This window comes from Phaethon aethereus (genome assembly GCF_964289735.1).
Source record: "Phaethon aethereus genome assembly, chromosome: 1".
Classification (NCBI taxonomy): Eukaryota; Metazoa; Chordata; class Aves; order Phaethontiformes; family Phaethontidae; genus Phaethon; species Phaethon aethereus.
Genome location: NC_138575.1, coordinates 124,146,466 through 124,199,832, shown reverse-complemented (window position 1 = coordinate 124,199,832; position 53,367 = coordinate 124,146,466). Strand labels below are relative to the sequence as shown.

At 45.6% G+C, this 53,367-nt stretch overlaps 1 protein-coding gene across 1 annotated transcript; it reads right to left on the bottom strand.

Moving 5' to 3' along the window:
- Positions 1-13,360: 13,360 nt before the first annotated feature.
- Positions 13,361-20,874, bottom strand: NDP (norrin cystine knot growth factor NDP; the record flags this gene model as incomplete). The annotated part of the gene is made up of 2 exons (XM_082013122.1): positions 13,361-13,588; positions 20,656-20,874. 2 exons carry the CDS (start codon positions 20,872-20,874, stop codon positions 13,361-13,363), a joined length of 447 nt encoding a protein of 148 aa, XP_081869248.1.
- Positions 20,875-53,367: the final 32,493 nt, after the last annotated feature.

Below are 53,367 nucleotides of genomic sequence, written 5' to 3'. Positions count from 1 at the left end.
TGAAATAAATACTGTAGAGGAATATTATAAGATTAACAATTTGTATCACAGACCTCATTATTTGATAGATATTTCATCTTGTTAGCATTTTGATCTGTGTTCAAGGTAAGACAAAATGTCACTATTTGCTTTTGAACAGGCAAGCAAAAAGAGGTGATGTGTCACAGCTATGAATGAAGCACCCGTTTGTTCTCTTTCATGTGAACAGTGTGGTCTTTTATTACATTCTCTTGACATTGGTCCTGTTCTAGCAAGATTCCTCTTTTCCAATATCTAATCATGCTCCCATCAAAGTATCAGACCCTGAGGAAGAGGAAAGGAGGGGAGAAGCACATATGTTGCTTGCCAGGAGTCAGAGAAGCTGTTTTTATTTATAATAAAAGTGATAAAACAACCTGGTTTAAATGTATGAAGCAGGAAAAAGAAAATCTCCAGTTTTATCAACAATGAGGTTAATTTTTTCTTCTATGTGTATAGCTTTGGTAGATTTGTCTGATACTCAATGATGATTCATAATCCAGCAAAATCAGAATGACACCTCAGAATACAATTAAAAAATACATTCTGGTTTTTACGGTAGTCCTATGAAGCCTCAGAGCCTGAATACACCCTGCACTCAGATCTCAGTACAGAAAAAGTTTCAGTGCTGGCATTTGAAAAGGCCATGGCAATTTTAGCCTGGAGAAGAGGAGGCTGAGGGGAGACCTTATCACTGTCTACAACTACCTGAAAGGGGGTTGTAGTGAGATGGGTGTTGGTCTCTTCTCCCAAGTAACTAGCGATAGGACAAGGAAATGGCCTCAAGTTGCACCAGGGGGGGTTTAGATTGGATATTAGGAAAAATTTCTTTACTGAAAGAGTGGTCAAGCATTGGAACAGGCTGCCCAGGGAGATGGTGGAGTCACCATCACTGGAAGTGTTCAAAACACATGTAGAAGTGGCACTTCAGGACACAGTTTAGTGGGCATGGTCATGTTGGGTTGATGATTGGGCTTGATGATCTTAAGGGTCTTTTCCAACCTTAATGATTCTGTGATTCTGTGGTTCTATGAGTTAAATGAGATAGAGGCAAAGAATTCTACCGGCTGGTGTGTACTTCTCCAGAAGGTTCATAACCTTAGTGATTTCAAGACAGATTGCAGATGAAGTAATCTTCAAATAAACTACGATAATGTCACCCTATCTTCTTGCTAACATTGGTCATGTTCTGGATCATAGTTATTGTCCAAAATGGTCCATAGGTCATACATGTTCATGAGCTATAAGGGGCATTTCTGTTCCCCTCAGACTATGTAACTGCAGTCTCTTTGTGACTGAAGAATTTACACTTGGCACAAGAAAGAGAAGAGCTCCCCACAATCGTCCTGTTTCTTTGTTGCCTCTCACACTCCAGCCAGCCTGTAAAATACAGCTGGATGGAGCTTAACACCAGGCCACATGGAGCTGCTCATTGCCTCAGATGTTGAAAGGTAGCAAAGGAGTGTCCAGCAGACTCTTGCTGCTGTCTTGTCAGTGCAGACAGGGGAAAGAAACCTTACAAACCTAAAACCAGAAAAACCATGGCGTGGCACATCTTTATGTTGTATGATGAAGTACTCTGCTGAATCCGGAGGATGAGGAATTGGCCCTCGCTCCTTCCTGGTGCAACTGAAGGTTTGCTTTTGTGTTGTGTTTGTTTGGGTTTTTTTTCCCTGCTAGCTTGTCTTTGAATTCAGGAGGAAGAATTTTAATGTTGCTTGAGTTGAAAGACGGCTGTTCCAGGAGCACAGATAAGTATGCAGGAAAGCAGGGAACACACAACTAATTCCCTCTTCAGCTGGGGTTGGGGGGGTGGACAACAGAAGGAAAGCATAATCATCTCTCCTTCAAAGTGGAAGTACTTGCTTTGATCAGTTCTATTGAAAAACAGGGTTAGTAAAAGGTGATACTGCGTTACAAGAAGCCAGCGAAGCTGCCCAGGAGCCTCCTGAATTGGGATCTCAGAGCGATAGGGCTTTTGCTGAGGCTTACACACAGCAAAGCTCACTCAGGGAAAGGCTGCGGTCCCTCACACACCTTCACCAGAGACTCCCAGGAGACAACTGCCCTGGTAGTCAGTGTAGCTCCATATGCCTATTCTCTATGGAACCAGCATTTACATCTTTTTTTTGCATTGTAGTTACAAGTCATATCCCTATGCCTCGCCACTACCTTCTCCCCTCAAAATATTTTCTCTTGGGGTGTTTTCTGAGGTTTCAAAGCACCTTTTTCCCTGCCTTTTCGGCATCATCTTTCCTTTATACCTTCATGGCTATAAAGCATAAGCCTCTGCTCCTTTATTCAAAACCAAGGTATCTTATTTCTTATGGTCTTGACACTGTACTTTGGACCGGCAGCATATCTGTTTATTGCTGGAGCATTATAGTAAGGAAGCATTAGCGTTGATACTGGCTGTGTCAAGGACCTGACTTCAAGCCTCAGATTTCTAAGCCTCCTGGCTACGTGACAAATATTTTAATGTCTTTGGAATGTGCAGAGTATAAACTAGAACAGGAGTAAAAATGTAAACCAGGAGAAACAGAACCGAGTCACTCTTGGAGAGAAAAAAGTGGAGGAAAAAAGGGTAAAAGCAGATGCAGAGGTGTGTTCAAGACTGGGTTAAATCTACCTCAGCTCTACAGGCATCTGCAGCGGCAGCTGCAAGCTAAAGCTAGATTTCCTCTTGCCAAAAAACAGTCAGGACAAATAGGCTTCCTTAACCTATACTTTAACTAGCCAAACATTGCCAAGCCTCTCTGCAAGCTGCCCCGTTATGTGAAATAAATTCACGCTATATTTACTGTTTCAAAACATTGCAGCTCTACTGTCTTTTTAGCTCAGTTTCGATGGCCCCTTACAAGTGACTCTCCTTTTCTGCTTCCCGATCAGATCATCACTTTGACATAATTTTTCTGCAGCAGACCCTGCAATGAGGACACATGCCTTGACCTCCTCTGCTTAGTTTAGTGGCACACTTTTTTTAACCCTCTCCTCATGGGTCATGCATCATGAACTTACCCAAGAGAAAGATATTGTGACAAAATGGTCGTGACGCACTATTACACTCAGGGGCATGGAAAGAGACCTGAGGAGATCATCTAATTCACTGCACCATCCAGAGGTAGGATTGACTATACTTAAACTGTTATCTAAAATGTTCTTATAGGCACCTAAGAATATGTCTTAACAGCCACCTACTGCAATCTTTTCCAGTGCTTCATTATGTTCTGTGTAAGAATGTTTTTTCATTATGGATATTAGGAATCTAATCCCTGCAGCTGTTTTTTGCATATTTTAATGATTTCAGTAGATTTTCCCTCAGCCTTCTCTTCTCTAGGTTATATAACCCGCTTCCTTCAGTTCTTTCTTATAGGCTATGTTTTCGTGCCCTCTGACTTTAGAATTTCTCTCCTCTAATACTTTCTACATTCAGTGAACATCTTTCCTAAGCTCTAAACTGACCACAGCTGAAGCTTTACTAACACTGAAAAATATGGAAGGATTGCTTCAGGTACCTCATGATGCCGCCAAGTATCGCATTTAGCTTTCTCGTAACAACATGATGTTATTGACTTATGCTCTGCTGTGACCCACCATAACCCTTGTATCTCCTCCTGGTGAAGGTTTGTATTTGTACAGCTGATTAATCTTTCCTATCTGCTGCACCTTTCAGATCTTCCTTCTGTTTACTTTAGGCAGTACCTTCAATTTGTCAGAATTGCTTTGAATTTGTATTTGCAGTCCCTCCTGCTTAATGCCACGTGCATATACAGTAAGCACCCTCTCTATTCTATCATTTCGCTTGTCAGTGAAAATATGAAGGGCTTCAACTGATGTGATCTCCTGTTTTGACAGTGCTTACTAGTAGCCACTCTCTGACAGTAGTTGCTTACTCACCTCTTAGAAGTTCCATCTAGACCATGTTTCCTCATTTCGTTTATGAAGATATCATTAGAGAGACTACGTTAAAAGGATCAGTGTGACTCCTATTGATCTCCACAGCTGCTCTGTGGTTATACCTGGATCTGTGTTCTCTGAGTTAAAATTATCCTTCCTTTTTTGTGTGTACGGTATATTGATCTGTACCTGTGACTTCTGCAATAAGACTTATAGCAAAAGTAAGAAGTTATAGTAATGAAATTGCTCTTTTTTTCTGAAGAATGAAATAGCAGGTGGATGCAGCTTGCAGGTTAAGACAGGAGAAGATGTCTGTCCATGCAATAATATGCTAACCTCCTGTGATAATCCATGGGCACCTAGTCAGGACAGTCAGTTCACTCTAGAAGGCTACTCAGCTCACCCAGAGGTAGACACCGATGTCTAGCCAGGTGACTTGACTCTAGACTCAGTTGTCTGTATTCAGTATATTCTAGCCATGTTTTGGTACGCATTTTTAGAGTGCAGGAGAAAACCAGTGAGAAGGCTAATATTTACAGTGCAAATTGGAGTAATGCAACACTGGAATTTGTTATTGCTGCTCTCAGTACTTACAGTAATGGGTAGTCATCTGTCATGTGAAAGGGGTAGTGAGTCTTCTTAACCCTGACCTATGAGATCATCTTAAATTACTAATGTTGCTTACATTTCTAGTAATTGGGCTTTATCCCGTGAAAAAAATGGGGAGCTGGGCAGGGGAAAATAAAGTAATAAGAACAGAATGAGAAGCATGTGCCAGCAACACTGTTAAAATTTGTTTCCTTTCTAACTGCATTTTCTTTTAAAACTGCTTATTACATACATGAAGAGAGAGGTTTGGATACTGGTGAGAGATCACAAAATGGGGAAGTATTTGTGGTGCAGATGTAGTTTCAGATAATGAAGTTTTGTCTGGAAAACATCTCACTGAAATATTTGCTATTTTACAGATATTCACAAACATCAACGTTTTTTTTCTTGCACAGGTAGAGAAAAAGACCAGGAATTTGTAAGAATCCAGCTGAAATAAGCAAGCACTAAAGTAAGAAAGAAAAGCAGCTCTGCAGGCAGCAGAATTACAAAGCCTATCTAGTTTGGATTTAGGCTTTCTTTCACTGTGTTGTTCCCCCCGCCCCAAATGCCTTTTGCCCTTCTGGACTGTCCTTTGTCTATACCATGGCTGCAGACAGTTCTTCCTTGGAGGCATCACTTCATGTCTCCTCTTCTACCTGTCACTGGTTCTCAGCTGTAAAGACTTAAATATCCTTTAAGTGTGAAGCTGAAGCTGGATCACAAAATCTGCTCTTCGAAGGCCTTGGCTGCTAACTGAATATCTGAACTTTGCCTCCCCTTTAGTTGCCTCAGCTGCATAAACCCAGATGCTGCAAGTCAGACTCTCCTGGCTGAAGTTGTCATAGACTGACACTATCAACCAGCTTTGTCCCTGACCAAACCTCATGTCAACTTATGTTAAGTGCAAGAAGGAGCAAGAGCTCATAGTCATGATATCTCATGAAATGACAAGAGTGTTAGAGTAACTCTGTTGTCAAGACATGCCACCACTCAAGCTGCAGCGTCGGGACGGGCCGCCTGCACACTGACCCCACAGTCCAGGCTCACTCTAACCACCAAACTTTTTAGTTCAGCCCTGGGGCAGCAAGCTAGGGGCAGTTGTTACAAATCTAACCTCTCCGTTCACTGCCAGAGCTTCAACAGGGCATCTGGCACCTCCCGATCCCTCTTCGATTATCTATGCAAGACCTTTACCATCCCACAGCTGGCAGCTGGACAACTTCAGTGTAAAGTTGCTTTTTAAAATGTTTGCTGTCCCAAACATCTGTTCATCCAAGGAGGCCTGGGAGTGTAAAAAAATGGTGGGTAAGATCTGAGGTTATGTCAGGCTCTTCCGTGAGTATGGTGTGATATTACTGGCAGCTTAACGTGTAATAAGAAAAGTGGAGTGATGTGATCTTACCTTTTCATGTTTTGCAGGTTTAAGGACCATTCCTATCCCCTTCTGCTGCCTAGAGCTATCCTCTGGTGCTCCCCAGGACACACAGGTTCTTCATCCTCCTGAGCTGATGCATGCCCTTCCTTTGTCATGCCTGGTATCACCTTCACAGTGTGGAATGAACACAGCTTTTACAAGCCTGGCTTTGTTAGACAAAATTACAGTCCCTCACAGGTGACTTAATTGCAGTCCGCTGATTCAGGGTTTGCTGCTACCATAAAGCTTTCTTCCCCTTACTTCTGCCCATTCTCCAACCCACCAGGTCTCACAGAAGGGAAGGCAAGAAGTGGGAACCACACACTTTGCAGTCGATGCTAGCCTGCCAGATTTCCCTTCCTGAGCACAAAACTTGCACAGAAGCCTGATTCTTCATGCTTTCCACCGCAGTTTGCTTGTGCGACGGCCCTCCTCTCAGCCACACAGCCTCTGCGCTGCTCTCCCCATCCCGCAACCCAACGCAGCCTTCTGCGGCCATGCAGCAAAAAGTGCCAGATGCGTCGGCTCTCCTGTGCTTGTGGGCCATAGGATGTCTCATTCTGGAGCCAAAGGTCCGTGGGACCCTTTTAGACTGGGATGCAAGGCAGACCTGAAGGAAGCTTCCCTGGCTGTGTGGACCTACACAAAGAGTCTCAGATACCATACTCATCCTGCATCAGGAGCCAGGTGCACACACCACCTCCAGCCCCTGTAACGTAGCCTAGCCAAGGTGGATCCACCAGCAGCCTTTTGTCCCATATGCACTAGTCAACGCTGTGTACGCAGGACAACAGTCATCTTCAAACAGCTTTCGAAAGAACTCATTATTCAGCTTGTGAGGAACCCGGTTGTTAACTCCGAGCTGTGAAAGAGGCTAACTCCGCTGTCCTGGCTCTCCCCTTGCAAGGCTGGGCCAGGTCAGCTGCGTTCGGCAGGAGCTGCGGCTCTGCCCTTCCCAGAAGCTGCGGTACGTGAGCTCCACCTAAAGGCTCAGCCCCAGCCCCAGCTCCCTCCAGGAAGCGGGGAGGGATCCGCGGGGATTTCTGCATGCCTGAGCCTCACGCTGTGCTCCACCTGCAGGGAAAAGCGCAGGTTACTCAGAAAAATGTAGGAGCAGTCAGTAATGAATGCCCTTTGCCTCCCTTGCAGCCAGGTGTGCTGCTGACCTATCGTCGTTTCGTATTTATCACCTTTTATTTTATTGCGTTCAAGGTCATTCGTGCGGTTATCTTTGTCTGACAGCAATGGCACTATTGAGGTTTAAATGTATAAAACTATATTTATGAATATATAACAGATTTGTGTGTGTCTCTGTATGTTTCTCTTTCCTATCTTTTTGAAAGACTGTAATATAAATCATTTCCCACAAAGCTGTGATTGTCCAAGTCAAGGCTAGAAACTATAGCTTTTCCCATCCTAGAGTAAACAGAGTGTCACCCTCCCTGTCTCTGTGTGTGTGTGTGCACATACACATACACCTGTATCTGTCATTACAGTTTAAGGGAAAAAAATCACAGTCATCAATAGTGACTTTCCAACACCAGGTCACAAAATAGCCCCAGTGCTCTGGAGCTGACGGCACCTGCAGATGAAAAGCCAGAATTAGCATATCATTCAATCTTTGAAACAAGGTGCAAGAGAGGAGGGAAATTTTGAGCTGTAGAGGAGGAGGATGCATATATTTCCCCATGAGGCTGTTTCCAAATTGGAGAGTACAGAGGAAGAGAGGTGGGCTCCTCATTGCTCAAGAGCTTAAAGGCAGCAGCAAATATAAACAAAGAAACAACATGGGAGAAATTAGGAATCACGGGAATGGGTTCTCCCAGTGTAGGGACTCTCTGGCACTTCAAAGGGAATGAAATATGTGAGGCAGTAGTAACTCTAGTCCCTGGAGTGTTAATATTTGAACATATCTAGCTCATACAAAATTAGAATCAGTTTTAAGCCTGCACACTCTTGCTGCAACAGGTCACAGGTTTCTTCTTCCAGCATCCCATTCCCAGTTACTGGGAATGTTTGGACCAGCTCTGCATGTGACAATCCCAAACTGGATCCTTCCCCCTTCTCCTCCCTCCTTGCCTCCCCCATCACACTCAGGCAGGAGACTTTGCGGTGCTGGCCAGAATCTATTCTCACTGAAGTTACTGATCGCTCTCCTGTGGTGGGAATAAAAGTGGAATTAAGTCAATGCTGAGCACCTCTGAAAAATCCCACTCAGAATTCATTTAGTGTTTATTCAATTCAGTATTAGTTATGGGATCTCTTTAGCTAAAGGAAATCCCCTACTGTCATTTCATCAAAGCGTAGAATATGGTGTCTTAGTTCCCCCAAGCATCCTCTGCTGCATTTCATCTTCTGATGTATTTTTCCCACAGTTACAGTCTGTAGAAAAGAACTACATTTTAAGATATAATTCCAGAGATGAGGAATGGCACAATTTCTAAACACCATATAACATTTTGTTAAAGTGCCAATAATTGTCAATACCCTAAAGGAAACAAAAGTTGGGATGACCTGCAACTTAAAAAATGAGAGACCCATACAAAATTACAGATGCAAAGACCAAATGTAGACATGTAGCGTCATATGGGATCACCCTGATCCTTATATTATACAAGGAGCAGTAGAACTTTATGTCTCGGGTATTTATTTGGCTCTGGCAAGTAACCCCTGATGTGACCAGAGGGCTGTATTTGAGTGGTCAACTGAGGGACTTAGGTGGATTTGGGCGCCTTCAGTGATGTTTCACTTCAGGAGAACAATGAGTGATTCAGGCCACCTGCTAAATTTTGTCCATCTTGCAACTGGTGGTGAAACATAGCTGCTTCCCAAAGACAAACAAATCCGTAGAGTAACCTCTCGTTTTATTCTTCTCCTCTTTCACAAAAAGTATTCTGGCTGCTATCCACACATTCCTGTTTGAATTTCAGGGCTTCATGGTAGATCTGCAAGGACTTGGTGAATAGGTCTCGACTAAGGCTCATGTGAAGGCCCAGCACAGGCAGTGGTGTACCTTGGACACCACTGAAATTCACCTCTCTATTGTCACCATGAGTGCTGTGACGGTTGCTTACAAAAGCCCTGACAAAGGCCACCAGGAGACAGCCAGGCTTAGGATCTCTTGTCTGGTAGAAGTTCTCCAAGCTCAGAGGGCAAGGTGAGGTGCAAGGAAAGTCGCTGGGGACATCTCCAAGAAAACAGTTTGTTCTTCAGCTTGATGATTCACATAAGGCTTGAACCAGCAAATCATTTTTGTATCTATGCAGCTTTAAGCACTTGACAGACCCACTGCAGCTGGGAGCAGAGTAATTAAAATTTGCTAGGTCATGGGCTTTATTACTCTGGTAAATCACAAATTATTTCTGATAGGCACAAAATGCATTGGCATTATAAGCCTTTTTTTACAAGCAAAGGGTGCCAGGAAAAGTCTAGTCTGGTCTCCATAAGTGCAATGGAGACTCCAGCTGAAATGTAACACCACCACTCCTGGGACGGGTGGCTTTCAAAAGTAAGCCAAGCTGGACCCACAAACTTAATCAAAAGAAAAGAGGGCATAGGGTGGTGACAGTCAAAAGTCTGTATCACATCTCATCTTGAGCAAACCACAGGATGGTCACAGCTGAACCAGCCTTTCTGTGAGAGAAGACGGTGCCTGAAGGGTGAGGTGCAGTGGCGGGGAAAAAGGAGAAAGCCTTCTCATTTGAGTCCCAGTGAGAGGGTGCTTTCGCAAAGAAAAAGCCCCCCAACATTATCTGGACAACTAGGCATTGCCCTCCCTGTTGTTCAATTTAAAGAAGCACTTACACAGTAGTCTGACTTGAAAAACAGAGCTTAAGTATCTGAGTATTAAGTATTAAGAGTGGTGTCAGGCTAAGAAACCAGGAAGACATTTAATTTCCAAGAGGCATTTAGATTCTTTCTCACCATGAGCCATATCCTGTAGTATTTACCTGAAGTCTCATTTTCTTTTGCTTCAATACGCCTCCTGAATTTTAACATGGGTAGCACTTGTGTGCTTCATTCAGCACTAAGTTGCCTAAAATACTGGTAAAAAATTATCAAAATACGGATTTATAACCAACTTCGGGGCATCTGGTTTTGAAGAATAGCTTCTCCTTTTCTTAAATGTTTGTATGAAAATTGCCTGACAAAGCCAAAAGGAGAATTTGAAAGTTTGATTCATTGTTTAATATCCAGTTCTAGCTATTTACAAGTATGTTTTGTCTTGTCATTCATAATTTCAGCTATATTCCTTCCACGCATTTATTCGACTCAGCAGTTAAATTAGATAAAGTTGAATTCAACTCAACGTTTATGCCTGGCAAAAGCCTTTGTGGTCACAAGGCAATGATTTCATTAGAGGAACCGAGCAAAAGCAGAAGGAATGTGGGGTGTGAGAGGGAAAAAAAAAGCTTTTGTTGAAACACGAATATCTTCTGTGAGACCGATTTGAGCAATTATAGCTCTGGCACTGTGATAGCGAGGGGATGTGGGAATAAATACCAGCCAAGCTCTTCTCTCGCTATAAATACTATCATTTTTTCTAAATTGGCTCAGGCATGGTCTTGGCTCAGACCCCTCCTCTTTCCTCGCCAGAGGACCGCGATCAGGTCCATGCTGCTCTGCCGCATCCCGCAGCCACGCAGGAGCGCCGCAAATCGTCGCCCAAATTTCGTGTCACGCCGTGACGCCCCCGCCATCCCATTTAGCACCAGCAGAGAAGGCCAGCGGCATCACAGCCCCGGGGCGAGGGGGCTGGCGCCGGATATAGCAGTTACCCTCAAAACATTCCCCGTTCCTTAGATAACTGCATAGCATTGCTTGTGTGCAGAGTCTCTATAGCCACGCTTAGAGGTCACACATATTTTGCAGTGTAGTTATTTGGTTATCAAAGGTATTGCTGATGTTTCGGATAAGGACTGGAATTTTCTATATATAGCTAACGGTAGGGGTGGTGCTTTTTTGGATAATGGGATTTTTAGATGCTGGAGGTTGAAAGAGATTGGAAAAGGGAAGCACATATGATCTTTCATACAAAGTAGCCGGGTGATAATGCCCAGCTCACGCTCCCACCGTCCACCCTTTGATGTTCGGATCATGCATCAGATGTGAAAATAATGACTGACAGTGCTGAAACAATGAGTGGTGTCTAATGAGCTCACTGGGGCTCATCACTCCCAGTTTCGACATTTTAGCCTGAGCCCGTCAGCTTCTGTCTGTTTGATTCACCCTTTTGTTTGCCCACAGCCTTGTGTTGTTGAAAACCGGCCATCTCCCAGTCGTCTCTGGAAGACAGAGACAGTCCTTCCCATGTGCCACAAACCTTCTAACCGGTGTCTGCGGGTGTACTTGTCCCTTGCTGTTTTCCATGCCTGACGGACAGTCATCCAGCTCCAGGATTTGGCTTGCAAGGCCGGTGTCTGCCACCTGCCTGCCGTCACGTCCCGAACGTAGTCGCCATGAGGAGGCAATGGCGAAGGAACCCGGCCTCGCCCGAGCAGCCGTAGTAACTCGTGTGTAGACCACAGGACGACTGCCCTCCCTGGCAGACCTCAGGGACCCCCCGCAACGTCAGCGAGCGTCCCCGAGCTGCCGCGTGTGTGGCATTTGCCGCAGACAGGCTGGGTGGCACCGCACAGAGGGACCGAAGGCTGGGCTGGGGTAGGACTTCCCCCACGCGCCACGGGGCCCCACCAGACGCTGCTGTGCGGGGGAGCCTCTCCAGTCTGTCCCAGAGAATAACCGTGGGACTACGCACGCAGGTGCTTCCGAGGGATAGAAACAGCACTGACTCTAAATCCTTACGCAGCAAAGATGCTCCCTGGCACCTTCATGACTTCTATCAAAAAATGGCTTAGCTAGGTTTATGTGAGCACCGCAGACGTGCTGCTGGCTGACTGGATATACGGCCACTTAAGGAGGTAAGGACTGTAACACGTAACGTGGTTTCCTTGCCGTCACAAGAGACTATGACTGAACCTTCCTAAAACCTCGTGTTAATGGAGGAGGGACAGAGTTTCTCTACAAATACCATTCCAAAACTTGGGACCCTTTGTTATTTTGAGATCCTTTCACCCTGTCAATCACTGCAATTCATTCAGCTCCCGGGGGCATTTCTTTCTGCAGTGGTCCTACAGGGGAAAGCAGCTGATGGCCTCGCTTGCTTCTTGCAGAGTAGTGCTGGCTACCCCTGCTTCACGTACGGGTGAGGTCTGAGCTCGCGCTAAACCCACCACAGCCTCCTACATCCTTGTGTGCGCACAAAGGACGCGTGGGCGTACGGCCCAGCCAAGAGCTGTACCGTTCCCTGGGCAGCTGCCAAGCTGGATGGTGAGACAACCAGGACACCAGGTAGCAGGTCATTAGGTAAATCGAAACACAGCCTTTGTGCTCCGCTGGATAACGCTGGGATTCAAACTCTGCCTTGAACTTCCTATGGGCACATCAGTGTGATTCCCCTGTGGTTGGGATTACCTGTCTTTAAAAGGCAAAATGGTACTCACTCAATAGCTTAAGAGCTATAGATGAAAATAAGTCCTAGGTTTCCTCGTTACTTTGGTGACTCTGGCTCTGTACATCAACGTGCCTACCCAAGTTAAGAAAAGACTCCATTTAGTATGTGTCATTTTAATCTTTGATTAGTTTTTAAGTGTTTGAATAATGGCTTTTGTGACAGATGTGATGTGCCACGTTTCCAGACTTTTAGAGGGAAATAATGAGTCTCATGACCTTTCACTTTTCAGGAATCGCTCAGCCACTGAACTGTGATGCTGCACGCTGCAAATAATCACTTCAGCTGTCCAGGGCTGGGTAGTCCCAGCGCTACATTTCACATCCAGTTCACTTTTCAATGATTTATTTGTAATTTCTGCTAAACGACAGTTAAAGTTTTCCAGGCTTGGCTGCTAGATCAGTAACAGATAACCTTTGCCAACAGCACAGTTTAATTTGAAGACCAATATAACTAGGAGAATAAATTGATAGGTTAAGAGGTTGTGTGTGGGAGCTGGTGCTCATACTCTGTCCGAACACCAACTCCCGGAGCGCAGCGCTGTCATCCAGCTGACCTTCCTCTCTTTTCCCCCTCTGCCCTTGGCCTAAAGTAAAAGCACCTCTCTGTAGTCAGAGCTGAGCCTGAAGAAGACGAAACTCACAAAAATATCCTTTCAGAAAAAAAGAAAGGCTTCTTAAAAACAAGTCCTCGTGCTTTTCCTTTGTCACAACCCACACTTCGGTACCGGCACCATCCAGGGTCCCGGCACCATCCAGGGTCCCAGCATATTTTATGCTTTAGCTCTCAGATCCCATCCAGCCTGGTTAGTCCTGTCCTCGCTGCAATCATACGCTGGGAGCGTTGGCCTCACCTCGGGTTTCTTCCTGGGAGCCTTCCCCGGCCGACAGCAGCACCCCGGTCCCCCCGCTGCTGTGGCGGGTGGGTCCCTAGGAGTTGCACTCCTCGCAGTGGCAGGAGAGGATGTAGCGGTAGGTGGCAGTGAGCCGCATGCCCCCCGAGCATCGCAACCGCATGGCCTTCAGCTTGGAGGTCTGGGGCCGGCAGCAGTGGCAGGTGGAGCGGAAAGGCTGCTTCAGGACGGTGCTGAAGGAGACCATCGGCTCCGAGCGCGACGTCTGGCTGCAGCGCCCTTCGCAGCGAGCCAGCAGCACCATCTGCGAAGGGAGAGAGACGGGTTAGGAAACGCGCTCCCGTGGCTGCCGGCACCCAGCTACCACTGGCAGACGGGTGCCGCCTTCCAGTCTGGCTGGTCTTTCTTCGCTTGCTGCACCTGCCCAGCTGGGAGAGGGCACCCAGCCCCACAGAGCCCGTTGCCCCCGAGCTGTGCCTGAGAGAGCGGAGGGGGTAACGCGGGCAGGAGGAAAAGGGAGTCTCCTCCCGGAGCCCCGAGCACCAACACCAGTAAGGACTACGGGGACTGGTCTGCTGAAAGCTGACCTTGGAGCTCCAAATGGTGGCAGCCGGACCCGCTTTCCAGGCACGGTGACTGTGACTGTGACTTGCTGATCCAAGATTTGTGGCAGCCGAGCCCTTAAATCATCAGTCAGACTGATACTTCAGTTGGGTACTTTCCACTGTTTTGAGTATATATACTAGTAATCAGCAGAACTGGTCCTCAGGGCCAGTGAATGTCTCAAATGCTTATATATATAGACATATAAAGTAGAAGTATAAGGAAGATGCTCATTTTATTGCTTCTAAAGAAGTATGTTTCTAGCTCCTTCAACAAAGATCGCCTTGAATAGGTGTTTGCAATTATATCTGTGCATATATATATAATTGCATGAGCTGTGTCTGTATAAAATGCACTGCACAGTGTAAGGCAGTGAAAATGTAAAGAAGTATGAACTCTTTGCCAAACATGAGGGTTCAGCAGTGAGATTTTCCGACAGCAGTGCAGGCTCCAGGGCTCTTTTCCTCCTGAGTTCACCGACTGATCTGTGACTAGAGCAAGGTAACTTGCACAAAGAGAGGTGCTAAGGAAGGGAAGCCCATGGCGAGTCACCTGCTTCTCTTCCCAACAACCTGTTGTTGAGCAGAGAAGGTGGATGGAGTCTCCTAAGCACTGTAGAAAACATGGAACGGATCTTCTATAGCTCAGGAAATCAAGTGGTTAGAAATAGTTGTTATCACCTTGATAACAGATGTTGGACAAGTTTAAACAAACTCTTATACTTTCACGGGGAATGAAATATTATTTAAGTCCAGATCAGCTAATTCTCATTAACCAACACAAACTTCAAAATTAACTTATTTTATCATCCCAACAAGGTCAAAATGTGTCAGAGGTCAGAAGGTAGGTAGTAAAACAGTCATAAGTCTATTCTATAACCAAAGAAGAAAATTACATTTTAACCATGCTGCAAATATCTCATGGTTTTTCCAGACAATCTAAAAGGATAGGAAAATATTTTACAACATTAAACACTTCTGAGATTCTTTCACTACAGATGATCTATTGACTGCAAATCTCCAAGTCTTGGAAGCAAGTATGTCAAATGTTTAACCTTCTCTTTAGTCAGAGTCATGAGGAAAGATGAGAGAGAAAGAGAGAGAGCAAATATCCCTGGTATAAACTGTCCATGGGAAAGGCGCTGATCTTCCATAAGGAAAATATTTTGTACAATGCTTAAAAATTACTCTTCCAAGAGTACTCGCATGCTAAATGGTTTGCTTGGAAATGTATTAATATATTAACAAGCACAATTCCATCAACACAGGCAGATCACAAGGAAGATATCATCATAGGTGCCGATCTGGGATTGGTACCACCTTGTCCCTCAGTTAAATTAAGAGATGGGTTCTTGTGGCTCTTCAATAGATTTGCCATCCTTCGTGATTTGTAGTATAAATAAATGCATGATCCCCTTCCTGTGATGCTGTCTATTCATAAACAAATTCACTTCAGCTTTTAGTAGTAATATGGTGGGAAGGAATTTTCAGTGTACTGTTGAGCCACATCCTGGCTTTAGACATACCAGCTACGTCAAGCTCCTTAATACCAGTGTCTTTAGTGTAGATGAGAACAGGGAAAGGGACAGTCATTACAGCACTAGCACCCCGTTACTGACAAATGAAGATCCACTTTTGTCCCTCGGTAAACAAAGCTCACTTCCCATAGTGACAAGCAGGCAGCTGATGAATAGCGATAATGTATTGCAAAGGAAAGACAGCAGATCGCCACATTTTTAAAAGTTTCCTTCCCAGCACCTTGACAGCTCTTGTTAGGTCCCCCACTTTGACCAGTTCACCAGGCTGTGTGCACGCTCTGTCACAGGCTATTCCCAAATGTTTGGTGAAGAGGAGGGTGAGGCGCAATCCAACAGCAGCTGGCAGCTGCTCAAAGAGGAGTTGCATAGATAACGGAGCAAAACACTCCTCAGGAGTGGCAATAGGGGACGTGCAATGGCCACAAGTTGCTTTTTTGGAGGTTCAGAGGACCTCCAGAGTCCCATCCAGCTAGCATTTCTATGACTCTGTGATTTCAGCCCAAGTGTGACAGCACACATTGCTGTATGGTGGAGGTGATTTCTAATGGTTGATTGATGCTTCTGAAGCTGGAGTGGTTAGTCACTTCTGATACTGTTACCAGACTTTTTATGGTACATACCTGCTCCTGTATCTGCAGGTACTTTCAGAAACACCAAGTGAAAAAAACCCAAAACCTGAGGAATAGGGTTAAGGACTACAGAAGAGTTGCGGCAATGTAATTATAGGGCAGAATTACCTAATGTACCAATATCTGTGTCTCAATACATTTCTTAAGAACAGCAAGCTTTCTAAAGAAAAAACAGTCAATATTTCTCCAATATGCAACTGCATTTAAAATTGCTTAGCAAGCCTTGTCTTTAAAAACATGTTTTATTCTATGGAGACTCTAACTTTAATCTCAAATTTTGCTGGCTACTTAGTTTTTTGTTAAGAGTATGGTCGCATTCATATCATGTAAAATTACACAGAGTGTTGGTTTTATGCTCTGGTTTTGCATTACAGAGTAAATTTTTACAAATGGCACTGCACCATGGGTAGCAAGTGAAGCTTGCAGGATAAAGAAAATTCAGATTTTGCATTTTGATAGCTTTCTAAACTTCTGGACTAACCCGAGTCCTCAACAAAATTTAACCTCCTCCTCCTCATAAATCCAGAACAGCACCAGTGGATTTTGACAGGTGTGCAAATGAGCTGGAAATAGCATGTACTTTAAAAGCTTTGCTTTGCCATTTCATCAATCGCAGCAGCTGCTTATTGCATCGTATACTATAGCGCAATAGAGATTATCGCCTAAATAATTAGCAATGATATGGTGGCATAGCGCAGTAACACAGTGGGGGTATATATAGTAAAAACGTGTGGGTACTTTAGAACCTGACACGCGTGCGTCTTGGCTCCCCTTGTCCCCCGCACATGTGAGCCTGTGCCTGTCACCTTGCGATGCTGGATCCGGAAGCACGGCGCGCTACCGCGTGGGAACCGTGGGGCTCTCGCGTGTATGAGCAGCTGGGCAAAAACTGGCTTTCTTACTTGAAGCCAGCAGTCTCACAGGTGTCTGGACGGCCACGACAGAGAGCAACCTGAATCCGAGGCGATAATTGGCTCCGGTCATTCGAGCCATGTTCGGGAAATTTGGAAGTTGTGAAGCGGTTTGATATTAACGGTGTCTGTAGCCCCCCTCAGCAGCAAGCTGAGGCCCAAAAGCAGAGGTCCTGAGGTGCGTGAGAGCAGGCTTTCACACGGCATCCGTGGCCTGGCTGCAAGCAGGCACCACTGAAAATCTCCTGAGCTACCTCACGAGCAAATCTCTTCAAACATTTGCTAAATCTTTCTTCGTCTGGTCCGTGTGTCTCTGGGCTGGATTCCTTGGTGTGAGGCTGTCAGTGGTAGCGCTCTCCTGGCACATCTGGAGGAAGCACTTGTCACAGCCGGTACTGTAATTTAGGAGGCTCTGATTGCAGCGGCGAGGCCATCCAGCACACGAAAGACCCGTGGATCTCCGTGACAGAGGTCAGGCAGAATGCACTATGGTCAGGAGAGACAGTACCTCATGACCTGACACGAACATTGCCTTGATGTCAAAGGAAAACACTGGTTTTCAGGAACAAATGACCTTGTTCCATCCCTCCTTTGTGTCTCTTTTGTACATACTGTTAATATAATGGACTAAATTTCCGAAGGCTTTGGAAACCTGTTTTCAACATCTGTCTGAGGTCACAAGCAAGAGGGATTTTAATGATTAGATTATATTGGGTGGACGTTTCCAAATGTAACAAAACTACTTCCCATGTGGGTATAATTGGCAGCCTCCACAGAGAAGCACGGTGGACATAATCTTTTTTTAACCAAGACAGACAGCAAACGTAATATGTCTTGCAATTTCTGAAGCCATTTTTAACTTCTGTAATTCTATGCTGCACTAAAAGGGAAAACATACGGAGTGAAAAAGGACGGCTTGGTGGAACCAACACATCACGCCAAAAAAGGGCAAAGTCTCTGCTTGACATCAGTTGTCAGTCCCAGCTTCACAATGGAAACTCAGTGGAAGCTAGAGGTACCACAATTCCCACAGTTACTCCCTCAGAACCTTCCTTTTTTTGACTTGTTTATATTTTATCACTATATATATAGGAACAGACATTGCGTCTAATTTTCATTAGCAAGTCTAATATTGGTCTGTGTTTATATGCTAGATCCAGAACAGAAGCCATATGTCTAGCAGGATGATTCAGATCCCTGAGACCTTAAAAAAAAAGAGCTTGATTTAACAAACAGAGAGAAGTTTTCTAGGAAATGTCAAAATTATTTTGCTTTGTATGGAAACTGTTTTCATTTTCCACTTCATGAGAAAGTCCATACAACTTACAGTATTGTTAAAAAACTGTTCTTGAATCCTTTGTGGAATCTGGGAAGCCAAGATATGTGAACAATATTTTCAAACATGATTTCCATTTAAGAATTGATTTAAGAAAACTCATGGACTTTTTTGCTGTCAGAGTTACAAATGTTTATGTCAACAGCTTTTTTCTCAAAGCTCAGTTGTGAAATAATATGGTTTTCATTACGATGCCTTCCCTGTTCTCATTTCCATCAGCCCCACTCCTAAAGGCCTGATTGTTTTGCTCTGTCATTAGGGATGCTAAGAAGTTGAGTTGTTGTCGGGTTTCCTTCCTTCCTTCCTTCCTTCCTTCCTTCCTTCCTTCCTTCCTTCCTTCCTTCCTTCCTTCCTTCCTTCCTTCCTTCCTTCCTTCCTTCCTTCCTTCCTTCCTTCCTTCCTTCCTTCCTTCCTCCCTCCCTCCCTCCCTCCCTCCCTCCCTCCCTCCCTCCCTCCCTCCCTCCCTCCCTTGCACTGTGTAGGAAGCAATGCCCTGAGCAGGGAAGAAAAGCATGGGCTGGCTGCAGGGCAGGCAGGAGCGTGTGGGTCCCATGGGTCTGGCAGTGCCGGGGCAGAAGCCTCACGGCGAGTGCCCGGCTGGCCCGGGGGCAGGAGGGCTTGGCTGCAGTGGTGGCTGCTGGAAGCTGGCGGTGATGTGGAGTCAAGCGGAGGCAAAGCTGTGCTGTGGGAATCCACTGCAGATGGGGAATGGAGGTGGGTGGGTGATGGTCCACAGGAGGGACCAGAACATGAGATCCCTTTGTCCCCGGGTCAGAGAAGCCCCATCCTTCATCCTCCAGGACTGAATTGCCCCAGGGGCTGGGACCTGTTGTGTTTATCCTCTTTTGCCTGAGGCAGCATGCCCAGGGCGGTTATACTCTGCGTTTCTCACTGTCCTAGTGAAGTTACCCCTTGTTGCCCATTTGCTCTTCTGCCTGTAGAGGGGCAAAGGTGGATCCTACCCAAACCTGGAGACCAAAGGGCCTCTGGGGGCTACCTACGATGTTGCCTACGTTATGTACTGCAGCTACTCCTGCTATCTGGCAGGGCAAGGAGCCAAAAGCGTTGGCCAGCTGGGTGGAGCATCGCCCTCCTGGACCAAACCCTCATGGTAGCTATGGCTTCTCAGGCGTAATGGGTGATCCGGATTGCCGTGGGAGGTGAGGGCTGCTAGCACCACCCCCTGCCAGGACGTAAAAAGCACCCACTCCACCCATACTTGTCACCTTTGCCTTGCACTGGAGTCAACCGCAATAAAATCAGCATTTCACAAACAAACAGATGCATCTCTGCAGTTCTGCACGTTAATGCTGGATGTTTCACAGATGGTAAGAAGGTCTAGTCTAGCTAAAAGCAAAACAAAAGACCTCTCCTGAACCACAAATCATGCACGATTTTACTGCTTGAGCTCAAGAGCAGTAGGGAAAAAGCCTCTGACCTCCCACCAGCCTCCCATCGTCCTCTTCCCCGACACAGGGCCGGCAACAGCACTGGTGCTGGCGGTTGTTCCCTTTCGTTAATCCAGGGACGTGGGTACACACGGCAAAGCCATTTTCCGCAGGACAGAGGGGTTGTCCAAGCAGAGACTGTGCATCTGAATACGCGCTGGGTTAACTCAGCTGGAACAAATTAGGACAAGACGAAAGGGACCAGCAAGGATTTTCCCATTGTTTCTGCCCGTTCTTTTTCTCCACACAATGAAATAAATGACTGTAGGCTACACGCACAGGCTGCTAAACCATTTTGACACAAAATTTTTCAGGCTTGAAATCTCAAATAAAAGGCAATCTTGTATTTCCTTCTGCTCCCAAGCCCTACAGTAAACATCCAGTTGTAATTCTGCATGAAAAGAAAGGCCTTGAAACTAAATGGGGGGGGTGTGGGGGTGTGGGGGTGTGAAATTAGCAATGATTTTTCACATTCTTTTTTCGTTACCATTTTACAGCTTGTTTCTTTATCTCAGTACTTCACCTCGAGAGTTATAAATTTACATAGTCCGGATTAAAGACCCACTTGAAGGAGGGAGCAACTGGGATGATCTAAACTTCCAAACTAGCCCATCTCCTTGGCACTGGCGGCTGAGACCCCAACGTCCTCCTTTGAATCTTATCATTTACTGCACGTTAGCTTTACCATCATGGTGTGTTTTTTTTTAAAAGGTGAAAAGAGAGTCAGGAGCCTTTCTCTCCAGCCCCAGTTCTGATGTACACACTCAGATGTCTCTACATCTGTATGTCTCTGCACGCTGGATTTTGGTAGCAAGGAACCTGCGCAGAGAAAATCACCCAAAACGGTTCATTTTAACAACTCTGCTGATGCTGCACCCTGCTGCGAAGGGGTGAGGGAAGTCCTTACCTTTGAGCTACACTTGTACAAGGGGTGGCTGATGGAGTCGACGTAGTGATGCCTCATACAGCGGCTGGGATCGGAGTCGATCATGAAAGAACCGTCTGTTTTACTGTCCGCGTCTCCCATCATTGCCAGGAGCGAAAGCACCGAAATCGAAGCCGCAAGTACATGTTTTCCCATTGTCGGGGAACTTCTTGCTGATAACAGCAGAGGGAGGTAGAGCATTAAAAAACCTCCAAATACTGGCAGCCAGTTCCTTTCCAGGATGGTGAAAAGTCTGGTTTAAGTCTCTTAGCTGTCATTCTTCTTCTCCAGTTGGAGTTTGCTGATATTGTAATCCGTCAAAGAATCTCTTGCGTAGCTGGAAGAAAAACAACATAAATCACAATCCTGACCAAAAAGAGCTATGGAGAAAAACAGACATAAATAACATTAAGGCACACAGGATTTTTGCTAGCCAAAATAGATGCTCTGAGTGAGCATCATTCCCGCAGTAGGTAGGATATATGGCATTAGGAAGGAGATGTCAAGGCCTTGTTACTTTAAGCATTGCTCTGTCATTTTACTGGGGAGAACTTTTTGACTTCTAACATCACAAGTGCTGCAATGACAATCTTTTTCACTTGACGATGTCTCTAATGAGCTCCCCTCAAACTGGTGATTAGTAACGCATCAGAGATTTCTGCAAATTAAAAGGACTGTGTATCCACTCAAAGTGTCAAAAAACACCCTCAAGGGGGCAAAGCTAGGCTGCCTCCTGCGTTACAGATGGGAATTTCTGGCCCAAGTAGCACATGGAAAGGCTGGAGGCAGGTTGACCCCTGGCTCTAGGGGCTGCGTGTCGGTCTCCTGCAACCCCTGCGCTGCAAGGACAAGGGGCACACCCAGGATGGAGGGACGCCGAGGGTCCGAGCCCAGACATGGGCAGTGCAGTCCCCTGGGAAACTCGCCGACCACCGCCTGGGGACCTGCCCCTAGGTCTCGGGCTGCCCTGCCCTCCGGGGTGCCAAACTCACGTGCACAAAGGTGGGCATGATTTACTTGCTTACTCGTCAGGCTGCACTGGCTGAGTTTCAGTCTCTTCCCCATTAATTAAAGAGCAGCATCTGAAAAATACATTATATTCCATAATATCCAAGTACATCCCAGCTATGCATTAGGAAAAAAAATATACGCAGGTGGAGTCACACAGATTGCCACTCGGGCACCTGGATTTCTGGCGCATATTGGAGACCAGGAGATCCCCCAGAAAAGAGGCAGAAGGCAGCGCCCGAAACACTCCCCATAGCTCTGTGCCAGCAGGGAAAGGAGAACATCTCCCTCAGCTGCTTCATCACAGCCCCTTGATCCTTCTCACGAAGCCCGTAGTCCTACATGGATGATTTAATTTTGCTTCTACTACAAACAGCTATAGCTCAAAAGAGCTGTGAATTATCCGTCCAAATATAAACTGATGAAGCAAAGGATAGTCATAAGTAGAGTTAAAAGCCTGAGGACTTTCTGAAGAAACTTATGATAAGACAGTTCTCTGGTCTCCAGAGCCTCTTGCCTATTTAAAGAGCTGATGTGTGCCTTTATTGCCTTATACAAGCCTCTTTCAAAACTGTTTTCTGCTTTGCTGGTGATATTATAAGCTGACTGATACTCATCTCCCCAATAGCCTGAAATTACGAGGCCTCCCCACCAGAGTGCTTGATGATTCATGCGTTGCTTTATAGCTTGCTCAAACACTTTTGTGAGAGGAGCGCACAGCAGTGAGAAACACTTCCAGAGTTCATCCAAGTTGGGAGTTGGGACTTGTCGGGCTGAAGTGACATACAGAGTCTCATGCTGGGAAGAAATGTAATTAAGGTTGCTTTGTATGTTAGACATCTATAAAAGCCTTTTTTTGGTTTCAAACTATTATCCATGTGCCTAAGTAGGAAAGGAAAAATGATGTGACTGTGGATTTAATAGACAATATATTTTTTCTGACCTATGACCTGGTGTATTTTCCTCAAGCAAATGTTTTTCAGTGGATATGGCATTAAAAAAATACTGTGTCTTTGCAGTATAAGGAGCTTAATCGACACTAAACACTTAGGATCTCAGATACATTTATGCACAGTCTTATTCATGTCAGTAAATATCCCCCCAAACGTTTTAGCAGGGTAAGAGAGAAATCTCTCAGTCATGGGAGCTGGGACAGCCCCCTTCCCAGAAGTGAACTGTACTGCTCTGGTTCATGCAGATGATGCCCAAGGATTAGCCAACAGGAGGAGTGATGTGCTTTTGGTTGTTTTTTTTTTTTATATTTAACCTTTTACCTACATTCCTATTCTTCTTTAGAAAGAGGCTGACCAAAACATGCTGCTTGGCAAGGTCTCTCTCCAACATAGTTAATCAGTATTACACACCCAGTAATTCCCTTTCTGTCCAAATAAATTTACTTGATGTTGGATGGTCTCATCTCATGTCGTGTTACGTCCAGGGATCCCCGTTTCCCACTCTCTCTGTCCCACTGTTAATTTTCTGCTTCTATATCTTTCTATGGTTTTGATCAGTATGATTTAATACAGTGAGAGAAATCTGGAGTCCTGGCTCAGTTTTCAAAGACTTATCTCTCTAGTTTTCTTCAGGAAATAATTTGATGATGTAGTCTGCCTCATGAAAACACTCTCAGAAAGCTAGAAGGAAGCAGGGAAAAATGTGAGAAAAGGAAGACGTCTGTACCTTCTTCAGGGTAAGCACAGCACACAAAAAAAAAGTATTAACAATTTCACAATCTTTTAAAATTGTCCTGATACTTCCCTGGCAAAGAAATGTAGGCGGCTTTGGTAATAAAACTTTGAAAGAAGGAAAAAAGTACTATTATCACATATTTGTTAGTAAAAAGAGAGACCATGGGTGTAAATAGGACCCATCTTCTGTGAAAAAAAACGGTGTACAGTTGTTGATAGACATACTGGCAAAACAAGTGTGTAGGTACTGGGAGCAGGACTGCAGACAACAGTGGGCTATTTGCACATGCCAGTATCTCCTGACATACTGATGTGAAGTCTACACATACATTTTTCAAGTACATATGCCATATATAACTGAGTCATATGGAAAAAAAGTCTCACAGGGACATTTGAACATACAGAAGTTAGTGTGTAGATTTTTGACTGTGTAAAAAAAGTCTAAATATTTTCACTCAGGTACATCATCGTGATGAAGTATATTGACATGACATTTTCTGTTTCCAGCTGATATTGTGCAATGGCATTTCACTTTAAATGAACATTCTTTTTTCTTTTTTAAAGGTTGTATTCCTTTTGAAATGCTGTCTGAAATTATAAAATCCTAGACAGTACATGATATCAGGATTGACATATGTAGTTTCCAGACTATCCTTCTGTCTAAAACCAGAAGCAATGGTTTACACCTGTAATCTTTAATCATTATAGCTGTACTTATGATGACATTTTGTTTCATTTGGAAAATACACTTTTTAATCAAAATCAATAATTTCACATAGAAAGTTTTTTCTTTTATTTAAACTGTTTTTTCCTCAGTTTCTTTTCATGTGAAAAACTGTGGTAAACAGCCTGTCTGCCAAGCTAACAAGAAGGAAGCTAAAATGCTTCCTCTTACATCAACCTGTAAAGAAAAAGATGCGAAGGTGACTTCGTATTCTCAGGTTGAAAACTGGCTACAAAAATATTTGGCCTAACAGTGGATGAAAATCACTGCTTCCCATTTTTTCAGAATTCACTGATATGGGCATTACAGATTGTTAATGATAAGCTTATAGCACCCTTTCCATATAACCGGTTTTCAGGAATTCACAGAGACGTAACATGCTAAAAGCTGTTACAGCTGTTACCTAAAACTGCTGCAGCTGGGTTTTTTAGGTACAGCTAAAAATTGCAGGGGAAGATAGAAGACATCCCAAAGAAAGACCAAATGAACATACAATCCGAGACTGTATTCCACATGGACATAGGGGCAGAGTTAGGGCTATTTTTCCAATGTTATGTTGTTATTAACTGCTTTTTCAATGATGAAATAAAGATTTCTTATCATAGTCTTAATATCACCACTTAGAGAGTGGTGAAGGTTAAAATTTTGTTTTGCTTTAAAGACAGAAGAAAATTCCATCATCTGGAATTATTTAGCCAGTCACTTTGTGAGAACGTAAACAGAAATTCCCTTTTTGCTATGTATCTTGGAAAAAATAAAGAGCTGAGCAATTCTCCAAAGGTCTATTGGATCTGCACCGCTTTTACCCTGGAAGGTAGGAAGGGAGCAATGGAAAAGCTCATTTATGGTGTACTCTACTTAGCTGTTCCCCGCTCCTGAGCCCCCTGTATTAGGCGTGCACGTATGTTCAGCTTGGCCTTCGTTTGCTGTGTATTTTCCATGTTTGACTCCTGCTTGATGATAAGGGTACAGTTCAAGTCATTCAATGCCTTCTATGTTTTGAGGCTGCCAAAACCCCATCGGAGCAGCAGGGTGTATATATAACTAAGCCTGGCCTTGCATGCTGTGCATATTTAGTAAACACAATTACTTGGATCCTACCATGTGCTTCCCTCATTCTGAATTTGTTATGTAAACAGAAGAGTTACAAGACTACCCAGTTTCCCCAAACCCCAGCCTTAAAAAAGTGTCACTAACCATATATGTGTGTATGTGTGTGTGTGTGCGAGTAGTTTGCCTTTGCTGTTCTGAGAAAAAAGCCACAAAGACCTTTATGAGAACAAAACGGATTTCTCAAGAACTTTATCTAATCTGGAAAAGTTTAGGCCAGAAAGATGAGGATCTGGGGGGTTTCCGCTCCAAGATCTGAGCTGGAATGGAAACGACCGTGTTGGGCAAACTACACCATCATGTTACACCAGGGTTTGTTCTGCAGGGCTAAACTCCCCACTGCCATGAGAAGGGCCATGGAAGGGGCTGGGGATGGGAGGGCAAGGAGGATCAAACTGTGCTGGAGGCGACGCCCAGTCCCTCAGCCCTGGGCATGGGGTAGCACTCTGGTGTCCCCCCTGTGGCCGCCTGGCCACGGTGCTAGCACAGCTCGCGGTGACCCGTCACCGGGATTCCTGAATAACAAATCTGTGCTTTCAGAGAACCTGGGGAACCATTGTTTCTGCTCCTGCAATGAGCTGCCAAGGCCTCAGCTGGTCGTCGGCTGGGGGGCCACCTGCCTACAGAGCCACCCCACGCTCAACCACAGCTCCCAGTCGACAGCGGCAGCTGGACTGCCCTTTTGCCTTTCTCCCAAAGCCGTGTGTGTTATTCTGCACATCCACAGCTCAAGTCTTGCTCTAAGGCCACATCTCTGCCGAGCCATTAAACCCCCCTGGAGAGGCTCTCCAGCCCTGTGGCCACACGGCATGGTGTGGTCTGTCCCCAGATCTCCTCCAGCCTCCAGCAGCACTCAAATGGCTTCCAGCCCACGCAACTACCCGCACCATGCCCGGGGATGGCTTGGGAAGCACTGTGTGCTGTGGGACAAAATCGTACGAGTGACCGTCGAAGAAATTTAAGAGAACAGTTTGTGTAATAGGAGAGATGACCTAAGATGCCGTGATGATCCTGCTTTCTGTTGCATCAACTCAGGGGCTTTATCAGCTCCAGTGGATGTTTCAGCCCTGTAAACAAATGTAATCACCTTCTCATCTATTTATTTTACTGCGGCCATTCCTGTTCCAGCAGTGAAGTAACTGGGCTCCTATATGTGCTTTCCAAATCCTCGCTCCGCTCTGCAGCCGCCTTTCAGAACACCTGACAAAGTCACCGAGCGGCCACGTGGCAGCCGGGAAGCAGCAGGTGAACACAGGGAACTCGAGTTGGTCGTGAAATGCCTCCATGCAGCATTTGAACAGGTTTCTTCCCCTCCCAAGACCGGTCAAATACCAAACTAAATATTTTGAGTGAAATCCTAACAGGTCCAAATAAGTGAAATGCTTCCCCGAGGCCTCGTTGTGCTAAACGAGCGTTTGCCCTGTTGAAATCCAGCTGTGCCGAAGCTTGTCCCCTTTGACACCAAAGGGAATGTTCTCACCCGTCGGAACTCCATCTGCCCCGTGACGCAGCAGGTTGCAGGGCAGCGCGCGCCTGCGAGGAGGAGACGCGAATACCGCGCACTCCTGGCCGGAGCTGGCAGTAGATGGTGGGCAAGAGGAGAGGGGAAAGAAAAAGGCCGTAGAAAGGAAAATGGGCTCAAAGGAAGGGACTTAAGCCTCTTCATTTGGGAGTCCACAGGAGGGAAGCACATCTTCTGGTCCTACCGAGGCTGTGCTCTCCTCCCACCTGCCAGCCAGCAACCACAGAGCATTGTCCCATAAAAAGCATGGAGAGAAAGCGGACACTACCTCTGAGCAGTCAGAAATGTCAAACGCGCTGATGGTAGTTGAGAAAAACTCCCGCACATCATTTTCTGCTGGGAGGCTTTGCTAGGTCTTCTAATACTTCAGGAGATGAATACCTGTGACTCCAAGCAGGCTGAAAAAATAGGAAGACCGTGGTATTTGAAGCATAAGAATCACCATAGTAATTGCAGCAAATGTAATGGAAGAACGCACGGCTGCAAGCACCCCTGGGAGCATCAGCATGCGTGGGACGGGCACGCATGGGACCGGTTCCCAGGCTTCGACGGGACGGCTCCCGTAAGGCCCCATCAGCGTTCACGCACCGGGGACCCGGTGCATGAGGTGAAACAAATTAAGCTGAACAGCACTTGAGCTGGCTGAGCTTCTGTCTCCTTCTGAAGTTTCCAAGAGTATTTCCAGTCCTTCAGGTAGCTAGGAGAGGGAGAGCTAACAGTGCCTTCCTGCTCGGTGGCTGAAACAAGAAACTCTGGTGGGTACTGCAGGCTGGCGCCCCGCCAGCAGGCAGGCACAGGCCAACGTGGAGAAAAGGTTTTTAATACACTCGCAAAGAATAACTACGGGCGGACAAAAGAGTGCTTGTATTTTTATTCTTTCCTTTTCCTGCTTCCAGGAAACTTTAAATAGATTGATTAGGGGCATGTACGGGATCTCTCGCTAATGAGCTAGTAGAGCCATTTAATGGCGAGGTGATGCCAGCCTCGGATTTTTTCTTTATTCTTGTGTCTTGCTGACCATCAGAGTAGTTGTGGTCTTGAGTCTGGGACAGGAACTGTGAAGAACACAGTTCTCCACTTGCTGGTCCAGAGGATGCCAGATGGAATCACCCCTCAGTGAAGCACCAGGCGCAGAGCCGAGCTAAGTAAGGCTGCCCGTCCCTCTCAGGAGGCAAACCAGCAAGGGTGGCTGCTGGCTAAAGTGCAAATATTCCCAGCCAAGCATTAGCTATAGGATTTGCTTCAGTAATTACCTCTACTTTAGTCTTATGACCCACCGTGAGGAAAAATGACTCTTGGCCAAATGACAAGTTGCTGAGAGGTCTAGGGCATTCGGGCACGTGCCTTCTACCTGTTGGCATGTGTTACAAGAAGGTGGGCGGTTTTCGTTCTCTGTCTTTTACTGTATCGCATGCCTGATGATCAGAGGTTGATTTAACGAATTTCCTAGAGAACTTAGAGGACTGTAGATATCGATAGGTGCAGGAGGAGGAATGGGTTTCTTCTTCTTCAACACTAAGCAAAGACACCCCTGCCACTGGGACCAGCAGGGAGTGCCATGCATGGTGGAGACAGCACACGACTGAAGGGGATGTTGCCTCCTTTCTGACCCTAGGGACAAAACCCTCTCTTCTTTTATACACAGGCAAAATTCAGACCACCGTCCGTGTACCTTGGCCTTGGATAATTAAGGAACCTAAATATTTGGCTCATGGTAACAATTTTATGTCTTCTAACAAGGGGAACAGCATTCCCCTAGGTTCCACTCTCTTTGAGCCGTGCTGCTATGACAGTAATGCGATTGTCACTGCCATGGTATGCTTAACCTTTGCCAAACCAGAGCTGAGGCATTAACTCCGACCCTCAACTCTCATGTCTTAAAGGGCAACATAACCTGTGCTGCCTCCACACTGCCAGACCGACACAGTTTGCAGCTCACTAATAATAAGCACGTAAATGTGACAAGTGTAAGCCGTAACAATGATTGATGCAAATAGAAAAATAACAAAGAGAAGCTGAAAAATAGCGATGCAGTGGAATTCCTAGGAGCGGTGTCTCCGTGGCACCGGCAGCCCAATACCCTGACACCAGAAGAAAGGCTACATTTGTCTGTTGGTAGAAAGGATCTCTGTGCCACGCAATGAAATTCCAGCAAACAGGACAAGGACTGATGGTGTCTGGAAGTGATAGTGCCACTGCTACCCGGATAATAGTCTGAATTAGATTATGTGAAAAAAGAAGGAATATATAGACAGCCAGCTGCTCAAAGGCTTACTACAACCTTGCTTTTATTGTTCTGCTAAGTTAGAGGTGGGGCATCAGAGGGATTCCTAACATACCACTACTGAGAAATTTTAATATGTTCCACACTGACACATATAAAAAGGAAATAACAGCTGATCATAGTCAGCGGAGACTGCAGCATCCCTCCGTACGCATGCACAGAAGCGTGGGCAAAGCGGGGTGCTCTTGGCCAGGGAGACTCAGGCACCCGAGCTAACCTGACACCAGCCGAACCTTTCTCTCGCCATTGAGCTGAGTTTCAGCGAAAGGGCTGTCGAGCAGGAAGCAAGACAGCAGAAAAAAAGGCGGCCTTGGCATGGCTGCTCACCCCATCCCAAGATACCAGAACGTGGAGAAGGGCAGGGGAGCTGAGAGGCTGCGCATTTAACACTGATGAAAAGAAACACGTGTTTACACAAGTGACAATGATCCGGTGGAACAAGATATCACAGAGGGCAAAAGTTTAGCTGGGCTCAGCAAAAGGACTTGTTATGTATGGGAGGGTTATAGTTGCAAGGGTTTTATTATTAAAGAGTTTTTGGAAGGGTTGTAAACTCTCAGGACTCTGAGAGTTCAGTTGATAGGGTTAGGGAAAAATCCTTCGCCACAGCAAGTTACGCCGTAGCTGCCTGCCATGGGGTCTCTATGTCTGTCTTTGATGTGGCCGCTTCCAGCCACACTCAAGAGGTGGATTACTCAAATAACATGGGACTGTGGCACGGTCTCATGTAGCAAAACTTTTCTAAAACTCCTAGAGACAAGTCTCTCCTCATACCCAGCAGGACATTAGAGGCAGAGGATTTAGCAGTATTTGCAATACAACTGCCTAATATTTATAATTGTAATTACAATGGTAGTACTTGTGGGAAAAAAAGGAGTTTGTTTTTTTTTCTTCTGCTTTCAGTTAAACAAATAATCTGCCAGACTTGTTGCAAAAACAAATGTCTCAGTGCCTTCATGCAACCTTTGTACCGTAGAAAGTCAACTCCCTTCAAGGTCCAAGAACAACCTTGAGCACTCTCCTAGTGCATCTGAGAGCAGACAAGCCAGGAAGGGGATACAGTCAGCCCCAGGGGAAACAGGGACTCAAGCTGACTCCAGGAGGACTCCCTGCCCAATGAGTCACCACGGGCATCAATGTCAGCCCCAAAGGACGTGGCTTGCTTCCCTCCCACCCGGGCAAAAGAGATTGCAATCCTGGCAACTCAATCAAGGAAGAACGTACAGGTGCTTTCATGAGCCTCAATGGCACGTGAGGGATTGTTCCAGTGGGGCAGGTGGCTTTTGTGGAGATCAGCCGTGCGCAGGTAGCTACCTAGGCTATTGCCACTGCAAACTGTACACAAGATTGTCCGTAACAGCTATCCTGCTCTGCAAGGGGGAAACATCAATGTACATGCATCTGATCAAAACCAGGCGCTGCGCAAACCCAGGAAACCTACATGGGACACTTTCAGGTAGAGATCTGAGCTTGTAACTAGAGTAATCAGCAGCCGCCCCTAATCATACCCCTTCACTAAATCAAATTTTATTTTGTAAATAAGTTTGAAACATCTATTTCTTCCACATTCGCTTTTAACTGGAAAATCTTAAAGCATCTTCTTGTAATTCCAGGATAGCAAATAAGATCTCATTATTCCGGCAAGAGCATGTCAATGCATATACAAGTCACATTGGGAACCCCTGATTCAAGCTGATAAGTAATTACTCATTAAATAGTTCTATTTAAGTCAAGGGAATTATTCATGTGTATAACTGCTCACAGATATGAATAAGGTCCCACAGCCCAAGCAAAAGTGAGCATCATTAGTAATTCAAAATTTAAAAAAAAATAGAGGTCCTAAAATGTAGATGGTCTTTTGAGGAGGGACAAATAACAGCACTGTGATGATTACATCCACATTTATTAACCCCACCAGGCAGCTGGGTTGCTTCTATTAGAAAATAACTTTGCAATAAGGAACTGGTTTGAAGTGAGTTTGTCCCCACCATTGGTTTTAAACAATCATTTGCCTGTCTTTTTCCAATATGCAGGTCTCAGCCACTGGGACAGCTGCAAAGCTTTAGGAACTGTTAGTAACATTTAGCATATAGGAAACATTTTTTTCATCTTTAAAGAGCTGCAGAAACCTTAACAAGTTACTTGTCATGCCATCTGTCCCAGACAAACAAATAAGATGTGCTATGAGGAGGCTACAGGAGAAATGTAAATGAACTTGAGGGCTAGGATAAGAAATCTGCCCGACAGTCCCACAAGAGCCAGTCCACACACACACCATCTTGCAGATTCAGATTTGCCACAAGAAAATTGCCCCCCTCAAAACACACTCTGTGTGAGTCTGCTTTACTGGCACTGCAACAGTTAGCTAAGGTACTACTGAGATTGCTCTCCACATGGTCCAGATTTGTTACTCTATTTTTTGCTGCTGGACCCATTCATTTGAACTTCTCTGGGATGAATTCACTCACCTGAATCCTAGCAGGGAGGCAGGGCTTTCTTCCTCAGCCAGGCTCTCTCAGGGCAGTGTCCGTTCCCACGCCTCACAGTTACGCTACGCTGGCACTTTATCACCGGGCTCATACAGGGAAACTCTTCTTTTCTCCCAAAGACACAGAGAACAGTTATGCTCGTGCCTCTGACGCCTATACACAGCAAAACAATCTGCCAGTGAAGGAGGAGAGCCTCCCGCTCTCCTTCGGCAGGCGGTCTGGGGTCCTGCAGCATCCTCCCGTGTCAGCTACTGACTGCACAGCCACACTGCATGACGTGTAGCGCTGACGGGGTCGGCTACCTACTAAATATACCCCTCGCCGTTACAGCAAAGGCAAACGCTGTGGCTTTCCTCACAGGTTTCAGCCAATCAAGAGTGTATGTTAAATCTGTCCTAACCCATAACCAGTGCTGTCCAGTCCATAGCAAATCGTCCCAGAAGTTTGGATAAAGAATAATGTGCAAATTAAGAGTGCTCCTGCAAAGCATGACACACAAAGCTAGAAATAAATATTGCCTGTTGTTTCAAATTATTCTAAGCACTCCGGCAGATGACTGGCAGGGGAACAGCATGCATAAGCAGTGACAAAAGTAAACAGCCCAGCTTTAAATGAGCAGGCTTGCCTGTGTTCATAGAGCCCTATTGTAATGGGACAAAGAGGGTGCTGGCGATACTAGCGCTCTCTCGATGAACTCAGGGCAGAGTCCAGCACGTCCATTCACTCCAAAGCCGTACAGCTGGGACCGGCGCAGAGCTGCAGACGTGAGCCCGGCACACTCACAAGAAGAGATGTTTAACCAAGTTGCTCAGAAGCACATTGGGCTACCTGTTTGACTGCGTGCCAGCATCCTTCAGAGAGGAGATACAGTTAAAGATACAACGATAAGAAGGAGGCACAGGTACTAGAGCTGTGTTGATTCCACACCAACACATTTTAATTTAAAAAATGGTACAAGGAGAACATGTGTTTGTCACATAAAGAGATTAAGCACTTCAGTTTAAGTCCATGTAATACTCAAAATCTGGAGGAATCTCTTATTTGTGTGCTTACCTTTGGAAAATGCACGGCTCCTTCCCCCCCTCAAACTCTTCGGAGAGCGAAAAAGAGGTCCTGTTACTTCCAAATGCTTTTGTTCTTCTGTCCCTCTGTCACATGGCTTGCCTTTTATATTTGCAACACACAAAAGTTAGGGCTGTTGTTTAAGAGAGAGAGGGGGAGAGAGAGAGAGGGAATGTCAAATGGAAAAGTGCCATTGCAGTCATATATCAATCAGGGCAGCGGCGGCAGCAGCTCGCTGGCAAATGGGAATTCCACAGAAATGTGAAGCTCTTGTTATCTGAGAAATCACAAAACACCACCAGCCAAGCTCCCCTCTGCAGGGACTTCTTATTGTTGGCAAGCCAGGAAACAGAAGGAAATGCAGGCACTTTTTGTTGTTGTTGTTATTGTTTCGGATCTGGAGATACTTACACTATGGCATATGTAATCCAGTGGAATAGCAATCCCTAAACAAATGCTCTGTGTGCAAGATAAAGCAAACCACTGAGAAGCAAGGTAATAGAGCTAAGTGAAGAATCTGAAAGTAATGATTTAAAAAATTTGGTATGTGTTTGCACTTGGAAAATATCCATAGAGAAACTGGCTTTTCCCTGGATTACTCATCAATCTCCTTTTTTCTGACAGGTTTTTCTTTGATTTTTTTTAACTGTGATTGATATCAGATATCCTTAATTCATGCTGTGCTGCTTTACTAGAATTGGTCACCTAAATCATCTGACATTCCCTGGCTCTCCAGTTGGGTAAGCAGAGAAGCATTTTCTGTATAAATACTTGTCTGCAAATCTGCAATTCCAATGCTTCCGCTGATCTGCCCTGAAATTCTGAAGTCTCTCTCAAATAAACTCGGAAGTTTGCTCACAGAAGCAAACATTGTCTTTCTGTTTTACCCACCTTTCTCTGAGGAATGACAATTTTGAAAATGGTTATCCTTCAAGCTTTTTATATAAATATGGTGGTTTTATGCAGGATATGTAATTCCCTGAGGGCCTGAAGGCAGACCCCATCCACTGGAAAACCTCACTTAGAACAAGTAAGTGCATCGCAGCTCTGGATGCACCAAACCCTCTTCTCCACTTCCACGGGGGACCGCGCTTCCTCCTGCGGAGTGTGCCCTTGTCCTCCTGCGGTGTTAAGGGAAGCACAGACCTTAGCCAGTTAATTAAAAAATAGGCGACATAGCTGGCCATTCACAAGCTGGATCTGTTCAGAAGCACTGGCCAGCAGATGGACGGGGTCCTGTGTCGATTGTGTTTGAACTCTAAAGGAAAGTTGGTATTTGATGGATGATGTTATTAGCTAAATGTCTTATGTGGTATAAGATCAAAGAACAGATGGAAATTATGCCTTAAAAATAGAATAATCTAAAAGGGGAATGGCTTGTAGATGAGTAAGCATCATGGAAACAATAAAGGAGACATTCTTTGGCTTGCTTTGCTGCAGAGCCAGGTTTGGCTGGTGGGTTAAAAAAATGATCCGCTTAGGGCCGAGATTCTCCGGATGTGAGTTTTGCTGCACGTTTTTTCCCTCATATTCAGCATTCACATTGTTTTGCCTTTTAAGTCAAGTCCGGGTTTCTCTCACTGACCATATGTGTACCAGCTCTCTGCCTCCCTCGCAGGTGCCACTGCAGTCGCCCAGGACGGATGATGGCAGAGCTCACCAGCATCTTTGCTTCGCGGTAACTGCAGGCTCAAATGTCACCGGTGCTCTGGCACTACCCTTACCTTAAACAGATAGACTACACGTAGTGATGTTTTCTAATTTAACCAACATCCTCTTTTAAAACCAAGGGTATTGGCCCTTTGGCCATTATGCTGCCAGGCTGTCTCTCTTTTTCCATGGGAAAGAATGTGGCTGACATACATACTCCAGTTGCTTGCACTAAGGACCTGCCATGTGCAAGACAAAAGCCTGGCTAAGTAGCTCCTGGATTAAATCCTCCAGAAGACAGAAGATATCCTACTCACAGTCCCTTCCAAAAATGGTGCTTGAATTTTTTACTGCTGCAGCTTAGGATTGTTATCTTTGTGTCATCTACAGGAGACAATATCTTCATTAGTTATTTGTTGGGTGCTAAGCATACTTTAAATACTCAACAATTATCAATAATACCTCAAACAGGGGTATTTTTGAGAAGTAGTGCTCAGCGATTTGCTACCACAGCTACAAATTCCTAATACAGGAAAACCTGCAGATATTGGACTAAAAATTTTTCAAAAAATTAAAAGTGGCTTTCAGTTTTTTATCTTCAGCTTCAAGACCATGTTTGGCAGTAAGTGGGAGTTAATCATCAGTTAATTGACCTCACAGGCTGGTGACTTAGACCTGACGCTCTCATTTGTGCCTTCTGAATGAAGCTACACACGATCACAAGCACAGAAGTGGAGGCATCCAATGTAGCCTCCCCCCACCTCAGGAACACTATGGTCCATAATATTTTCATAGCTGTTCATAAATCTTCATCCTCTCTCAACCACTGTGACTTAATCCCACCCATAAAAACAGTAATTTTAAAGAAACAAATAAAAGCACAGCAGCTCAGAGCTCAGTTTTCAAAGATGATTAAACACCTGAGATGGCCCCAGATATTAGAAAAGATTTCCAGAAGATCTAAAGTACCCTGCTCCCATCGGTTTTGATCTGAGTTCCCTTCAGAGGGAGTTTATCTCACTTAGTTGCCTGAAAAGGAAGTTTAGGCTCTCCCAGCAGTAAATGGAGAGTTTCCACCCTGAATTACCTTCAGTTCAGGCCAGTTTAAGGTTGGCATCAATAATAGTTTTTCTCTCTGTTAACAACCAAAGATATTCTGCTGACTCTGTTGGATTAAATATCTATTTTTTTTAAACAGGTAAAATTAGGTGAAATAAATCCCTCCCTCAAGGACTCAGGATGTAATTTTGAAGAGATGGAGTTCCACCTCTGCATGGAGTTCTACCAACCTCCCTGGTTCTATCCCCATGAAATGCACTGCAGACCTGCAACCCTAATTCGCAGGTTTACTTATTCCACCACTGTATGTCCTGCAAGACTCATGTTTGTCCTGGGAAAAACATTGTACTACCATTACCTGCAATTCAGTGGGACTGAATTTTTTGCCCTGTGGGCATCATGTTGTTTCCTCAGAGGAGCAAGATTTCACTTCTCCATCATGTGTGTGTTGTGAAATGCATTCAGAATGCCACAGCAAAATCAATCTTTCATTTTCATCTGAAGGATTTTCCAGTGCTGCTATTTTGTAGTCTTCCCCAGGCAATTTTTACATTCTGAGATGCTGGATGACAGACCTCCATATCATCAAATGTACCGTCAGAACAGGCACTACTTGGCATCTGTGCTGGTTGTGTCTGCGAAGACCGTGAATGGAATACACATGCAAGGACAATTTTTAAGTGTAGATATATACTCACACACAGACACAAACACGCACGCTATTGCTGCAAGCAGTTAGAGGGAGTAGCATGTATAGGAATGCGGTTCAGAGAAAGAGAATGCTTTGTTCCATTACTGAATTGATAAAGGGTGGTTTATATTTGGGGCTTGGCTATCAGTATTCTTTTCATAGTTAGGGATGTAGACGAACTGAAAGTAATGTAACGATAAACTGCAGTAACAAGCAACACGGTACTTATATAATGAATATATACTTTATCCAGACAAGACGTACCCAGAATTCTTAAGGGAAGTATTTTCTGTCATTTTAATAATCCAAATAAGTGTTAGGTAAATAATATTCCAAATAAATAAATTACACACCCACATACACCAATGCAGGACCAGGTGGCACAAAAGCCTGTTTAGGCACTCAGTGTTTTTCATCTCTCCTGTCACCCCGTTGTGCATCCCCCCCCCTTCTTTTTGCAAGGATATTTAAATACCTAAGCACATATATTCTTCTGTAATGTAAATGGGCCTCTTCTTTCAACGTTATATGTGTCCACAAATGTGTGTTGTTAAGACAAAGTACCAGGAAACATTTATTCAGTGCCTTACACATAACGCCATTATTACAGCAAGGGTGCCTTCACCTAGGGAATAAGGCCACTGCAGAGAAGACTCTGAAAACTGAGCCTGAGCTACCTGCTTATTCTTTGTATCACAGAAGTCAGAAGGATGTATTCCCTGTGGACTATGCCAGGACTTTGGGTGGACTTGAAAAGGTGGTTGCAGCAGGGCCAGAAGCTGGCGTCCCCCCAGCATGAAGCGGGAGCCGGTCAGGCGGGGCCCCCGGCGGTGTGCTGCCCACAAGGTACGGGTGGCGTTGGAATGAATATCGGTGCTTAAAAAAGATCAACCCAAGAGCCTGAGTAGGAAAACACTACACCAAGGAGAGATCTTGGAAGAACAGTGGCTTGAACAGGTCCGTGGGAGAGAGGCGGGTGGCAGTCAGGCTGGGGAATCATGAGCGATCTGAGTGCACGAAGCCGCTGCTCTGTCCTCCCAATGAGAGTAGCTGCCTGCCGTTCGTCACGCCCGGGCTCCCCTGCGCTCACCACAGAGCCGTGATGGACAGGCTGTGTATGACAGCGAAGAAGCCTGGATTCCTACACGCCTTTAAGCCTGTGTCCCTCTTGGTTACCCACTCAGGCTTTGCCTCTGCGTTACCTTCAGCTCCCTGAGGCCTGTTTCTCTCGACAATGTGTAATGCTCCGCCTTGCCTTTGCTCTCTCACACAAAATTTTCAACTGCTTGTAAAGCCCCTAGAAGACTGCTGGCTGAGCAAGGGCAGCATGCCCTCCGTGGCCGGCAAGCACGTGCTCATCACCCAGCATGCTGTGGCTCCTTGCCTCCTCAGACTGCCAAACCATGGGTGCTTCAGTTTCCTTCTGGAGTATAGGATGCAACACTCCTGCCTAAGCACCTGTCCTGGTTTCAGCCAGGGTAGAGTTACTTTTCTTCACAGAAGCTAGTGTGAGTCTGTGTTTTGGATCTGGGATGAGAAAATGCTGATAACGTGCTGATGTTTTGGGTTGTTGCTGAGCAGTCAAGGACAGTCCAGCTTCTCGTGCTGGGCTGCCAGCGAGCAGGCTGGGGGTGCACGGGGAGCTGGGAGGGGACACAGCCGGGACAGCTGACCCAGGCTGGCCAAAGAGATATTCCATACCATATAACATCATGCTCGGTATATAAAGCTGGGACGAAGAAGAAGGAAGGGGTGGAGGGACGTTTGGAGTGACGGCACCTGTCTTCCCAAGAAACCATTACGCGTGATGGAGCCCTGCTTCCCTGGAGATGGCTGAACACCCGCCTGACCATGGGCAGTGGTGAATGGATTCCTTGCTCTGCTTTGCTTGTGTGCGTGGCTTTTGCTTTACCTGTTAAACTGTCTTTATCTCAAACCATGAATTTCCTCACTTTTACTCTTCTGATTCTCTCCCCCGTCCCACCCTGGGGGAGTGAGCAAGCGGCTGCGTGGGGCTTGGTTGCCGGCAGAGGCTAAACCACGACAGCATCACAGCTGCTTACATATCCAAGAATTTCTATAGAAACTTCATTTTCTGGGAGACCTCTGCTTTGCTGTTAAAATCAGTTGAAATTGGACAGCTGGTTGAAACACTGATGAGAGATACTAACATCAGGGCAGACAGACAAAAAGGAAACTCAATCCTAGTAGAAAATAATAAATAAAACAGTAAAGATGTCTTTTTTCTACCTTCAAACTTCTGGAAGGCAGAACCTCTTTCTTCTAAAAGAGACTGCAGCCACCATAATCCCTGTCCCCATCACCTTTGGAGTGACTGGCTGTACCTCTCTGGTCTCCTTTGATATTTCTTTATATCTAATGGAGAAAAAGGAAAACTACAATGTTTCTCTGAATCTCAGCAATATGGATCAACAGCTCCACAGACACTTGTGGGATTTATCCACCCTTCCTGAAGTCAGATATCTCGGTCCCAGCTTGGCTTCTCTTATTGTCAGTGGAAACCACAAGTAGGTCCTGCCTGAAGGGCTGTTCACTTGCTGATGATAGGACCAGGTAGAATTGCCTTTTGGCAGTATCCATTTATCTCTATTAATAACAAAGGGAGCCAAGAATGTCTAGCTCAGATTTAGTCATCCAGCTGTTGGATGCCTTGGTTAGGGCAGATGAATTCCACCTTTAAGGTTGTTTCAAATTATCTTATAAGCATATGCAGTAGATAAATAACATACCAGGTATCCATAGCTGTACATAGGTCAATGCTAAATATTTTGGTTTTTTGCCAAGGCTGCAGGGAAAGTTTTGTGTCAAACAGTGTGAGATAATGACTCTTGATGTGCAGTGTGCAATTTGCAGTGCGTTTCATCCGATAGAGGCAGAAAGAGCCTCTCTGTGAAGACTGGTAGTCTGTCAAATGCTTATCTGAGTACCAAAGAACAGTTATGATCAGTCCTACAGAATCCCCAAACCACATCCAAAAGCGGGCTGTGTTAACCCCAGTCTCTTGTACAAAGGAGTTACAATCATGCCCCTCAGGTTTCCAATGTGGCGTTTGGGACCTCGGGATACAGCTTACATGTGGTATCTCTGGTAATTTCTCCCATGCTTCTCCAGCATTTTCATCTCCACCTCCCCATGTCGGTGATAGCTGGTGCACTTTGGGCGCCAAAGTTGGTCTCTACCCCACTATCCCAAATCACAAACAAGAACATTTCTGCTGTTTCCTGTCCCCCATGTTCCTTAAGAGGTTAGAGTTTGTCAGAAAGTCCTAAACAGCACCCAGTGGCACAACTGGCCACTGGTGTTAATGTTTCTAAATGTGGTTTAAAGTAGCTTCCCTCAGCAAGGGTCAGATCCTGAGGGCTTCCTTGTAGCTTGCATACTGCTGAGGGTCAAACCATAGCTTCATTTGTAGGACAGTTTGCACGAGAGAGAGAAAACACTAATAAGGTGGCAGGACTATCTCCACTTAACTGAGACAGGCATCCTTGCCTTCCTCGGTATAATACTAGGTTAGGACTGTGATTTGAACAACATTTCCATAATGACAAAAACCTTCCCATAAATTCACTTAGAGCAGCAAAAATGACCTGGCAAGATACAGCCGGATACTAATCATGGCAATCTTGTTTTGTTGCGGTCTCCTGCCAATACCCACATGATGTGATTTTCTTGCAGTAAAAATGCAATAAGTGAAGTGGAGAAGACGTTTTTCTATGCTATTTACTATGAAAAATTAAAGCCAATTAATTTGTCTACCACCCAGGTTTGTGTGGCCAGTCCCTGTGCAAAACCTCATGTTTAAAAAGGAAACAGCAAATGTAAGTCTGTCTCGGTTAAACAATTTGGGTTAAAACTGCAGGCCAGCTCGCCATATGTGAAGTTGCTGAGAAGAAATGCTATTTAGAGCAGGAAATTAGTGATTCATAATTCACATTAACTCCAGCTACCCTCCAATGCGCATGCTGTACTTCATGTGAAATTATTATAAGCAAAGAAAGGCCATTCCCTTGAGCAAGTTTAAGTTAATGTTTAGGAAACCATTTAAGTTATTATTAGGACAAAAGTCATTACGGTGGAATGGTCGGATGCTCAGACTGTGCCCTCAGCTGCAAAACCTGTGCATTTTAATACCTCTTTGCAGGTAGCTCTTCAGACACATGGCCATTTTGGCCAAGTCACTGAAATTCTGGCTTCACAAATGTCCCCAGTCAAAACTCCCACCTACTAAACAGGGCCAGAAACAAGTCCTTTTTTGGCACTCCCGGTCGGCAGCTTTCTGATGGCACCGAAATCCATGCTAGTCTCTAGTTTTACACACACACAAGTCCCTTTGAACTCAGATGAACTCCTGGAGCCCCAGCAATTGGTGGGAGCAGAGCCACGAGGATGTGTCCGTACACAGCTGCATGCGGACCCCAGCTTCAATGCAATATACGCCTATGCTGGCAGATGCCAAAATTGCAGAAGGCAGCTTGCTGCGATTCAGACCATAGAAGGAGACAGCCCAGGGGCCATATCCTCACCTAATGAGAGCCGGCAGTGCTCTGTGGCTTTTGGTGAAACCCGTGACCTTGTACTAGGTGCAAATTTCCTGCCACCACTGGCCTGGTCCTTGACAGCTGGATGCTCTGCCTTCTGGTCTCCACAGCAGGGTGAAGCTCACTGAACCTCCTTGGAGTACTGCAGCTTATTCAGTCCAAATGAACACATGAACTTAATTATTCTACCATGCTCTAAGCCTAGAATAAGGAATTAAATAGATCTTTTTATGGATTTTGATGTGAGTGAAGTTTTGGCATCTTATGCAATTTTTTATGATTTTTTTTTATTTTCAAATAAAAGCAAGAATATCTTTCTGATATAGAATATTCCTCAAACTGCTAGTGTAAATCAGAGACAGACTTAAGGTACAGAAAGAGAGTAAAGACTTACATGGTTATAAATTTAAGTACATTTGAACTTGAGAAAACCACTTTAAACCACTGCTTCATTACTACCTTTAGAAAGGAGTGATTTGGATTCCTCCCTACAAGGAGAGATGCTCTGCAGGCCCGATGCTGTGCGCACCAAGGACCCCATAAGAAAAGCCAGCCATTCTCCACGGCTGGTCAAGCTCCTGGGGCCCTGCTGACTGCAGGGGGATGCTCAGGGCACAGAGAGGTGGCAGGTCATGGAAAGCCAAGGGGTTCTGCATCCTCCTCAGCCCCTTGTGATAAGCAAGACCACAGAGGGGCTTTTTGAGTAGAGAGGACAGCAGTGCACAGCCTCGGGAGCAAAACAAACTAAGAAAATGTTCTTTCTGTAAAACCAGAGGTGGTAAAAGACCTGACAGAGCTGAAACACGCTGGAGCTGGAGAGGACACCAGAAGAGGGTATAAACTGTGATGTACCGAGAGTGAGCATAGTAAGGGTAAGAGAGGTTGCCAGCAAAAGGCAGGAGAGGCACAAGAAACAGCCATTCCTTGCTGTTTCCAAATAATTCTCAATTCTGATGGGCAAAGAAACCATTGTAGAAATGTGAGTCCAGTACTTCTTCTAGAAGTTAAACAGATAAATAAGAAGTGTTCAAAAAGAGGGTACAAAAAGGAAAGGTTGCCCTCACGCGGCAGAGCCAAAGCTGCAGCTCTAGGAGCTTCAGGAGTGGACCCTGGCAAGAGCCTCCCTTGCCATTGCTGCCTGGGGCAGAGCCTGGAGGCTACTGCAGGAAGCAGAATTAACTCTGGAGAAAGGAAATAAGATTTGCCAAGTGAAGGAAGTCAACCAGAACAGAGTGAGGCTAATGAAAGGACAGGCAGAGACTCTGAAACATCTCAGAAAAAAAGCCCTGAAAGAGAAGGGCAAGCTGAGTCTGTTGTGCTGGGAGACACTGAAAGACCACATATGATGCACGTGCCTTGGCAAGCTGCAGCTACACCCGGCATTTGGGAAAAGATGCAAAAATCACAACAGATTATGTTGTCTGAGAATGAACAAGCGTGAAGTTATGGTGCACAGCATGGACGAGGAGAATGGTGACAGCACCGTTAGAGGGAAGGGGCTTATTCGCAGGAGCCATGAAAAATGCTGTGGCAGAAGATAAAAGGACAACCGGACCATAGGCAAATGGCAATAATCAATTTTCGGCTGGACAGAGCTGCACAGGCTGATAAGGTGCCTGACAGGGTTACAAGCACTGAAAGAAAAGCTACAGGCAACATAAGGTAAGAAAAGAAAGGACTCAGGGGGGCTACTCCCCACAGAAGGAGATAAAGGCATGTGCAAATGAAAGAGAGAGTTCATGGTAGTGTCAGGGATTTTTAAAATGTCACATCCTTGATCTCATCCCCAGGGAGAATGCACTGGAATAAAAACAATAGTGGAAAAGGCTGGGGGACCCCAGAGAGTAGAGATGGTCTCTGCAAACTGCGGAACAGAGCGCGAAAGCACCTCACCCTCCCCATCCCCTCTCGCCCCCAGCCCGGGGTGAGGGCTGGGAGCGCAGCGCCCTGGGGGTCAGCGGTCTGGGGAGAAACTCAGCCCTGGAGGGACTCCATATCCCTCCGCAGGAGGAAATGTCGCTCCCTTAACAAATAAGGAAAATGAAGTCAGTATGTGAACAGAGCACGTTTTCCTCTCCTCCCAGAGGGGGATAGCTTTCAGGAGCTGGTTGATACCACACACGGCACCTGACAGCCCAGGCATCTCTCTTGGGCAGGAGCTGCCCTTGAAACAGAGCGTGCATCCAGCATCTTCATTCCTGAGGTGTCCTTGCCTCACTGCCATCGGAACAGCGATCAAAGCTGGAGGTGCTTCTCAGGAGAAGAAACCTCTCAAGAAAAGCCACCTTTTGATGCATAAAGCTTCCCGGTCTCCATACACAATCTTGTTGTGTAAAGGGAAGAAAATCTACAGATCTGAGCTCAGGAAATGGCTCGGCCTCCCGGGCTGCAGCAAAGCTAACAACAACTGCCAACGCCATGTGACAGGAATCGTGTGCCTGGCAGGGGCAATAGCACAGCGAGGGTGCAGGCAGATCCTGGTAGGGCTGAAATCATTACTGACAGATCTATTCCAACAGAAAAGGAAAGGATGCAAAGTATCCTTGGGATGGTGACTTATATGGGGAACCTACCTGCAGCACCAGTAAGCTAATGAGGCTCATGGGCAGCTCTAGCCAGTGCTCACAGTATGTAAATTTTAATAAAGACTTTGTGAAGGAGGAAGAAACCTTTCAAGAATCCTTGACCCTGCACTGCTGTGAGAGTAAGTTTAAAATTAAGTTTCTCACAGACACCTCCCAAGCAAAGGATGAGTGAATCCCATGCCTGGAGATCAGTGTTGTGTGTATGCACAAGGTGCCTGTCCATGGCCCCTAGAGCGAAGGAGAAAGCAGATCTGGATGCCATCTGCATAGAGAGCAGACTGTGATTGCCAAAGGCACTGCCCAGCCCCACAGACAGCAGTTCAAGCTGATGGCCGGGATGAAGGGACCAGGTTTTCCCATTACCTAGCAAGAATTAAAGGGAAAATTTTAATTCCTAAAAGAAGACTTTGAAGGTTTAAGGACACAGGAAGGGCAGTAAAGGTGTGGGCATGTTGCTAACTAGGAGAAGCTGATGCAGCAAGCTCAGGTGTGGTTTCCTGCTGGTCCATGCTACCTAAGTGTTAGCCCACTCCTTGGCTCTCTTCTGGGTCACCCCAGCTGGTTGCCTCCAAGACAAACCTCATAGAGAAGGAAATAGGACTTACCAATGTTGCTGTAAGCCCACGGCCTTGGGGCTGGGACTCAGATACATTAATAGAAAACCCTTGGAAAATAGGCTGAAAGATTTTGGGTTTGCCACAGACGTTGTGAATCATGGAATCAGGGCTGTGCTCTAGGCTTTCTAAAAAACCTCTGGAGTTTGGGGACATGATACTTGTAGTTTGTTGTACTGTTGTTCAACACCAAAAAGGGATGGTCAGTCTGTAGGAATTGTTGCCATTTTGTTCTTTTGTTGTTGTTGCTCTGGCTTAAAACAGGCAGCCTTCAAAATCGGTTATCAAAAGAGAGATATGCTCATAGCCAGCAAGACTGGTCGTTTTAGTGATGCTGAACTGTGTAGAACACAATGCGACACAGATGCAGCAGCCACAGAGTAGACTGCTAGTGCAATGAAGGCACCGTGAACTGTGCAGGTAGTACGTGCACCTCAGCCTCTGCTATCACCCCCACGCTCCCTGTGCGTGCCAGAGCTCCCCCTCCCCGGATTTGTCACCTGCAAACAGTCGTGCAAACTCACCCTTCTGGTGTATCCGAGATGTGAGTTAATGCTCTAGGGCCACACTGGAAGAAGGTCAACTATCTGGAGGACCAGGAGCTGGTAGTGTAGACAGGACACTGGCATTTTTGGTATTATGTCTTCTAAAGCTGCTTACAGAGCAGTTAGATAACATGGCAGGATAAATACCTGTCCCCCTTTCTTCATGCAAATCTCTCCCCTGTTGACACTAGGGGTGAATTGCAGCTTCCAGGTCTCCCACGGGAGTGAAACATCATGGTGACAATCCACTCAGAGAGTGCTGTAGTGCCAGAGCCCTCAGGCAGGAGGGCTTTGCCACCACAGCAGGGTAGCAAGGACACCTGCCCCAATGATGGAGGGCTCCGAACCATATGGCTGCTCCTGGGAAGAATCCTTCCCACAAGCTTGGCCGCTCCCCGCCACCGGTGTCCACTGCTGACCACCATCGGAGACAGGATGCTGGCTGGGTGGACCTCTGCCTGGTGCAGCGCAGCCATGCTTAGGGTTCTGTGATTGATGTAGTAAGATAACGTTATAGCATGACACAGCACGGCACAATAGTTCACTGAATTAAGTGAATCAAATGATGAAGTCCAGGTGAAATGGTTTTGCTTCTTCAGAACAGAACTTTTCAAAATTGTTAAAATCAAGTCTTCTGATAAAAAAAGCAATATCATGGTTTGTTGATTTTGTTTGTCTGGGGATTTGGGTTGTGTTTTTTTTCTGAGATTGTTACATTTTCACAGAATATTTCCTTTGCATTTATGCTGTACTTCCCTGGAGAAAATGATGCTGTTAGAAAAGAGAAATGATCTCTTCTGGAGTTTTGTAATAGTGAAATTATAATTCAGATTCTCTGTAGTTGCAAATCAAATTCATTTATTTCAATGGCCTAGCCTGCAGAGCTTGAGAGGCCAGCTCTATCTATCCAGCTTGTTACAAATTGAGGAAGATCTTTGTTCAGCACAGCAGTCTCAGACTGCTCATAACACTCAAGCATTGATGTCTCTATATAAGCAGTTTCTTTAATTACCATTGCCAATTCTGATTTTCCAGGGGAAGGCAGCCACCTTGCTAAAATGCTGAAATCATTTATCACCTGTCACGAAGCAGAGAGTTTGTTGGCATCCTCCTGTGCAGGGAGACATGCTTTGATCCCGAAGTATTCCATCTATGGTATAGTAGGACAAAGCACCACCTGCTATGAAGTTTGGAAGACTATATAAAATTTAATTTACGTACATTACCACCTTGTCTGACATGAGAGTATCACAGAAGAGAACAAGAAGCAAAAATAATTGTAACTGCTCTGTGGCAGGCACAAATATATCTAATTTATGACAGAGAGCTAATAAGAGAGTTTCTCTTCCAAATAAACAACTACTCCCAGGAGCTGTGCAGTGACTTCATTTATATTGCCTTAAATGAAAAGATTGTCTGTAGTCAACAAGTCAACATAATGCTACGAAATCAAAAGTACGAAGATCCAGAAGATCTGCTAAATGTGTCTGGTAATTCTGATGCGTGCAAAGGACCATAAATCTAAAAATAAAAACTAAACCCACCAATCAACAGCTAATTAATTTGCGGATCTTCAGCTGGTAGAACTGCATCGGCAGCAGATGCACAGGAAGGGCAGGAGCATTCTCTGGAGAGACAAGCTCTAGTATTCACTAACACGCATCACCATGTCCAAGTCCTTCTGATGCTCCAGAGTTGCCATCCAACTGATGGTGGGTCCCAAAAGCAAACCAAAATCCTGCTGTTCATTAGCAGTTGCTTGATGGGCAGGGGCCATCTTAAAAAAAGGGGCAGATCAAAAACAGTGGTCAGTACCAGAGGAAGCTGATGAAAAGGAGTTGAGGTCTGGGGCTGCGGTGGCAGCGATGGGGCAGTCTCAGGACTTCTTCACACCCACTGCGCTGTGCTGGTCCGGGTACAACCCCTCATGGCACCCAGAGCATCAGAAACTTGCACTTCCACTCCTTTATAAACACAGTGGTTCTGTAGGGCAGTGTTTTTCCAGGCACAGACCACAGACATTAATTGCAATGACTTGGGGTATCCCCTTGTCACTTCTGCTGTGTCCCTCAGATTGTTTGGCTTTATATCTGGGGTTAAGGGGTGAAGGTCCCTGATAAATAACAAACCCTTGCTTGGCATCATGCACGCTGCAACACTCAAAGGTAAGACACATCAGGGGCTTGTGAATCTCATTCGGAAGTTTTCGTTCTTGCCTTCAACTCATGCAAAGGTGGGGGGATGACCAACCCCCTCAGCCCTTGTGCAGGTAAGTCTGGCTGAAGCATGGTCTGGCATCTCACTTCACCCATATGAAGAAGTGGGGGGTCTGGTAGGGTCAGTTGGGAGCATTGCTCCCCCAAATCTTACGTCCCAGCTTCAGCCTTTGTGCCCGGCGCCCTCTCCAGGGACACACAGTGGGGCACCGCCACCCACAAAGCAATAGGGCAATTTTGGCATCTGGGTGTTGAAGCCATGTGTGAGAAACACAAGGAGATGGTTGGAGCAGCTTTGACTTGCGTTAGGCTTTCTCAGAAGGGCACTTGTCCCTCAGCCCAGGAAGGGAGGTGAGAAAAGGGCTTATGCCACCTCCCAGTGCGTCCGTGGGATGACTGCACTGTCCACCCACCCACCGGGCATGAAATGCCAAGGATCAGAAAGTGACTGCCTTTGGGGGGCTGTGGGGTCTTGCCATTTTGAAACAGCAGATCATTTATATATAGATCTGGAAAGGTGGGTGCAGGGTTGGAAGTTTTCAGGAATCATTGCATAACTCCTTTTTAACTTGGTCCATCTGTACTACCATATCACTCCTTTTCCCAAAACAAGCTGGAGCCTTTAGGTCAAATACAGAGGTGGCATAACTGGGTTTTTTCCACTTTTGCAGTCTAACTGCAGAGGCTGTACACACAAATCAATGCAATGTACAGTTCTCATTTAGATTCAAGTACAGTGCCAGTAACTGTTAGCAAGAGTTACTCAACCCGGCAAAGTCAACTTTTTTCCTTGTTTGCTTTGCAAATGAAGATTATGTTTCAGTCCCTTTTTTGATGGTGAAAGCTAACCTATTTATTGCTCTTTTCTCATTTTCTTTCTCCCTCAATAGTGAACCCCAGCCTTAATGCAAGGATTTCAATGAAAACCAAAGTGATTTTTTCATGTTAAGAATTTTCCCAGGCACTAAAGATGTTTAAATGTCATCTTCCATTTTCTGTTATATCTGTATAGATTAAGTTATCCAAATATTGTTCCGCAAATTTGCTCTCAAAAAAATCCAAGCTGGTGTATTTCCTTTGCCCCATTTCTTGCTTTCTATTAAAGTTTGAAATTTGTTGTTAGAAATTCCTGGAACAGGAAGAAAAATTATTCAACTTGCTGCTGGGTTGCAGAGCAAAGTGTTTGGTGGGAAAGGGGTGGGGAGATAGTAAGAGCAAACAGGGCAAAAAAGGCTTGTATTTACTGAATCTCTAACTTTCAAGAGTCCAACCTACAATCGGTGTTGCCAGCCAAGCCTGACACTTCTACATTTTCTTTTGACATTTCAAGATTAAGTAAGTGATGTTTACGAGCGATAGTACCAGCAGACACTTGACTCCGGTCTCTCCACAACTCTTCAGGACTTGTCCCCAAAGTGATACCATGGAAACAGCATCGAGGAGATGGCAGGGAATATGCGCCCATACAGGAGACCACCACTATTAACTAATCACCTGATTTAAGGGAGCATTGACATAATCTCTAGCCCTGCTTCCCTTCTATATTGAGCAGCTGCTATAGGTCTGCATGCATGCGCAAACCTTCCTGATAGACATGTGCTTGTTATGTCTAGATTTATATTTTATTTGCCCCTTAAAATTTTAGTAAGGATACAATTAAGGGTACCAGTTAATGGCTGCTCTTTGTTTTATAAAGTAAACATGAAGCAATTGACTGTAAGTATCAAGTCCGTAGTGCTTTATTGAGGTGTGATTAGAAAAACACTAGAAGTCTACTTAAAGATACTCCACTTTCTAAAGGTTTCTGAAATGTATCTGAGATTGGCTTGCAAAAGCAGCCTATTGACATTGCCTTTATTTATCATTTACCTTTTGATCCTGCTTCTTGTGGTTACAAGTTCATTTCAGCAGCTTTGCTTGATGGCAGGTGAGAACAACCTCAAGGCTTTCTTTTTCCTGAGGATTCCCACCCTATATGGCAAATGAAAACAGGTACGTGCCAGACGTGGATGGAGGGAGGAATGGGAGGGAAGCAGGGGTGGAGGGAGAAAGGAAGAAAGAGAAGGAAGAAAGAAAAAGAAGGAAAGAAGGAAAAGGAAGGAAAGAGAGGAATAGAAGGAAAGAAAATGAAGAAAATTAAGTGCAAGTTTTTTCACAACCTTGATTTAACATCCAGTCTGAGCCAAACCTGTTTTACAGAATATGTTTCCTTGGGGGCTTATAACAAAACTACTACAGAGAAACCAGCATGATCTGACACAGCATGAACTATTCATCAGCCTGCTAAAAATACGAATAGCTCGCATGACAGGAGAATCAAACTGTAACTGCCTGGAATGTGAGATTATAAAATGTGAGATTATACAATACCACGATCCAGGTTGAAATTCAATATATTTGTTGAAGTTGTCAGCAACAGCACACAGATTATTGGAAAATAGACAGTGCATTCCCTACAGTTGCTAACAGCAGCTTTTGGACAAGGCAAGAAGTTGCAAGTTTAAAATAAAAATAAACAAAAAAAGGGCTTCTGATATCAATCCAAAGTACTCAAAAATGGAAAATGTAATGGGAACTAGTGAAAAGACAGCCCTGGAGGGGTGAACAAACACAACTGTAGCCTGTAATACTGATGTCTCAAAGGCAAAAGGCACATTACCCTTACTGAGAGGGGTCTCCAAAATGTACTTTGCTGTAAGACAATGCCCTTGCAAAGTCTGTGCTGCCTAGGGACTGCTGTATTTAAAGGGATTTGCTATCAGAAACTCTCAGATTAAGTAATTTTACATGCACCAAGTTAAATATCAAAGAAAGAACTAGCCAACCTGCCAGGTTAACCACTAGTGTTAGTGAAGGTAAGTAATAGCACTAAAGTATCCCTATTCAGGTAAGCAGTTAAACAAATGTTTAGACTGAGCACATGACTTAAGCATTTACTTAAGCGATTTAATACACTGAGGCCAGATCAATGAAATTCAACTGCTATTTATCCTGCCACACAAAAGCGTCCTCCATACCATAGATATGAAAGCAAATAAGATAAAAGGAAAGATGAAATAAGAAAAGAGGTGCTACTTACCTGTGCTATGCATTTTGTCTTTTTTATGGAGCCATTTGTAACCATTCCTAAGCATGGTTTGTATTAAGGCTGGATCACAAATGACACCTACCATGCAGCTGTTTACATCTGGCTCACAGGTGTTTGACTGGTGGTTGCCAGGAGCAGATGGATGCCTTAGAGGGACCTTTCAGGACCGAGACGCAGAGCCACAGAGGAGGAAAGAGAGAGGGTCTTTACTGTTCCCTACCTCTGTTACCTCCCTGTTAAGCCTCCTGTTATGAAATACAAGTCAACTTGAACAGAAATACTGGTTGGAAAACTCTCCTGATTTTCCTCTAAGGTAGTGAGAAGCGCAGTAGTGAACACACGCAGGAGTACAGGGCAAGTTGACTAGAAAAAAAGAGAGAAGTAACAATATTGCATGGCAATTCAGGTAAGGACTCCAGCAACAGGAACTCAAGGTACAGCCTTTGGCTGCGCTGGGACTGCAGTGTGTACCCTGCCCCACGGCCCAGAAATGGGTGCATTAGACTAAAAAGCTGTCAAATGCTCCCAGGTGCCTGGGCAGCGTGATTTTGTACAGACACCAAGGAGCATGGCAACCCCAGGCAGTCCCAGTGCTTCCTTCTCTGGGTCTGTAACTGCTCTCCTTTTGCTTCACATCCCGGAGGGCCAATTTTTTAAGTGCACGTTGCTGTTCTCTGAGTCACTTCTATGGCCACAGCGGGGAGGCAGCAGGAGCGTCCCAACGCATCCAGCACACGTCCCCTACCCTGCTGCACGGTGAAGAGCTTGGCACTTCGATTCCCCGCAGGCTGAGCAGCCAGCCCTGTTTTTGAAAGCCTGCTTGCCATCATCTCGGAGACCAGAGGCTAGGTCTGACACCAGGCAAACCCACCCAAACCTGCCTGGAGAGCGGGACTTCTGCCCACCTGATAAACGTGAAGCCGGTGGAAAACATGGGCAGCAAGGAGGATAGACCACCACGTCTTGCCTGCATTCGCCCCGCCACGGTAGCAGGAGAGAGGACAGCTGTGGGGCAGGAGGATGCAGGAGGCAGGACGGGAGGGACAAGCAGGAATGTGCCCACTGGCTCTACCAGCCTGGCGCTTCCCCGACCAAGTACCCGGAGCTTTGGCAGGGAGAGCGGCACCATGACGCAGCAAGTGTGGGTGGGACAAAGAGGCCTTTGTGCACACGACCGGCCTGTAGCGCGGGGTGAGGACTTCTTTTCAGGCCGGCTGCCTGGAAGACTGAAGGAGGCCCAACAGCCTCCCACATCGGGGTAACGTGACTGAAAACCCCAGCGTGTCCCTCGAGCTCCCTGCCTGAGCAGCTCCTCAGCTGTGCGGCAATTTCTTCCTCCGCAGGAGGAGTTGAGGGAAAAGAGGGGGGTGCGGGCGGCGGGGCGGAGCGGGCGGCTCTTCGCAGGCGAGCAGACGTGGCGCTGGAGCCTGGCTGCCGAGGAGGCCGGTCAGCTGCCCGGCTGCGAGCCTGGGACACCCCGCGGCACACAAAGGTTGCGCTGAGGCAACAACTCTGAATTCAGTGCTTTTGCTCTCCTGAGCCAACGACATAGGGGGAAAAAAAAAAACAAAAAACAAAAATAAGCCAACTTTGGCAGATCTTCTGCTGCCAACTTTCCTGAAGAATTATCACAGGCCAGAGAAACGATCCTCAGCCCTTCCTCACGCAGAAAGCTGAGGATTTTTTCCATGGGCTGGGTAACGTGAAGCACCCCAAATTGGCACCATTCATGCTACCACAGCCAAGCACCGCCTGTGCAACAACATTCCCAGTGAGAGCATTGCAGCCTCTCTTAAGAACCTACAAAGTAAAAGGTAGTCACAGGTTCCCAACCCAAGAATACCACCAAACTCACCCACTTCACCTCTGACCCCACCATTTTTTTTCCCAATAAATTCAGGCCATAGGCACCTAGTTTACCCCAAAACGCACCAACTTCTTTATAACTAACTTCACAGAAGATTTTTCTTTTTAAATAACTATGTCACCCAGCCTATGCTTTAACCAACATTCAGAAATCACATGTTCACCATCTGGATCGGAAGCCTGTACTTTGTTTTCAATTCCCATGGCAAATTCAGTGATCAGCAATGCCATCAAGCTGTCTTTGAAATATTCTTACACCTCTACCAGCTTCATGGGCACTACCATTAGAGAAGTGACACACTTTATCTTCCATGCACAAGCATGGCTGCAGATCAGCACACGCATCTCCATCAAGCTTGTAACCATTCAAAACATATTACATTGCTGTGCCTTAGAGCAGACTCTCAGGGACCACTAGTCGCTTGGAGAGCAATGGTGGCACTTACTTCATGGATGTAAGACTGGGCTTTGCTTATCAAAGAAAATACTCTTACCTTACAGTGAATGAGCAACCAGAAGCTTACTTCAGTGCAAAAAACCAAGCCAACTGACTGATGCTACCCCTCGGTTTTCACATACTAAACCCTAATGGGATCCACATGGAAAATCAGGAAGCAACCACAACCAGTGCTAGAAGACCATATGTTTTGAAATAAATTTCCCCCAGCATCTAACTTCTTAACTTTTAGATAGCATCCCCCACCAATAAACTCATAATGAGAAGCAAAACAAATTGAACCCTCCCTTGGCAAATGAACAGGAACAAGCAGAAAAAAACCTGTCCGCAGCCCCTGCCACAACTGCCCTCCAAGCAGCCCCACTACAATCCAGGAAGCCTTCACATGCTCACCATGAAACGTGACACACACTACACCCATACACTACAGGACTTACGGAAACTATGCAGTTGGACAACACTAATGTGCTGGAGTGAACTCTGCTAGACAATTAATAAAGGACCATTGCATCCACTTACCACGTAAAAGAGTATTTTTCACTAAACGTTGCCTCTGACCTCTTGGAGGGTCGTCCTGGAAGGGTGGCTTCTGATACAACTCCAAAAGACAACCCTGAAAAGGAAAATGCTTAACTCTACCAGAGTAAAAAAAAAAAAGTTATGGACTCAACAAAGCCCATGTATTTAAGGCATACTTTGATCTTCCTTTTGTTTAGCTGAATGATGCCCATTCCACATAGGCTGCCTGCCGACCTGTTTCCCCCCGCTTTGCTCGGAAGGAATAAATGTGTTATCACCTGCTCCTTGCTAAAAACCTATCTTAACCCCCCAGGCTCTAGCTGCCCTTTTTCTCTCAAGTTGCCTGGTCAGATAGTACAACTGAGTTGAACAAAGAGTTGTTGTCCCTAACCTGTGCTTTGGAAGATGATGCTGCTGCTCTCCAAGTCCTGAGGAAAGAGCTGTGTGTCCACCAATTTGTCTGTGATTTTTTTCAAATATCAACTGGTCTAATGAAAGCTATCTCACGTCTGTCAATAAGCTTGGTGAAATGCCTGTTATTGTGCTAACCTTGCTCGCACTTGAGCCCTTCACCCCACGACAGGACATGCAGGGCTGCTGTGGGAAGAACGTGCCATGCGTGTGCCAGAGACCTGCTTCTTTGGGCCATGAGGAGCAGAGCTCAGGTGCTTCTTGTGCCCCGCAGGCCTGCACAATTGAGAAATGGAAGATACGCTTAAATCAGATAGAGGTGGCTAGACATTCTGCCAAAAAATGTTCGGGTCGGTAAGCAAACTGTGACTCAGAAAGCTGGGGCAACGTCCCTCCTCCCACTCCTTGGTTCAGAGGGAAGCTCTGCCCACCTCCAGGGGCTTGGCTGCTCTGGCTGTGCCTCATGGCACCCACGGTGGTGGTTGCTCTCGCCACCGCGCCCATCCCCACGTCGATGCTACCCGGGCAATGCAATGCTTGGCTCTGC